Source organism: Mchenga conophoros, linkage group LG18 (assembly GCF_057382185.1).
Source record: "Mchenga conophoros isolate Kocher_MC1m ecotype Shallow Benthic linkage group LG18, M_conophoros_male_GT1.1, whole genome shotgun sequence".
Taxonomy (NCBI): domain Eukaryota; kingdom Metazoa; phylum Chordata; class Actinopteri; order Cichliformes; family Cichlidae; genus Mchenga; species Mchenga conophoros.
Window position 1 is genome coordinate 2,703,406 of NC_140543.1, and position 60,948 is coordinate 2,764,353.

General features: G+C 41.8%; 1 protein-coding gene and 2 pseudogenes across 1 annotated transcript; 1 reads left to right on the forward strand and 2 right to left on the reverse strand.

The window, feature by feature from the left end:
- Window positions 1–16,629: 16,629 nt before the first annotated feature.
- LOC146552865 (immunoglobulin lambda-1 light chain-like) lies at window positions 16,630–19,721 on the reverse strand. The gene is made up of 4 exons (XM_085254410.1): window positions 19,378–19,721; window positions 17,715–18,026; window positions 17,508–17,582; window positions 16,630–17,154 (listed from the first exon to the last, which is right to left on the reverse strand). The coding sequence occupies exons 1-4, from the start codon at window positions 19,514–19,516 to the stop codon at window positions 17,006–17,008; spliced, it is 675 nt and encodes a 224-aa protein (XP_085110536.1). The 5' UTR covers window positions 19,517–19,721; the 3' UTR covers window positions 16,630–17,005.
- An 18,380-nt stretch (window positions 19,722–38,101) lies between these two features.
- Window positions 38,102–50,187, reverse strand: LOC146552866 (receptor-type tyrosine-protein phosphatase F-like; annotated as a pseudogene).
- Window positions 50,188–53,417: 3,230 nt separating this feature from the next.
- On the forward strand, window positions 53,418–56,709 carry LOC146552867 (E3 SUMO-protein ligase KIAA1586-like; annotated as a pseudogene).
- Window positions 56,710–60,948: the final 4,239 nt, after the last annotated feature.

Sequence of the window (60,948 nt, forward strand, 5' to 3'; positions counted from 1 at the left end):
TTAAAAATCTCTGTGTTGATGAGCTGAATAATGTGGACACTTGATCTGCCAAAGAAGCTCAACACAACATCATCAATGTGACCCCTGGTGTTGTTAACAGAAAATACAAAGTTACTGTCACATAAAATATAAGAAAGGTTTAGAGAAAGTTCAGAGAATAAGATCCACACCCACTTGCTGGCACAAAAACACAACCTGACATCTAAGGTAAAATTCTGTGATTTAGAAGTAGAACTACAGAGAACAGCGGTGATATCACGGCCACTGAACTGTGATTAAATAAATGTTTTAAAGAACAAACAGTGTGCTCTGTAGAGCTGTTTGATAGCCAGAATACACAGAAGTCCTGCTCTCACACTGACAGCAGTGATGGACACGTACAGCTTCATGATGGCTGCCAAACACACAAAGAACACGACAGGATCAACAACCTGTGAAACAGTTTTAGCAGTTTTTATACAAAATGTCATCTCTGTCATTCTAACTGTAAGCGATCATTAGCTAGATTAGCCACACGGTATTAGAGGGTTGTTGCTAGCTAGCGATGCTGCACACCTGTTACTCCCGTAGTCTTTATGCTTCAATGATTCCACAGGTCTCATTTTTTCTTATCCTATTTTAGACAGAGATGACATCAGCAGCAGACTCCACAGAGACCCAGAGTTACTGTTAGTATCTGAATGATATGGATTTAAACAGTTTTAGATTCAGTTCACACAGAGTGCTCTTGATAGGTTTGTAGCTTGAACCCATCCGCTGGAACGTTGAAGACAATATAATTACACTGCTAAGCAAGACACAAATAGGCAAAGTTCTTCATGTTACTCGTGCACGGGAGAGACCGGACAGAGCGCCGTCCCTTCGCTTGACCCCAGTTGCTCTCGTCCGTCCTCCCGTAACACTGTCCTTTTATTGAGGTTACATGAATATGCATAGGTTCATTAACATACGACGTCTACATACAAACAAAGAGTACCTTGCCTGTGTGTGTGTGTGTGTGTGTGTGTGTGTGTGTGTGTGTGTGTGTGTGTGTGTGTGTGTTGCTGATCAAAGGGTCAAACATCCTTGGTCAGGAAGAGGGTAGACTAGACCCCCCCCCCGGTGAGGAAGTCCAGCAGTTCATCTAAACAGAAAAGCACTTAGACTAGAACAGACGTAGCTACGTTAATCCTACCATAAAACAATTAAAACACGATGCGACCTCTTCCCGTGCTCCCAGGATGTAGGTGTGCATTCTAGTGTGGAATGCACACCAAGCCTCTGTAGCCTGTTAAAGATCACACAACTTATCACTACACAATTGATTATACACCTCTAAGCATCTATGGTTAAATATTTCTAAGCATAAATAACAATCAACAATACAAACTCTAACATTCCCCCGTTTTTGACCTTTATGCTAGAAAGTTCCCAGTTATGCATACCTCATGTCTGACAGTTTCAATGCAAACATTTTTTTACTCAGCATATGTCAAATCACCCTAAATTACTGTAAAAGTTACACAGTTTAATAAATGTATTAGCAGTTACCCCATTCATTGAGCTCATCTCATGGCAAACTGCATCTTACGAGCAGCCAAAGAAATTGTTAATTTAATAGTGAAACTAAGAAAGTAACATTTTCAAAAACATCTCAGCTTGGTGATGCTTCCTCCGGGTGTGCAAATCACATGTCTCTCTGCAGAGTGGTTTGAGTTCTGCAGGGCGTCATGAATGTCTCTTCTAGTTGTTTCGTTGTCCATAGGACCAGAGTCCAAATGTATGTAGAATAAACATTCAAACATACCAGTTAGTTTTGTTGTTTGTCAACATGGGTCTCAGCTATTTCCAAAGCTGCAGACCTCTCAGCACTCTAGTTTTATGGCCTCTTACCAGCCCCCATCACCTGACTTCAGACCTTCGTCTTGTGAGGGGGATATTTATGACTCCTTAATTGTCCACGCTCTGCAGAAAAAGCTCTCTGTGGAAAGGGTGCTGGGTTCCGTCATCTTACTGCTGTTATGATCCCAGCAGCCTTCAGAGTGTCATCGTATGCACAGTACAGTGGCACAGCGTTAGGTGATGTTCATAGGAAACTGCTGTTATCACCACCATAGCTTCTGGTTCCTGTGCTTTTCACAGAATCATGACGTCATCCTCGAACTCCTTCTGCGCTGTCGATGGAGCTTGGCACGCTCCCCTCATCCCACGAGTTTTCATGTTCCAACGCTGCTGAAGGTTTAAGGCAGAGCACGTCGTACACCTTAGTTGTCTTCCTCAGCGTCAATATTGAATCTTTCATTTTATTTAAAATCTCCTGGAAGCTCAGTAGCACAGCTCTCTGTGTGATGTCTGCTGTGCTGAAGATGATCTCTGATCCTCCTGAAGCCTCTCTCCTGGCCTCAGCTCCCATCTTGTGGACGATCCTCTCCTCTATTTTGCAGGCAGTTTCATGGTCCTTGCTGTGGCTCCAAGGTCTGATCTCATGATGGGCCCCAACCAGCTTGACCTTTGACCTCAACCACTGCCTGGTCCTGTCAGCTATGCGCTTCTCACTGGGCCTCTGAAGATTTCTCAGGAGATTACTGCTGCACCTGTATTTCCTTGCTAAGAAGAAAAACTTCTATTTGGAGAGCATGTCAACAATCATCAAACCACATTCTTTAGTTCAGTGAACTTCACTTATAGGCCATCAAAGCCTCATCTGAACATGGATGCACCACTTGCATAGGTTTAATACTTGTAAATAAACGGCTAATCACACAAATCACTGCAACAATAATAGTAAACATTGTTTAATGTTAATCCTTGCACTCCACCTCTTGACGCATGGACATTCCCATGCGTCAACTCACCAAACCTGTATCCCTGTCTTAAAGAAAAAGATTAGCTAGATCATGTCCCAGGCAACATCAGGGCACCTCCTCCGGAGTAGCACCACCCTGGACCTATAATCCTGCAATGAAAATGTTAGCGTGTTTTGCATATTAAGTTTGCTTAACACCTGGCTCTCCCAGGAGCCTGCATACACACCATCACAGCCTGGAAAGCAAAATCTGGAAGTGAAATCAAACTTCATACCTGTAAACAATTGTATCATAAGAGTAATAAGCATTCAACATCAGCAAGACAAGTGTCATGTGCAGGTTTTCTCAAATCAGTAACTACAACTATTACCCTAATTCACCTCAGACATGGATTATCCCATGTACTCTGTTAACATTAATGTAATCAGTGACTTCTCTTAAGCAAAGTCACTCCACTCATATATTATTATTATGGGTTCAAAAGTGGCCAGCAAATGAGCCCATAATAAACTATTCCATAATTACCGTAATCTCTTATTTGTTTTACTCATGTCACTTGTGCGCTTCAGCTGAATCTTCTAAATGCAGTCTCAGAAAAACAAACATTAGCAATACACATTGACCATCCTGGTGGGCAGGCGTCGGCCATCCACATTCCAGAGGTGCCATAAAACACCATAAAGTTAACACTCGCTGTGGAAAAAGTAACACTGGTCTCATCACAGTATGTCTCAAACTATATTAATTTCTCCATCAACATATAGCCTGTAACTACAGTTTTCTTCACACATAAACCCAGAAATCTTGTAGTAGAGAAACATTAGCCAGTATTCCTATAAATCACATGATCAAACACATGAAGAACCGTAATGCTGTAAAAACGAAAATGCAAATGTTAGCGCTTGCGCAGGCGTATGCATACTTTGTCACAGTTATCTCTGTGAGCACACAAGCTAGTGAATGACACACACATAGTAAATTCACAGACACAGAAAATGGCATTTAAAATGTTAAATCATCACGCAATCTCGAGTGTTGCTGTCATCTTTCTGCTTCTGTAAAGGGAAGCACACACAGACTCATCTGCACCCCTGCCAGGCGGGGGTCAACTTCACACAGTCGTGTTACATCAGTAAAGTCTTGTCAGCTTTTGTCAGCTTTTACCAGTCAGTCAGTTTGTTTTCCTTTCACTCACTCATTCATGCATTCATTCTTTCTTTCTTTGCTGATAGTGGAACCTATCGTCGCATTTAGTTTCCACTCTCAGCAAAATGACGTCATTTCAAAAAGAAAAAGAAGAACTTTAGTTTGGATTACATCGCTGAATCCTTTTGGACTGGGACTGTCATTTAATAATTGTCCCAAATAAGTGGCTTTCTCCAGAGTCCATTTAAACGTGGAGAACTCACTTGGCACAATTTTCTCGACGACGTGTAGCGCTTTTAATTCCCGACGTGCAGATCTGCTTAAAGAACAGAGATTATCGAACAAAACTTTCAGTGCACTGTGAAAGTATCAAAATAAAAAGGCCTTGTTAAGTCATGACACAAGCTCCTCATCTCAGGAGGGTAAATCATACCATTAGCATGGTTCATCATACCATCATACTAATCGGCAGGCTCAACTTCACAACAAAAGAAAAATCATCAGCTAGATTCACTCCAAATCAACCATCAGCTGCACAAAACAACATAACCTTAATGCCTTATTAGCTATGAGTTTAATCCCCAGGTCTGTGCTCTTCACTCATTTAGGTCACAGATCTATTTTATTCAATTTTCCTTTTCCCTTCATCATAAAACATGTGACATGCTGTCATGCACTTCATAAAACAGTCTGTTCTGACGTATTCAGAGTTGTGTATCTAAATACAGGATTCACTCGCACATCAAAGCAGGAAACTCAGTGTTTTAGAGTCTCTACTCAACACACAACAAACTCCAACACATCTCATTCACTCGTACTAGAATTCAGTCACCTTTCATTAATCTAAAACCGATCAACTAATTTGCATATCAGCTATTAACCCACTAAGTTGACAGGACGACAGAAAAGCATGTTCAAAATAGTATCACAAAAGACAATTTCCCTCATACAGTAAATCACTTGTGCTGCATTAATCAAGCAGGAAGCATCTCCCAATTTACCATTTTAACAACTAAATTTATTGTCTGATCACTGGTTGGTGGTCAACCCAGGATCAAAGGTTAAACTGTTGTCCTGCAACCCAGAGAGTCAATTTTTTGCATTGGATACATTCAGTATTTAATAACAAGTGTCTGCTAAATTGACACTAATTTAACACTGATGAAAGATAACAAGCTAATTTTCATTACATGTGTTTGTGTTATTAGGCAGGTCTAATGCATGTCTGTGGAGCTGCATCTCCAGCAGAGCATGTTCTTAAAGCTGCCTTTCCTACACACTTCTCTGCTATTATTTAATCATTTCTTAACTAATGTGCTATGAGTCTTCATGAGTCATTTTGTGTTTGGAATTGTTAGTAGGGTTAATGCATGTTCTGCTTGTGTGTGTGTGATTTTGTATATGTTTCTATTTTCGCAATGTTTCAGACTCCGTCTCAATTTTCCAACTTAAGCAGTCAGTTTTCTTTTCCCCAGGTTTGCTAACCCAAATTTTGATTTCCCACATTAAATAATTCCTATGTGTTCTCACCTAGTCTTCTCACTCTGTTGTCCTCTCACTCTTTTGTCCTCTCCCACTTCAACAGTCCCAGCAGTTCTCCTTCAGCTTTGTCCTGTCTAGTAGCTGAAGTGCTGCTGCTGCCTTCTTGGGCGACTTCTTAGCAGCTGCTGCCGGTTTCTTGGCTTTGGCCGTGGCGGGCGTCTTAGCTTTGGTCTCAGTAACCCTGTTCATCTTGAAGGATCCGGAGGCCCCGGTGCCCTTGGTCTGCACCAGAGTGCCCTTCGCCACCAGACTCTTGATGGCGGTCTTGACACGGGCCTTGTTCTTGTCCACATCGTAGCCTCCGGCAGCCAGAGCCTTCTTGAGGGCGGCCACGGCTTTCACAATCAGCTCGCCCACACTGGGGCCGACCTTCTTGGGATTGGAAGTCGTCGTCTTCTTCTTCTTGGCCTGAACCTCTGCACAGGGCGCAGGGCGTGTTTATGATGGATCCTTTCCCACCACAGCGCCGGCACGTTGAGCGCATCATGAAGGGTCCATTTCTTTCATGTAGCTATGGTCGCTAGCCAGCATGCTAGCCGCATGTGGCTTGCCCGAGTCACTCAGTCCTTTCTGAGCATTTCGACATGCTGCCGCCGCAGAACCTGGCCTCAAATCCAGCAAGCTTAGCGCGCTGATCTCCAAAAAAGTCCCGAAAGCCAGAAAGACGTCAAATAAGTGTCTCGTGCTAAGCGCTCGAACAAAAACTCCTCTTCACGCCGCCATCTTGCTCGCCCTTCCGTGGAATTCATTCAATCAGACAGGAAGATGGGTTTGCTTTCTTCTTCTGCTGCTTTTGCTTCTGCAGCCTCTGCTCCGATACTGCCGCTGCTGATCAGGTTTTTTCAGGGAAGAGTGAGAGTTTTGAGACACATCGTGCTGTAAATAAGTCAGCCAGAAACTTGGCTTGAACGTTTCCAATTGTTAAACTATAACTTTTCTTCCGACCGCTGCATGTGGAAAATTGATTCAGGTCTGCTTTTCACCTGAAAGTGACAAACTAAGACATTTTCATTATTATCATCAATGCTTAATCAACACATATCTCTCTCTCTCTCTCGCTCTGTGTTTTTGTGAACAATCCTTTCTTAAAAGCAGAAAATGAAATTATAGTTGTTTTTTTGGTTGATCAACACAAAACCTTTTTCCTATGATTATTTTTTTTCTACAATATAAATTCTCCCTCTTATTCACTCTTTTTTTTTTATTTACAATAGCTGGTGACCTGCAAAATCACCGCTGTCACTCACAATCAAAGGCAATTACTCTTGCACAGTGCACAAAAACACTGTGATGTCAGACACATTCACACTCACTTTGTCATCTGCATAAATAAATCATATGGCTGGAGATATGTGCCATGGTGATCCATAGGCATGATCACACGTTTATTTAATTATTTTCAACCCAACAAAACAAATAAACAAAAACATGATGCTGATGCTATGAACACTCCACACACAAGAGTCAAGATTCAGGAAAACTGCTCATGGAAACGCTGCACACTCCAGTTATCACAGTTATCATAGCGCTGTTTCCCTCTCTTAGAGTAGTTCTCAGACAGCTCTCGATCTGATAATGTGTAGCCTGCTCATCAGCTCAGAAGAAAAAAAAAAACTGCAACGCAACATCACACAGTAGTTGCTCTGCCCACAGCGGCAAAGTCTTACACTTTCATATTCAACTCAGCTTCTCCATCATGTACTTTTAGATGTTTCATATAGGGTTCAGCATATTAGTTGTTTTCACAGGTGTGGTCTACATCTCAACAATGGTTCATAATAAGACGACAGTCTTCCACACAGGTCAAGTGCCTCTATGCACTTCATTAGTTTAAATATTTACCTATATCACTTCACCTCACATGTCATCGTACTGAATTTAAGCAACCACAAGCTTAATGTAGATTACTTTTAACAACTATCCACCTCAATTACGTCTATGGTCTGGCACACAGGCTGTTGTCGATCAGGGCAAGCTAAAGAATAAACATTTTGTGTCAGCTGCCAGGAGCAAAGTCCAGCACAAACGTCTGTCTCCCTCCAACTCACTCTTGGTTGCTTAGAAACCCATGATAACAACAACAGTCGGTGTCACAGACCACGTGTTCTGCTCCGCACACACCCACACAACAACAACAACGATGACAACAAAAACAACACAAAATAGGCCTATCGTCCAGCACAGTCTGGACCCCGCGGAACCTCTCAACGCCCCACAAAGTGGCGGAGAACTCACCTCTCACCACACAAAGTAGCGAGGAACCTCTTGCTCCACAAAGTAGCAAGGAACCCGGGTATCGCTCCACAAAGTAGCGAACTTCTCAACGCCTCACACAGTGGCGGAGACTGCACAACGACACGGTTATAGAGTCGGCCTCTTTAAACTTACTTGGCGTTGCTTAGAGTGTAATATCAGCCCAAATCCCGCCGACCGTCATTCATCGAGGAGAAAAGACAGACCGCGAATCCACAGGAACTTCCTGGCTGACGTCAGTCTTTCAGCGTGCCTCTCCTCCCCTCGGTGAATGCGATTCCAGGGCTCCGGCATCGAAGGACCAATTAATGATAGGTTTGTAGCTTGAACCCATCCGCTGGAACGTTGAAGACAATATAATTACACTGCTAAGCAAGACACAAATAGGCAAAGTTCTTCATGTTACTCGTGCACGGGAGAGACCGGACAGAGCGCCGTCCCTTCGCTTGACCCCAGTTGCTCTCGTCCGTCCTCCCGTAACACTGTCCTTTTATTGAGGTTACATGAATATGCATAGGTTCATTAACATACGACGTCTACATACAAACAAAGAGTACCTTGTCTGTGTGTGTGTGTGTGTGTGTGTGTGTGTGTGTGTGTGTGTGTGTGTGTGTGTGTGTGTTGCTGATCAAAGGGTCAAACATCCTTGGTCAGGAAGAGGGTAGACTAGACCCCCCCCCGGTGAGGAAGTCCAGCAGTTCATCTAAACAGAAAAGCACTTAGACTAGAACAGACGTAGCTACGTTAATCCTACCATAAAACAATTAAAACACGATGCGACCTCTTCCCGTGCTCCCAGGATGTAGGTGTGCATTCTAGTGTGGAATGCACACCAAGCCTCTGTAGCCTGTTAAAGATCACACAACTTATCACTACACAATTGATTATACACCTCTAAGCATCTATGGTTAAATATTTCTAAGCATAAATAACAATCAACAATACAAACTCTAACAGCTCTACAGCCTGCTAACATGGAAAGTTTAAATGAAATAAAGCACACTGACAAAAGGTTTGATAGAAGTGTAGTTTGTTCTTTTCATTTAATAACAGGGTCCAAAGTCCACATCATTATCAACAGCTACATTCACCCTGGGGAACAACAAGTGAAGGTGACCATGAGGACCAAGCTGGGTTTCCTGGGTCCAGAGGTTTGAGAAATGTCCTCCCTTTCATTTATCACAGCTTCTGTTGACCCACGGAGGAAGACTCCTGATGTGTCATTTCAGAAACATCAGGAACTGAAGGTCACCGCAGGGATCAAGCAGAACTCGCAATCTTCACCAGCAGCTTCCTCAGAGGGAAATCTTCAGACCTCCACTAGACGCCCAAAATAGAAGATGGACAAATCTGCATTTCATGAGCAGTGTGATAGAGACCTTTACTTTGTGTGATGTTAGAAGTTTTCACATCATCCTCAGATGAAGCACAGAGACTCTGGACTTTTACATAATGATGTTATATTCAGTCCTGTAGAAAGTTATATTGTATCAGAGAAAATCTCACGCCCGCTTTATGCAGCTGACTACATTCATGTTTAAAACAGAAGCTGTGCAGGTCTGAGATCAGCAGCTTTCTGAAACACCAAACTGAGTTAATATTTATGCTCCTATATAGTGACACAGTTACATGGATGTTTAATCCCTTTGACTTCTTGTCTTTAACTTTATCAATCAAACAGCTGCAGCTTCCACTGACAAAGAGAGAACATGTAGGAAAAGACAAAGTCTTATATACTAACATTACATGTAACTTTGTGAACAAGACCTCATTAAGAATAAATCAGACTGATCTTTAACCTGAATATTTCAAACAAATTCAGTAGAGTAAAATCTATAAATAAATATACAGTCTGTGCTAAAAAAAAGTCTTCAAAGGAAAAATTAAATATAAACTCTGACTTCAGCTCCAAACTGTCACGATCCTGGGTCTTAGGACCCAGTGTTTTGAGTTTTAGTTCATTTTGATGTTTATAGTATGTTTAGCTCATTAGGCCTCCTATGTTGATTTGCTTATTAGTTCCCCCTTGTGTTTCAACCCATGTTAAGTCTCCCCTGCCCTTCATGTCTCTCTGTGCCCCCTCTGTTCTGTTTATGGTGTGTCTTTGCATGTTTGAGTTTCTTGTTTTCTGTCACCCTGCATTGTGCATTATGTTCTCATGGTTGGTCTTTTGTTACTCCCTCTAGTCTAGTCTCTTGTGTTCAAAGCTGAGTATTTCCCTCTGTGTATTTTGGTTCTTAGACCTCTGCCTTATGGTTTGTCTCTGTTTCTTAGTTGCTGTCTCCACTGTGTCTAGTTCGCGTCTCTGTGTGATACTTCCTGTTTTACTCTGAAGGTCCATGCCTCATGTGAGTGTTTCTAGTTTTGCGTCTCTGTCTCGTCCAGTCCTGATTTCTCCCAGCTGTGCCCTCCTTCTGTGTCTCATTCCCTCGTTATCCCTCTGTGTATTTAAGCCCTGTGTTTCTCTTTGTCAGTGTTGTAGTCTCCACCATAGCTGTGTGATTTTTCCCTGTGGCTCCCTGTGCTTTAGTTTTCCCAGTTTAGTCTATTTTGTATTGTTTTTCGTGTCCCACTCCACGCCAGCAATAAAGCTGTGTTTTTTGAGTTTACCTTTTGTCTCTGTGAGTTTGCGTTTGGGTCCTACTTTTGCCTGCACACAGCCGTACTGTGACACAAACGTCTGTAATATGTTCCAGTGCATCAATGTTGGGCTTTGTTATTTTAATGGTGTTTCTTGTATTTTGTGGACATCAGCTGTGTCAGTAACAAACACATCAGAAACTGGAGCTGATGTTACAGTCTGTGAGTGAAGAACACTGTGAGAACATTTTCAGTCCTCAGTGATTCATCTTCAGTTCAAACTGTTTAATCTGCTGTTAATGATTAATGAGGGATTATTGAAGTGCAAGTTTGGTGCTACTGTCCTTACAGATGTGGAGGCAGAAACATGCTGCTGTTTATATTTAATAATCAGTTCTGCACAGGAGCTGAAGGAGAGTCCAGCCTGTCGCTCTTACAGTCTAACACTCATAATAAAAGTACAGTAACGTTAGTCAGAGACTGATCGGTGACTTTTCTGTTTCTCATATAAACGTTTCAGTGCCTCATGTTCAGCTGCAGGTCTGAACATCCTTCAGTTCAGTTCAGTCAGAGCAGCAGAGCTAATGTCAGAACTACAGCACTGACTTTAATCAGCATTCAGGCTCACAGTGATTTCTTTAGTCAGGGTAAATTCACTCATGTGCACTGACAGCTGTCACTGGATTACTTTAATGCTGAAGAAATCTTAAAAAAATGAGGATTCATATAGTTCTGAAGCCTCAGCGCTCCTGTTCCATTACTCTTGAACAATATCACCTTTTATGGTTAAAAACAATTATCATCACGAGGAGCACACATCATTCCTAGTTTTCATCCTTCATTGTACAAACTGTGAGCAAATGTAAGAGATGCATATGTTGTTGCCAGAGGGCCACTCAGTAAACATCACATCTGTTCACATCTGGCTGTAGAGCTCCACCCACTGTGGGTTCAGGCTCCACTGTAATAGTTCATGTGATAATATTACAGGTTCTCTGAACAGGCAGGCTGTGGAGTGACAGGAGAGGAGGATGTGACGGGCTGTCCTTTCACAACACAACCTGACAACAGTGAGTGGCTCGTCTGTCTGATCTGAACTAGTGTCTTATAAAACAGTGAAGGCTGTTGCTGCTATTCTCTGTAAATCTGAAGGGTCTCATAACTATAATACAAACCATCCTTGTGCTACGTTTTTTTTGTTTTTTCCCTTTTTTTCCTTTTAGTTGTCTAGATGCATGCAGGAGGTCAAAGATCGGTTCCTGAGTAATTCTCTTGTTTTGAATGATAAGAAGACTGAGATTGTGGTGTTCAACAGTAAAATCCCTCGTGCCCAGCTCGGTGCTGCCCTGGGTTCTTTGCTAGCTCTTCCTGTGACTATGTCAGTAACTTGGGTGCACTGCTGGATAGCTCGCTCAAACTCGATAAGCAAGTGTCTGCTGTAGTGAGATCTAGCTTCCACCAACTGCGCCTTATCTCTAAGGCTAGGCATTATGTTCTGCATGAGGACCTGGAGAAGCTTATTCACGCTTTTGTGACCTCCAGGTTGGATTACTCTAACTCTTTGTACTACGGTCTTCCTTCTTCTCTTCTTCTTAGACTGCAAACAGTCCAAAATGCAGCAGCCCGCCTCTGGACTGGTACCAGGAAATTTTGCCCTATTACTCCTGTTCTAGCTAGCTTCCATTGGCTGCCCATAAAGTACCGTATTCAATTTAAAATATTACTCCTTACATTCAAAACTATTAATAAATTAGCGCCAAGTTATCTTAGTGAACTTCTCAAATCACATACTCCTGCTAGAACACTTAGCTCTGCCACTCAACTACTTCTGACCCGACCCAGATCTCGGCTGAAGTCCCGGGTGACCGTGCGTTTGCTCTGGCTGCCCCGGGACTGTGGAATAACCTTCCTCTCGACCTCCGCGCATCTGATTCCATTGCACTGTTCAAATCACGACTAAAAACCCACTTATTCAATCTTGCCTTTCCCTCTAGTTAATATTTCTTTTATGATTTTATATCATGCACTTTTATGCTCATTTAAATGCTTGTTTGCTCTGAACCTGTTGCTTTCCTATGTATCAGTGACAGCTACCTGCTTGCATACTTAGTACTTGCTTTGGTCCTATATCTATTATCCTCCTCCTATTCTCTATCTTACTTGTTAAGCACCTTGGCATACCCTTGGTTTTTAAGTGTGCTTTATAAATAAAGTTTATTATTACTATATTATTATTATTATCTCTGTGCAGCTAACCTCGGAGGAAACACTGAGGACACCAGAAACACTAGAAGAAATAATAAAATCAAAACAGGAACCAAAACTAAATGAAAACACAAGAATTATAAACTCAGCACATAAACAAACAAACAAAACAAACAGGCTAATGGCCGTCATATCATAAATGTGTGTTCAGTCTCCTGTAAATGAACAGACTCTGTTTTGAAAAGTGCAAATCAGTCCCAGAACAACAGCAAAGGAGCTTCTGAAGATGCTGAAACAAGGACAAGGTATAAGTTTACTTCACAAGGTGGCATGAAGAAGAACACTAATGTGTTCTAAGGTCATCAGTGAGGAAGTGAACAAATAGACAAAAACTACAGTTTAAAGAAAGCAAAGTCAAGTTAGTAGCGCGACCATCACAAATCTGATCTCAGTTCAGTAAAAATTTATGGAGAGAAGCAAAATTGAACAAAGACTCATAAAAGCTGATCCAGTTCCAGCATTTCTGTCAGGAGGACTGGAAGAAAATCCCAGAAACTTCCTGTGATTAAATGACTAAGATTCAATTTGAGGAAATGAAGTTATGTGAGTTAAAACTGGTGAACGAGAGTGTTTTACATGGAATCACTTTTTCTGCTGTTAAATCTGTGTGTTTGATCCAGTCAGACTCTGATTCTTCTTCAGCAGCGATGCTGGAAATGAAATTAAGCAGCCAACGCTGCTCAAATGTGATTGGTCAGAAGCACAAACAGAGAGCAGAAATCTTGTCCTGTGATTCCAGATTTGACATATTCAGATACAAAATCAGTTTTTTTCTATCAGAGAGAAAAGAAGGTGACAGAAAGATGAGGCACCGTGACTGATTCATCCTCTATAAACATCCACAGGAAACTGATGGAAATGTGTCCAACAAAATCAGTGTCCTAATGAGCCGCTGCTAGAAGGACAAGATCCTGACCTGACATCAGTCCAAGTGTCTGGTTAAATGTACTGAAAGGTGTTAAACAACAAGTGCTGCTGGAAGAGTTTTCATGAAGAGAACATTAACACTGTGAATGAGGGATGGACTTTGACTCAGTTTGACACAATCTGTTTTTCTTTCACTTTGAATAAATGTTTTTGTGGGACTGAGGATACATTTGTTTACATTTGGAAGTTTGATGTCATCTGTTCCTCTTGTTTCTGTCTTAAAACAGGATGAAAAATCTGTTTAAACAGAAATAAATCGAATTGAATTTCTGACAGCAGTAAATAAAAATGGTCCCTGAGCTCAGTATGTTTGTGACTCTGAGATGGAGGTGAAACATGTGAAGCTGGGCTGTGGTTTACTGCTCTCTTCCTGTCACAGACACTGTTTGACATCTGTTCATCTGTTGGTTTTTGTTCAGGCTGCAGGGATCATTTCTCACTGTGGGGAGCATCCTTCCAACAGTTACAGTAGTAGGTGGCTGAATGATCGCGTTTAACTTGCTTAACTTCTAACTCCCAGCCTTTATTTGTATTTACAGAAGAGAATTCATCTTTCTGAGGATGAGAAGAGTAACTTCTATCTATGTTACCATTATTTTTATTAATATCAAAAATCACTCTGAATGTTTCTGTTTCTTTCTTCTGGTACCAGAATATCCAGTTGCGATCACACTGTTCAGTCCCTCCACAGCTGAAGGAGACACTTTGTCCAACTCTCCTGGTCAATGTTAAATCATCCTGAATCAGCTGTTCTGCTGCCATGGTAACCAGTGCTGTAGAGACACAGACAGATAGATGAAGGTTAGTGTGACAGTGTTTGTTACAGGTTGACTTTGTTGGCTCCTGATTGGCTGGAAACACTCACCTGAACACAGACAGCACAGAGCAGCAGCTGGGAGGAAAAGCATTTTGTGCAGTGGTGTTTCCTCTGGTGAACCTGGGGAGAAGTGGCGCTCTGATGCAGCTGAGGCCAAACAAGGACAAGCTGTGAGATCAGACGAGGGCCACGTGGTTTCTAACAGGTCCTCAAAGCTCCCATCAGCCCCTGCGGCCCACAGATAAGACTGCTGCTGCTGATTGACAGCTCAGCTGAAGCTGCTGTGGTTTCATCGTCTTCATTTCAATCTGACAGCAGATCCAAAAATCTGGGTCACATGATGCACAAACACTCAGAAACATTCATGTTGCTGTGAATTTACTAACACACACTGTTATCTGTGGTTTAACAGCTGTGATGAAAACACTAAATATACAAACTAAATATAACTGAACTATAAATAAATAGAAAAATCTAAAAAAAAAATATGGTTAAATATTTTAAAAGTTCATAAATTGCACACAAAGTAGTTAAAAAAACAAAATCATATTTAACAACATTTAGAGTAAAAATCTTATTTGAAACAAACACATGTGGTTCTGTTGTGTGTTTAAATATGTGCACACTGTGGTTCTGTTGTGTGTTTAAATATGTGCACACTGTGGTTCTGTTGTGTGTTTAAATATGTGCACACTGTGGTTCTGTTGTGTGTTTAAATATGTGCACACTGTGGTTCTTTCCCACATCTTCTAATGTGTTTTGTTCCAAGTTGGTTTCAGACTGAAGGATTCATTAAAGCCTTTTTAAGAATCATTCAAATGATGATCATCAATTCTAATATCTATAAACAGTAATAAAAACAGGGCTGTGTTTCACGTCAGCTTCATTTATTTGTACCCATGGTTAGATTTCATCTGCAGCAGGCAGTCATCCACCTTTACACACACATTTATACAACAGTACAAAAGTACTTTTTGATTCCTGAAAGAGAAATAAGACAAATGTTGCCTTTGTATCATCTCTGATATGGAAGGGATCATTTGAAGATGTGAGTGAAGGACACAAATATTTGGATCTGGTGTTGTTCTACATTTTAGGACTAAAAGACAGAAGGAAGAAAGTGAAAGTGACTGTGCGAGGCGTTGAAGTCATGAAGTCAAGTGGAGGCCGCTGACTGCTGTTACTTTCTGCTGTACAGGTTCAACAGGAACTCACAGTCAGCCTGCTAGAACATTTGGATGAAGAGAAAAAGGAGGAAAAAGACTTTGAGGGACAAATCCAATAAGATCAGCATGTTTTGAATGTGGGAATACAACAGTTTCCTCCACCATGACACACACTGGAGCCTCTTTTTGCTCACAGCTTCACTGTTTGTCTCAAAGTTCAGTTTGGAGGCCAAAATTGTTGCAACACATTTGTAAGTTTGCACTAATTTCACTGTGTGACCCTTAATGGATGTAATGAAAGAATCAGTCAGTGAAATATGAAGCTGTGCTGTAAGTTTGGAGGAGAAAAGTGTCTGAGTGACTTTAATGAGGTGAACACATGAATACAGAGCACTGACTGACACGTACACACTCCTTTAATGAGTCGCACACATTTTTGTGACTTCATGAAATGTCAAAAATGACACAACACACAACAAGCTGCGAGCACATTATTGTGTGTTTGCTGTTTGTGTGCTTTGTTTGCTGTTATGATAGCAGGCATACAGCCATGTTCTCAATGTCTCAGCTATCATTGATTATTGCTGCTCTTCCTCTTCTATTAGGCACTTCAACTCAATGAATGACACACAGAAAGATTTCATGACTGTGTTCTTCACAATAAGGAGAATATGTTATCTGCATCTGAATGACTCATGTTGCCTTGTTTCTACTTTGTTTGCATATTTCTGCTTGTTGGAAAGGATTTTCTGAATCATTCAGTAGTTTTTGTAATAATAAGGACATTTAGCAAGACTTCAAAATGATTCTCCAACATTTGCTGTTCAGACTTGATCTGTTCTTACGTGTGTGATATCCAGAATGAAAAACTCAGCTCAGGTAATAAAATGGGAGCTGAGCAGACTGCAGGGGCTTCATGGTCTCTCCTTTGATTCCATTAAAGTTCATTTGTCAGCTGTGAGTTGAGGATTTGAGCTGTTTCTCTCACAGGTGAAGAACACAGATCCTTCCTGGAATCATTCTTGAAGCAGAGTTCCTGCTTGTAACTGTCATTGTGTTATTAAAGTGAAAGCCACAGCTAACGGTGTGGAGGCTGCAGAGCAGAAACCCACACAGCCCGTCTGCTGCAGGAGAGCAAGTTTGGATACAGTCAGTTTGTGCTTCACTCACACGGGTTGTTGTTGATCACACAATGAAAGTAGAATCAAACTCTTCATCTTCAAATCTTTATTGTTCACACAAACACAACTACACTGTTTGACATTTGAAAATCAAAGTGAAAACTTGTGATAAAAATATTCCTGATGGTTTTTGTTACTACAATAAAAGTCACAATAAGCACAAAAAGAATTCTAACTCAGAGCAACAATACATGTAAAGATGTATTTATTTCAGACGATCTTCTAACTGTTGAAGAAAAAGGCAAAATAAGCTCAACACATCATAACTAACATTTGTGATCAAAGTGATGAATGAGATGAATTGATGAGATGTGATGGTGAGAAAAGGCGAGCAGGAAACAGTCAGTCAGCATGTGTGCAGTTGGTGGACGCTCCCTTGTTTGTGAGCATCATCAGCAGAGAGAGTCCACAGCAGTACACCAGACTCTTCACTATCAGCACTGTGTACAGCAGGCAGAGCAGCTTCACCCTGCACTGAGACTGGAAGGACACTGAAGGACAGACAGACACAAAGAGACAGACAGACAGTCGGGTTATTCCTCTCAGATCAAGGAGAAAAAGTCCAAATAGAAACAGTCACAGCTTCTTCTTCAAGTGGATGAATTGATGTAGTGTTTGTGTCCACTTGGGGGCAGAAGAACTCCACAAGCAGCTAACAAACTGATCTCTGACATATTATGGTCTGTCTGCTGTTTGGTGCTGAGCAGCTAGTGTACAGTGGCTTTATCAGAGCTTGTTGGATGAAGATTTGATCAATTAGTGCAACTTTAAGAGCCTAAACTTGTTCCAGCTGCCTCATTGGACATTGGAGCTGTCCATGCAGAGAGGCAGCAGGTGATCTTACAGTCAGCTGGCTGCAGAGCTGGCAGGTCTGCTGGCTCTCTCTCTGGAGGACAGGAGGCTGCTGGAGCTGGAAGCTCTGAAACAGAAAAGGAGTCAAATGTTTGGAGCTGCAGTGAGAAATGTCAGTCCTCTGCTGCTCTGCTCTCTTTGACAGCATCTCCACATGAAGCTGAATCACTGCTGAACACAGTCACCAAGCCTTCATTACCTTGTTGTGTTCGGGCCTCCACTGTGCCCCCCTCGTGCTTCACCCAGCAGCTGTATTTATATGTGTCAGAATGGCTCCCATCAACCATCCTGATGGCAATGGTGCGTCCCGCCTCTCTGAGCTCCAGCTGCTCTCCCTCAGCAGGGGGCAGCTCCTCCGCTTCTCCGCCGTTCTTCTTCTGTCTTTTCCAGGAGAACTGGACCAGAGGAGGAAACATGGCTGAGGCCACACACAGCAGGGAGCTCTTCCCCTCCAGGTGGGCTCTGGATGCTGCTGGGTACACGCTCACCACGGGCTTCACTACCTGCTCATCTGAAGTTTGACAGCAGCAACAAGCAGCACAGACACACATTCACACAGTCAGCAGCAGCTTCCAGCACTGCACTGCATTCAGTCTGATCCTGGAAACTACATGGACTCTGATCACTAAACTACTCATCAGCACAAAGTTCACTACATACACTGGATTCAGCTTCATATCAAACACAGTCATCACCTCATGTCATCATGGCTCACATGAGGAACACTCAGCATGTTTTTAAAGTCAAATTCATTTCAGTTTAATTCGTCATGTGTTTCCTTTTTATTGTTTTATAGAAATTTAGTTCAGTCCAATTTTAAAATATTTACATTTGTCTTTATACAAGTGAAAATGTATTTTTCTTATTAGTCCTTAGACACGAGTTCTAACAGAGATCCTCTTCTGTCCAAAAATAAATTCATCTTTTTTCATATTGTTTTGTACTATTAATAAAATTAAATATAATTTCACAAAATTCAGTTCAGCAGATAAAATTTCCATTCTTCTTGTCTTTGATATATTTTACCATAAAGACCATATTTGTCTTTCAGACTAATTTATTCTTAAATATTTTTGTGTAAAATTGGAAAAGTAATGCAGTGATTATTTTAATTTATGTTTTTATTCATATAAAAAACTGTAGCAACTATTTTAAAACACTAAAACTGAAATGTTGAATAAAACTTTTTCAATAATATGAGATATACTTCATGATATTTTTAGTCATAAAAATAAAAATTATATGACAAAATATATTTAATAAAAATTTGTATGTTAAAGTATTTTGGAAAATTTAAGTATTATTAACTTTTTATTGTCACGTACAAATCCACACACACGACTTCATCTCAGAAATAAATATCAGAGTTTAACGATGTCAAATTCATCCTAAATTTATCTGTCATATCATTTCTGAGTTTTCTAATCAGTATCTGTTTTTATAATTCTATTTACCTTTTTGAAGCAGCTACATGAATGTTTGACTATTAAAAAATATTTGTTCCTCAACATAAAGCAAATATTTCCTGAAACCATATTTGTTGTTAATCTATATTAATTTAATTTTAACATCAAATATGATCTTGTGTTAAAAACCAGCAGAATCACTGAGAGGATCAAATCCTAAATATTTGTAACATCACTAATATTTGCAGAAATAAAGAATAACTTTAGTTGTTCAGTGAGATTTCAACATGTTTTCAGAGATTATTGAGCTTTTCTTATGTAACAATGGCTGCAGATGAATTCTCTACTAATGATGAAAAACTAACATGTAAAGCCTGAAGCAGCACAAACTGACTTTAAACACATTTTCAGCTTCTACAATAAAACAACTGAAGGAAAATAAATGTTTGTTCTTACCTGTTACAGACAGTTTAGTTCCAGAGCCAAAGATGGGGTAACCATATCCTCCCACAGTGAGACAGACTGCTACAAAAACCTGTCTGCTGTTGAACGTGTCAGCTGAGGTGAATGAGTCCAAATGAGGAAGCAGGATCATATTTCAGCTCCATGATGTGTTTCTCTAATGTTCATATCAACATGACTGTCTCTTCTTCTCTTTTCTTTTAGCCACACTAGCAGCACGGCTCTGATGTTAATGTCAGTCTGTTGGTCAGTCCACTACTTTAGTCCACATGAAAATAGAAAATCACTATATAAGCACCAGTCCATTTATCCCATCAATGATGCACCACTACAATGAAACATGCTGCTGATAGTATCATGGTTTGGCCCATCTGGCTCACCATCATTAATCACACAATCAATTTTGAATTCTAGCAGCAAATTGTAAAGAAAACTATCAGAACATCTGTCTGTGAACTGAATCTCAGGAGAAAGTGGGCCATGCAGCACCGCAATGACACAAATGGTAAATGGTAAATGGCCTGCATTTGTATAGCGCTTTTCTAGTCCATAGGACCCCAAAGTGCTTTACACTACATTCAGTCATTCACCCATTCACACACACATTCACACACTGGCGATGGCAAGCTACATTGTAGCCACAGCTGCCCTGGGGCGCTCTGACAGAGGCGACAAAAGGAAAGATAGATGGTGGGTAGGCAGCAGAGGATCAGGGGACCATAACACCATCTTGCACAGTTATTAACTAATGAGCTCATTGACTAATCTGAAACATCACTTTGATTTTTCTAACGGCGTCATTGGAAGTTCAGCTCACAGTGGATCTGCAACATGAGCAGCTGAAGAGCTTCAAGAGCTGAACTTCAGGTTATAAACACACTTGGGTTAAACACACAGTTGTACAGAAACTGTGGCAAAATGGTTTAAGGGAAACAACATCCAGTTATCAGAGTGACCGTCACAAATCTGATCTCAGTTCATTAAAAAACACAAAAAGTTTCTGATGGAAGAAATGAGACAGAGAGGCTGAAGTCTCCTTCACTTTCCCCTGTCATCACATCTTTGAGCAGATAAAAGGATTTAACATCCAGCCTCATGTGTTAGATCCAGATTTGTGGCTGTAAAAAAATTATTTTCCCTATGTCCTTGTAGTAAATCATCTTTATTTCTATTCAAAGTTATAATCAAAGTATGATCCTGATCAATATGTTAAATAATAAATGTAGTAAGTAAAATAACTGCTGATCTTCTGTAAACACAGTGATTGGTGACGACCTACCAGAGGGAGGAGAGGTGGGGTGAGTGACCACTTAGCATAAAGTGCATACACAGCATAAATTGGAGCCTCAGAGATGTTCAGGTTCTGTTTCCAGCAGTCCTGTGAGCAGTTCAGATGATCGGATACCAGAAATTCTGTTGTGATTTGGCGCTATATGAATAAAATTGAATTGAATTACTGTGTGTGGCTGGGGTGTGTTCATTACCTTTGTGATGGGGAGCCTTTGTCAGCAGCCTCCCAAGTTTCTGTTGCCCCGATCCACAATGGAAAAGCTCCTGCGGTGACTAGCTGCAGGTCGCACACTCGGTGCTTGCTGAGGGTCCTGCAGCCAGCGTTCCCCTGGAATATTGCTCGTGGCCTCGCAGGTTCACGTATCCAGTGGATCCGCTGTGGATCACCTGCCCAGTGTGTGGGAGTTCTCTGGTGGACATGGAGCTTTTCTCACAGTCTCACGAGTTCGTGCTCGGTGCCCTCTCCATGCTCACTGTTGGGAACATGCCAAGCAGAGAAGGGAAGCTCTGCAGTCCTGCATGGACTGTTTCATATTGCCAGCACATACCAGAGAGGCTCGTGCTCGCTTTATTTAATCTAAGCGTACCAGCCAACCACTTCCCGACATGCCTAAGGCTAATGTAGGGAAGGTGGATGCCTCACAGGCAATGGCAGAGTGTCCTCAATATGCTGTGTAGCCAGCTCCCTCTCTCGCCAGCCAGGGGCTACTGGAGGACAGCTATCAGGAGGACTTTGAGGCTGAGTCCATCCTCTACTCCGCAGGCTGCTACCTAGCCCTAAACCAGCTCATACTTTTTGAGGTGGATAGGGCATTCACAGCTCTGGATATTAGGTTGGGTTGGCCTCCACCTCTGTGGAAAGTGTGGGGCAGCCAATCAGCTCTGGGGATGGATCCTTGGTCACCTCACGACAGCCTTCGCCTCCACGGTCAGCTTAGCGTCTTGCTGGCTGATCATAGCGACCTGCTCCGTAAAAATGTTTTGCATGTAAAAGATTTTAATGAATGGTTCAGTATTAGTGCAAATGTTCTCACTGTAACTGAAACACTTTAGAAGATTTTAATGATCACAAAAACCAGATGTTGGTGGTGATATGATAATAAAGATAATAACACTCACCTTTCTCTGTGGATGTCCAACCAGGGTCACACACAACAATCACAGCATGTGGGACCATCATCTGTGGGATGTTCTCATTAAAAATCTCTGTGTTGATGAGATGAATAATGTGGACACTTGATTTGAAAAGAACACAACAGTCAGTCGTCTTTGTCAGGTATGGAGGAAGGACGGCAGCAGAAGTCTTGGCAGAAGAGAATATCCAAGCTAATGGACATCATCCCAGTGGCTCCTGGTGTTGTTAACAGAAAATACAAAGTTACTGTCACATAAAATATAAGTTTAGAGAAAGTTCAGAGAATTAGATCCACACCTCTTCTAGTGTCACAGTTACACATCCTCATCTTTCAGAACAAGAACTCAGCCTTCAAGGTGGATTTGAAACTGTTGCATTTAATGACACAGATCATATTTAAAATACACATACAGGTAAATTTATAACAGAAAGTTTAACCTCCACAAAAAAGTTCAAAATAAATGACCAAGACTGTGACAAATAAATCAGCACAGCATAGAAAGTGTCATGGTCCCTGTGCCCCGCTGGTCGACCCTCTATATGTTTGTGGTTTGTTTGCTCCCTCTCGCTCTCTCTCTCGCCGCGGCGACGCTCATTGCGGGCTCCCGCTGCTGGCCCACACACCTGCTCATCACCGCACCGGCCGCTGATCCCAGCTGATTACTGCACTACTTAGATGGCGAGTCTGCACTAGTCTTCGCTGGATCGTTGAGCTATCAGCATCAGTTAAACTTAAACTTGTGTATCTTCCAACCTGTATCTTGAAAGCCTTTTGTTATTATCCCGCTAACCCGACCTTTTGTGTTTAGATCGTTTTTGGAACCGGATTATGAGAGGAGTGACTGAGGAGGAGCTTTTGTACAGAAAGTGTGGAGCACCCTTCCCCCCCAAACCCTGTTTCCCACGGACCCTGGCGACCCGGACCCGTTTCCCCTGCACGTTGTATATAGCCACTTGGTGATTGTGTTCACTGTGAATAAACGCACTGTTCTTCGCTTAAAGGAATACCCTGGCCTGCGCCTGAGTCTCTTTCGGAAACCATATCAGAAAGTTAGCTGTTAATATGAGAGCCTCAATTTTAATCTGTTAACTACATGTTGTCAGGAGTAGTGTCGTGGATGAGAGAAGGAGGACCCAAACGCTGGACTCACAGGCAGGTAGGTGAAGGTGGATGTTTATTGCCGAAGGAGTGAACACACAGTTCCGGGGTAGGAAATGGCTGGCTGACTGAACGAATGAACAAAGGACCGACTGGCTGGCTGGTTGACGAACTGAACATACAGACGACATTAATATCAGATGTACATCAATGACACGACAGTGAACGAATAGAAACAGAGGGCTTAAATACACAGGTTGAATGTTGACAATGATTGGAAACAGGTGAGTACAGGGCTGAACATAATCTGACTAATGACACGAGAGACAAGCTGACACGGGGAAAAAACAGGAAGTGAAAACATTAATGTGGCGAACTAAACTGAACATGAACAAACTGATATCACTGGGTCGTTGACCCAGGAACCCTGACACATGTTAACATGTTGCAGCTCCAGCATTTTTTTTTTGATTTATCAATTAAAGTATTAAAATTAATCTTACAGTAATGAGTCTGTGTCCTTTATGAACTATTAGTTTATTAGATTTATATTGATTGAAATACCTGTATTAGTCCCACAAGGGGACATTGTTTGTTTTTAAAAGGTTCCTTCATGTAATGATCTGCTAGAGGGTGTGGGGGGGCCACAGCCCCGTCCTCCAGGGTATGAAGCAGGTATGGAGGAGATCAAAACTCCAGACATCCAGAGGCCCCCAGAACACAAGAGACCAAGGAAGACCAACAGAGGGGCAGCCGCGCCACTGTCCCAGTAAGAGCTGAGGAGAGTCCCAGATGAGGGCTCACTCAGCAGCCGCGGAGCAGAAGCCAGGGGGGGTTGCAGAGACGCGCCCGTGAGCTCTGCTGGCAGCCAGCTGTGCCTGAGTGACCGAGCCCCAGGCCGAGAGGCGACTGGACTACAGACTGGGCAGGAGCAGACTGGACTGACTGGACTACAGACTGGACAGGGGCAGACTGGGGGGACAGGAGGAGACTGGAGGACAGGTGAGGGAACTGACTGGACTGAGGAGACTAATGGATAAACAGAGGTCGGTGAGGCTAATGGCTGAGCTACAGATTGAGCTAATGAGGGAGATAAAGCTACAGCCTGAGCTAGTAAGGCCGGTGCCTGAGCAGGGGGCACTTCAGCTAATCTAACTAGGGATAGTGCGAGGGCGTGAAAGGCTGGGTCAGGAGGTGGATGGAGTGGTGACGTAGCAGGTTAACCGGTTAGCTCTTCCAAGCCTCTAGGGAGGTCAGGCTGGGTTCTGGCTGCCCTCAGCCTGGGCACTGGGACGGGCACGGAAGGTGGCTGGACAACAGTCACCCCCACCTGAGAAACAGAAGCGGGTGTGGAGGTAGACTGTGTCACAGCTGCCCTCCTCCTGGGAGCTGGCACTGGTGTGGGCGTAGACTGGGCCCCCGTGCTGGTGGGAAATGGCTGAATAATGGGTGTGGAAATAGTGACGCCGTGTGTGTTACTGGCAGGTTTATTGGAGATTGTTCTGGTTTTTCTGCCACCACTATTTACAGTCTTTGGGAGAGCGGAGCAGAACAAATCTTCCCAGTCCATAGAATCCTCCAGGAGGGAAACATCCCACGAATCAGAGATGGGGTTATTGTGCGTTTTGAGTGAATGATCAGATGGTGAGTGCGAAAAACAGTCAGTGGAGCTCACCATCGGGAGTGGCTGAAAGTAGTCCGTTTTATGGCGGCGTGTGCGCCGCTTTCTCCGGGAAGAGGAAGCAGCCGGGGAAAACAGCAGAGCCTCTGGTGCGGTAGCCTCCGTTGAGCCGAGGTGGGAGGCGTAGCCGTTGTGCCGTGGCGATGGTGGAGGTCCGGCGAATGAGGCGGCGGGTGTGTGAGCATGGAGCGGAGTGGCGAGAGAGGGAGCGGCCGAAGCACGGCGTGAAACGTCCACTCTCCGCGGCAAAAGCTCCGGTGCAGGTGAGGCAGCAGGTGGGGGAACGCGGCGTCTCTTGAGCCAAGCGAGTGTCCTCGAAGACGTGCTCTCGCTCCGCGAAGAGCCGCTGTCTCTCCTTGAGCTTTTCCGCCCACAAGGAGAGCGCTACCTCCTGCCGCTCGTAGAGGTCCGAGTCCGCTGGGTCCACAACGCGGGGTCGTGTCATTCTGTCAGGAGTAGTGTCGTGGATGAGAGAAGGAGGACCCAAACGCTGGACTCACAGGCAGGTGGATGTTTATTGCCGAAGGAGTGAACACACAGTGCCAGGGTAGGAAATGGCTGGCTGACTGAACGAATGAACAAAGGACCGACTGGCTGGCTGGTTGACGAACTGAACATACAGACGACATTAATATCAGATGTACATCAATGACACGACAGTGAACGAATAGAAACAGAGGGCTTAAATACACAGGTTGAATGTTGACAATGATTGGAAACAGGTGAGTACAGGGCTGAACATAATCTGACTAATGACACGAGAGACAAGCTGACACGGGGAAAAAACAGGAAGTGAAAACATTAATGTGGCGAACTAAACTGAACATGAACAAACTGAAATCACTGGGTCGTTGACCCAGGAACCCTGACACATGTTAACATGTTGCAGCTCCAGCATTTTTTTTTTGATTTATCAATTAAAGTATTAAAATTAATCTTACAGTAATGAGTCTGTGTCCTTTATGAACTATTAGTTTATTAGATTTATATTGATTGAAATACCTGTATTAGTCCCACAAGGGGACATTGTTTGTTTTTAAAAGGTTCCTTCGTGTAATGATCTGCTAGAGGGTGTGGGGGGGCCACAGCCCCGTCCTCCAGGGCATGAAGCAGGTATGGAGGAGATCAAAACTCCAGACATCCAGAGGCCCCCAGAACACAAGAGACCAAGGAAGACCAACAGAGGGGCAGCCGCGCCACTGTCCCAGAAAGAGCTGAGGAGAGTCCCAGATGAGGGCTCACTCAGCAGCCGCGGAGCAGAAGCCAGGGGGGGTTGCAGTGACGCGCCCGTGAGCTCCGCTGGCAGCCAGCTGTGCCTGAGTGACCGAGCCCCAGGCCGAGAGGCCGGGGGCACCCCACCTCCGAAGTGGCCCGAGCGAGCCCCAGGCTCCAGGCCCCGATAAGCGGCCGCCAAGGAGTGAGCCGGTGTGTACCTGGACGGCCATCCCCGGACACAAAAAACCACCAACGCACCGATGTCTGAGGGCGTCTGCCACTGGCAGGGGAAGTGGTGGTAGGTGGAGATAGACCCCAAACCTTGGAGGGCCTAAGATGTCCCCAGAGAGGTGGCGCCTGACACCCAACCTGACATATAGACACAGAAATACAGGCACACACAGATACAAACATCCATTCCCACCCTCATGCTCTCATATGCACTTACTCCACACTCAACCAACGTGGAGACAGACATAAAGAGACGCTGTACACACGATCACACTCCCCAAGCGTACTCTACAAACCGGGTCTAGGTACCCTTGCCCCTGGAGGGGGGGAAACTGCACCCAGACCCAGGTGGTGTTACCCTTTTTACTGCGGTGGGGGGAGGCAGACCGCCCCGACTCCGCAGCAGCAGGGAGGCCCCACACTCCAGACCGCAGTCGGACGGCCAACTCCTCCTCCTAGCCCCCCCGCTCCAGCAGGTCGCAGAGAACGGGGGTGAGAGAAGACTCCAAACCTCCCTCCACCCGCTCATTGTAGTGTTGATGCATGTGTGTTCTAAGGTGCAATTAAAACCCAGGAGGGCATGGAGCTACCTGCCAGAGAGCAGCAGGTAAGCGCATAGTCCCTCCTGCTAGCCCTCAATGTCTACGTGTATTTAAAATTGAGAGGTGGGCAACGACGCCAGGGGTGAGGTGTACACCCTGATGGTCTTTTGGAGTCCGTGTAGCGTGCCCACCCCCAAGATCCTGTATGTATGTGTAATGAGAGTGTGAGTAATGTGAATGTCTAAGTTGTGGGATAAAATTGAGGCAGAGGCAGCCAGAAGGGGACGGGGGGGGGGGGGGGGGGGTAGCCTCCTCTGCACCCTGGTGACACACCTTTACCCCAAGGCCCTGCATGTGTGGGTGATTGTGGTGGAGCGGGAGAAGGGAGGCAGCTGGAGATGGGGAGGGAAGGAAGGGAGGGGCAAGTGACCCCTCCCTGGGGCCAGCTCCCCCGCTGACCCCAGTAGGCACCCCCATACTCCGCGACCCGCCAGGGAAAGGGGGCCCAGGCCCATCCAGACCGGGGACCAGTGCAGCAGCACCGCCCGGCCCCACAGAGCCCGGGACAGCCCACCCAACCCCACCACAGGGAAAACTGCACCCACCCCATCATCCACTCATCTTCCAGACTACATAAGACAATAGAGGCCCAGGCTGAGATCTTCCTCCACCTCTCCTGTATCTCCCCCTCCTGCAGAGAGAGCTCCTGAGGAGAGGAAAGCTCCTGCAAGATGTGACAATCTTCCCCACCAGTTGAAGAGCCCCCCAGGTGGGGTATTTCTGATTTCTAAAGTTAGAAATATCCTGTCTCAGAGTGACGCTGAAAAACTAGTTCATGCATTTATTACTTCCAGGCTGGACGACTGTAATTCATTATTATCAGGAAGTCCTAAAAACTCACTGAAAAGCCTTCAGCTAATCCAAAATGCTGCAGCAAGAGTCCTGACAGGGACTAGAAAGAGAGAGCAGATTTCTCCTGTTTTGGCTTCCTGTTAAATCCAGAATTCAAAATCCTGCTCCTCACATACAAGGTCTTAAATAATCAGGCCCATCTTATCTTAATGACCTTGTAGTACCATATCACCCTGTGAGAGCACTTCGCTCTCGCTCTGCAGGCCTACTTGTTGTTCCTAGAGTATTTAAAAGTAGAATGGGAGGCAGAGCCTTCAGTTTTCAGGCCCCTCTTCTGTGGAACCAGCTTCCAGTTTGGATTCAGGAGACAGACACTATCTCTACTTTCAAGATTAGGCTTAAAACTTTCCTTTTTGCTAAAGCATATAGTTAGGGCTGGACCAGGTGACCCTGAATCCTCCCTTAGTTATGCTGCAATAGACGTAGGCTGCCGGGGGATTCCCATGATGCATTGAGTTTTTCCTTTCCAGTCACCTTTCTCACTCACTATGTATTAACAGACCTCTCTGCATTGAATCATATCTGTTATTAACCTCTGTCTCTCTTCCACAGCATGTCTTTATCCTGTCTTCCTTCTCTAACCAATCACAGCAGATGGCCCCGCCCCTCCCTGAGCCTGGTTCTGCCGGAGGTTTCTTCCTGTTAAAATGGAGTTTTTCCTTCCCACTGTCGCCAAAGTGCTGCTCATAGGGGGTCATATGATTGTTGGGTTTTTCTCTGTATCTACTGTACAATATAAAGCGCCTTGAGGTGACTGTTGTTGTGATTTGGCGCTATATAAATAAAATTGAATTGAATTGTTTTTATCGAAACTATATGTGACGTAGCAGAACTATATAACCATGCTGGCTGCTACTGCATTCAGACCTGTGCTTTTGTATCTGTGTGTTCAAGCCTCCATTTCCGGAAACGTGAAAAAAAGATTATTTTTTGAGCTTTGACCACTCTGAGTCCAGTCTTTTTCTGCCGCCAAAAGAATGCAAAAGAACTGAATTTAATAACAGAAATAAATAGAATTGAATTTCTTACAGCAGTAAATAAAAATCGTCCCTGAGTATGTTTGTGACTCTGAGATGGAGGTGAAACATGTGAACCTGGGCTGTGGTTTACTGCTCTCTTCCTGTCACAAACACTGTTTGACATCTGTTCATCTGTTGGTTTTTGTTCAGGCTGCAGGGATCATTTCTCACTGTGGGAATCTTCCTTCCAACAGACGCAGTAGTAGGTGGCTGAATGATCACGTTTAACTTTCTCTATCTGTAGTTTACAACCATTTTGCTTATCTCCAACTGAGAAATCCTCTTTCTGAGGATGACCATAATCTGAAGTAACACGACAATCTCTTGTATCAATACGCAGAATCACTCTGAATGTTTCATTTTTCTGGTACCAGTCTATATCCCTGTCAGCGCACTGTTCATTTCCTCCACAGCTGAAGGAGACACTTTGTCCAACTCTCCTGGTCAATGTTAAATCATCCTGAATCAGCTGTGCTGCCATGGTAACCAGTGCTGTAGAGACACAGACAGATAGATGAAGGTTAGTGTGACAGTGTTTGTTACAGGTTGACTTTGTTGGCTCCTGATTGGCTGGAAACACTCACCTGAACACAGACAGCACAGAGCAGCAGCTGGGAGGAAAAGCATTTTGTGCAGTGGTGTTTCCTCTGGTGAACCTGGGGAGAAGTGGCGCTCTGATGCAGCTGAGGCCAAACAAGGACGAGCTGTGAGATCAGACGAGGGCCACGTGGTTTCTAACAGGTCCTCAAAGCTCCCATCAGCCCCTGCGGCCCACAGATAAGACTGCTGCTGCTGATTGACAGCTCAGCTGAAGCTGCTGTGGTTTCATCGTCTTCATTTCAATCTGACAGCAGATCCAAAAATCTGGGTCACATGATGCACAAACACTCAGAAACATTCATGTTGCTGTGAATTTAGTAACACACACTGTTACCTGTGGTTTTCTTCTTCATCTAACTTGTTGAATATCTTCACCCTTTTCTTTGTTTGTGTGAATCAAAATGAATAAATAATATTCACAGCATCTCATTTTTAATTGTTCTGTTTTGTTGACGACAGTTTTAAGAATCATTAAAATGATGATCATCAATTCTAATATCTATAAAGAGTAATAAAAACAGGGCTGTGTTTCACGTCAGCTTCAGCTTCATTTATTTGTACCCATGGTTAGATTTCATTTGCAGCAGGCAGTCATCCACCTTTACACACACATTTATACAACAGTACAAAAGTAGGAATATTTGGAAACATCTCTGTGATCTCTACTAAGACAAAAGGATGGGAGAGGCTGGTGTGGTCTCAACACTGTTCACAGTGTTTCCTTCAGTGCTGCTGACAGCGTCTCACAGCGTGCTGTGATACCTGATACCTTGTAAATGAGTCATTTACCTCAGAGCCGATTTTTAGGCTCTCGCCTTTAGTTCATGTTTGTTTTCATCACTCGTTGTCGTCACACCGAACCTCCTGTAATAAACTTCACTTAATTCTTCGCCATCGAGCGTCTGAGTTTGTCTGCGCCTGAGTCCACTCCTCCATGACAACATCTGTTTCATATTTGGTCTTTTTCACTTCATAGTAAATCACTTAACTTGTTATAGATTATTTACCCTGACATAAAACACAAATCTGTGGAATAAATCTCATCAGATTTTATATTTGCATTTAAGATTTTAAAATGACAGATTCTTTAAAAGCATCACTAAAGTTCAGCGAATTTCTAATTTGTCCTCCTGCACTTGTGTCAAATATGGACACGCCTTTGTCCTCTTGAAAGTTTGCCTTCACTCAGACCCATGCCCTGCTGTTCCTACCATGCCAACATACAGACACATGTCAGGCAATGAGTTGGAATAAAGTTGAATCAAACCTTGAAACACAGAGATGGATGATATTTTATACCTTTCATTTATAAATAGTCAAAGCAGACCAAGGCTGGACTGGGACAAAAAATTGGCCCGGGCATTTTGACTAGAGACCGGCCCACCAGGATAAAGATTGAAAATGTGACGTCATTCAGGGGTAAAACCGCAAAGGATTCTGGGAATTTGTGGCAAGAGGTACTAGCGCACGCAGGCTTTCAATTGAACTCAGTTACACAGCGATAAAAAGAAACACAAAAAATGGCAAGAAGCTGTTGTATTATTAACTGCAACAGCCGGTCGCATGACAGCCACGGGAAGCCGATCGTTTTTTTTTTATCGGATTACGTCGTTGAAGAGAAATTTTTTTAAGCCATGTTTCCGAAGTAAGAGCCGACGGATGGTCTGGATATACCAAATATAACGTCCCAGAACACTCCAGCTCACATGTTAGTCTGCTCCAAGCATTCCCACAAAGGTCAGAGTTTTTTAGTCGTTAATGCGTCATTTTTCTTAACATAATTGGTGATATAGGTTACAAGCAAGTCTGGCGCTGAACAGAAATTGTCGCGCTATGCTCCTTTATTTATTGTGCATTAATAGTGAATTGTCCTGACACAATATTGCGTTTCGCTTCTGTTATTATGGTACATTGACAAAAACATATACTTTTATTCACAGGATAAAACAGTTGTTTTGTATCACTAATTGCCCAGTACGATTACAGCATACAATATTATTGTCACTGCTACATTTCTGTGATGAACCAGAAATTATTTCCACTACTAATTAATTACCGTTGAGCTCAAAGGTTATATTAATAAACTGTTAACGAATGTGTATCTATGAAGACGATTTGTGAGACTGGTAAACTTACCTTCGTACGATGGTCTTTCGTTCTACACGGTGCGTTTCAAGGTCCTGTACCCATCCGTCGGTAAACTGTTCCTGGGCTTGTTGCAGTGACCTGAAGTTACTAAACTTCATGAGTGTATGCACTCACTCCAAGAACCGTGTAATTATAAATGTGAGCGTGGTGAAAGTTGGGCAGCACGCTAACGTCTTTTGTCCCTCTGCGTGCTTGTAAGTAGAGCAGGGCGATATGGCCAAAAATATTTATCACGATATATATTTGAAAATTTGCGATAACGATATAACCGACGATATAATTGATGCGAGACAAAATACAACTCCACAACATTACTAGCGCAAAAAGACAACCTTCCATTTAATTTCACTTAAACAAGAAGCTGGTTTTTATGTACATTAAAGCTTTATAAAAATGTAACAGTGCAAATGCAAATTCCTTGCTGAAAGTTTAACCAAAAGGCATTTCCAGTAGAAATGGGCTGACATATCCTGAGCATAACCATGTATAATATCCACTGAAGTTAAAAAGAGGTGCTTTGCAACATTAAACTGCAGTGTGCAGTGCGTATTTTTCGGACCATAAGGTGCACGGGATTATAAGGCACATTAAGCGAAACAAAGCAGTCAGATAAATCAAACTTTATTAAACTCATTCTTCTTGCTTCCTCCACTTCTGTACCATTGATTCATTAATGCTGTATTCTATCACAGTGGCTCTATTCCCATGTTGTTGCAGTATATTAATGACTAACCTTGTATTGTGGATGGATTATCTCAGTTGTTCTCCTGACTGAAGTTTGGTCCGTTTACAGCATCCTGCCATGCGATTGCATTTGTCTCTAACCATGAGGAACCTTTACGTTAACTTTTATAAGTGGAAAAGTGTTAGTGTTCGTCCTCCAGCTTCACTGTTTATGTTATGCTAACATAGCTGTGTCGCTAGCGATCACGTAGCACATCATTATATACCAGCTAGCCCAACTTCAGTAACCCTACAAACGTTACTGTTGTTTAGTTTCCTGTCTTCATTTATGTTGGAAGTGATAGCAGAGCTGTACGTTTGAATTTTTTCAGAAATCTCTCAGTCAGAACATGCAATATCATGCTTAGGTAACTAGCGAAACTAGCGAGCTAACTTCCGCTAGCTTCCTGCTAACTTCTAACTCCATTAAATGTAATAACTTTTGTTTTCATGGATGCCTGGAAGTTAAACTTCATAGTTACACCTGGTAAAGCAGCAATGCTGATCGTTTTATTAAAGATGAAAGAATTTAGACAGTTTTTAACGCTCAGTGATGCTGCAGTGTTGTTTGACCTGAAGATTACGGAGTTTAGGACCCAGATTACTCCCAGATTTAAGAGCATCTTAGTCCGACAAATACGACAATAACGACGGCCGCTTGCATGTTCTGCAAAGAAATGTGCTTTGTCGTGTATCTGACGGACAAACACCAAACCAGTTCCACATCACTGAAGTTGCACCATTTTTACAAACCAATTCTGGTTCATCTGTTTCACTCAACAATCGGCCATGTGCGCATGAAAACAAAGGCACTGCGCATGCGCGTTTTACTCCCATTCTATCGCGATATTTCATTTTCCTATCGTTGCTTAACATTATACCGGTATTACCGTGAACGGTATAATATGGCCCAGCCCTACTCGTAAGGGTAACCCTTTCACACCTTTGATTTTTTCCTCGTATCTTTTCTTTGTCTTTTCGTCGAGTCTGTCTTTGTACGGACCGGCATTGTTCTCCTTTTGTTTTGTACATTCCTTTTTTGTGCGGCAAAGAAAAAACAAGAATTTATTGGAATCGAAGAATGAACGTTTTGCGGTGCTGCAAATGCTTGCATTTGATGCGGTACTTGGATTGTTTTGCCACGAGTTCCCGGCATGCAATGCGCGAAAATCACGTGATTGCTAAACAAGGGGGCGGGTGCATTCAGCCTCCTCGGCTGTAATTGGTCCAGCCCAGAGTCGATCATGACCAATTGGCCAATCCAACACCTTTCATTATATATACCCTTCCTAAAAATAAAAAAAAAAACATCGGCCCATAAGAACAAAAAATCGCCAGCGGCCCACCGGGCAAATGCCCGGTATGCCCGATGGCCAGTCCCGCTATGAAGCAGACGGGGTCATTTTTGAGCCCAAAGGAAAACCTGATTATTTGCTGCCAGTAAAAAACTTGAAGTCGTTTAAAAACAGCTTCCTACATTAACTTTGACATAAACCCGTCTGTGATCATCTGTTAAAGCGACCGACTCTGGTTGTGAAACAATGATCACAATAACTGATCATTTCATGTATTTTTTACACTGAATTGATCGACAATTTATACTTTAAAAACACTGAAATGAAGTGGGGACATTTGTGATCCTGAGGACCACAGGTGTGTGGAAATCGGGACGACATTATGAGGGTTAAATCTTAATATTCATATCAACAGAATTTACAGCACAGCCTGGGTGAACTTAATAAATATTCAGCACTGGTTCAATCATCAAATTGATGAATGTTCTTTGTTTGACTTTGTTTCTCTGTGCTGCTCTTAATTATAATAATTATGTTTTATTTCAATTATATTATTTGTATAAATTGCACTAGTCTGAATAATTAAGCTGATTAATCAATGACACATTTTGATCAAACATTTTACATATTTATGATTATTAGAAAAAGATGGAAAGATGCTCAACATCCATCTGAACTGATGGTGTTTTGTGAAATTGTTTTTACAAATCTTGTCTTAATTTATTCACTTTTTCAGTGTTTTTAAATCATAACGGTTCAACTTGAGTTCTGTGGGATTTAATGTTCAGACTTCATCTTGTATTTGTCTTTTGTGATCGTACTAAACATCAACTCTGTAACAGCTCTGAGTTCACACTTTGTTTCTCTCACACACATGAACACAGATGCTTCCTGAACAACTTGAAGCAGAGTTCATGCTTGTAACTGTCGTTGTGTTATTAAAGTGAAAAGCCACAGCTAACGGTGTGGAGGCTGCAGAGCAGAAACCCACACAGCCCGTCTGCTGCAGGAGAGCAAGTTTATGATCTGTGAATGCTGCAGTCACACAGGTTATGTATCACAGAAGAAATGAGAAATGCATTCTTAAAATCCAAATCTTTATTTTTACTTCAGACAAATAACTACACTGTTATTTTGTTATGGTGGGATCTGAATGCATCAGCTGAGTTTTTCTGCAGAGATGTACAAAAGAAATCTTCACATAAAGAATCTACACTTTTACAAACACATCAAACATGTTTATTCGTAAATTTATGTTACACAGTTTAAGATGATTAAATGAGAAAAGGTCAAATGCTCAGTAATGAAACATTGAACCAACCAGAAGTTAATTTACCGGGATTTAAAAATAGTTGCGCAAAACGGAGCGTGCCCGCTCCGACCGGCTTTAAAGGGTTAAATGTAGTTTTCACAGAATTTTGTGTTGTTGATGATCTGGGAGCAGACACACACTCACACAAACAGGCTCAGATGAGGTTTTGTGGGATGACAGGAGGAGAGAAGTTTCAGTGAGGTGTGTAAGACTGCAGCTCTGCTTCCTGATTTCAACTCTGGATAGTCACATTTCGGGGGATTCATCAAATTTGGGCAGTTTTCTAGAAATGAGAGCTTCTCCATCCAAAGTGGGATGGATGTGGTCTCTGCTAACATGAACTGGTTTCTCCCAGAAGGTTTCCCAGTTATCTCTGAAGCCCACATGACTTTTTGGACACTTTGGTTCCTGCTGGTCTGATTGTGGAGGCCCAGAGAAAACTATGAAGTCTGACATTGTTTTGGTAAAGTTACACACGACTAGTAGTAGAATCAAGTAGAATCAAATTCTTCATCTTTAAATCTTTATTATTCACGCTTACAAACACAACTACACTGTTTGACATTTGAAAATCAACCAAAAATTAAACAAAAAACAAATAAAAGAGAAAAATATACCTGAATAAAAAGGCAGGGTAAGCACAATACATCATAACTAACATTTGTGAACACTGATCAAAGTGATGAATGAGATGAAACGTCGCGAGCATTCGCTGGGCACAGAGTGCGGATCCAGTTTGCTCCGCCTCCATTGCGGATAATTAGACGTGGAATCCCTCTCTCAGCAGCAAGACATCTCCCCCCCTCCCCTCCTCCCAAACATCTCCCAGTGTCACAGTGGATCAGGTCAGGAGGCAACTGAGGAAGCTTCGCCCCAGAAAGGCAGCAGGCCCAGACAAGGTGTGTCCTAGGATGCTAAAGGCGTGTGCTGCTGAACTTGGGGAGCCGCTACAACGAGTCTTCAACCTCAGTCTGCGACTGGGGAGAGTGCCCGCCCTATGGAAGACATCCTGCATCGTCCCGGTCCCCAAAAAGAACCGGCCCAATGAGCTGAATGACTTCCGACCGGTGGCACTGACGTCACATCTTATGAAGACTCTAGAGCGGCTCTTCCTCAACTTCCTCCGACCACAGGTACAACATGCCCAGGACCCACTACAGTTTGCATACAAGGCGGGTGTCGGAGTGGAGGATGCCATCCTGTACCTCCTACACAGAGCCCACTCACACCTGGATGGGGGAAAAGGCACGGTCAGGATCCTGTTGCTTGACTTTTCCAGTGCCTTTAATACCATCCGGCCCTGTATGCTTCAGGAAAAACTGAACAGGATGGAGGTGGACCCCTGCCTGGTGGCTTGGATCGCCGACTACCTCACCGACAGACCACAGTACGTCAGGCTGAAGGACATCACGTCTGACACTGTGGTCAGCAGCACAGGAGCACCACAGGGAACTGTGCTGTCCCCTCTTCTCTTCACCCTGTACACCTCTGACTTCTGCTACAACTCTGAATTATGCCACATTCAGAAGTTTGCAGACGACACAGCCATCATGGGGTGTATCTGGGATGATCAGGAAGAGGAGTACAGAAGTCTGGTGAGGAACTTTGTCGCATGGAGTCACACAAACCACCTGCAACTCAACACCTCAAAGACTAAGGAACTGGTTGTGGACTTCGGGAGGTCCAGAGAAGGTCCACTGCCGGTTCAGATAGAGGGGGAGGAGGTGTAGGTGGTCAACAAGTACAAGTACCTCGGGCTGTGGGTGGACAATAAACTGGACTGGTCATGCAACACAGAGCACCTGTATAAAAAAGCCCAAAGCCGACTGTACTTCCTCAGGAGGCTGAGGTCTTTTAACATCTGCAGGAAGCTCCTGAGGATGTTTTACCAGTCGGTGGTTGCTGGAGTACTTTTCTATGCTGTGGTGTGCTGGGGGAGCAGCACAGCAAAGAGGGACTCATCCAGGCTGGAGAAACTGATCAGGAGGGCTAGCTCTGTGGTCGGCATGAAGCTGGACACTCTGGTGACAGTGGCAGAGAAAAGGACATTAAAGAAACTGATGGACATTATGAACAATGCTGGGCATCCTCTGCACACGGCCATAAACAATCAGAAGAGTCTGTTCAGTGACAGGTTGCTTCTCCCCAAGACAAGAACTAACAGACTTAAAAACTCCTTTGTCCCACACGCCATCAAACTGTTTAACTCCTCTCTGGAGGGGAGAGGGAGGGGAAACAGGAGGACAAAAGAGGGGGGAACAACTAAGCTGTAGTGCCTCTTCACCTCACTGTACAATACCTTGTGCAATACTTTTTGTAAATAGTCAACAGTGCAATAGACTCAATACTTGAAATGTGCAATTCACTTGTATTTTTATTTTTTATTCCTATTTATTCTATTTATCCCCTTTGTATATTTTATTTATATTTGTCTCTGTATTTATATATGTGTGTGTGTGTGTGTGTGTGTGTGTGTGTGTGTGTGTGTGTATATATATATATATATATATATATAACAATTCTGTAACTGTAACTTCGGTCGTTGCTGTGCTTTTTGGAAGTCGAATTTCCCAGAGGAACCCACCCGAGGGATTAATAAAGTTCTATCTTATCTTATCTTAAGTAGTGACGTTTTAGTTTTGTGAAAAGAAGGAAAAGTGAGTGTCGTTACATTATCATTCAGTTTGAGAGTTACAACAGAAAGTTATATATTTATTGTTTTCACGCGGTATCAGACGGGATTATTTTAAAAAATGAAGGGCATTTTTTCCTGATAATAATTTTTATATTCCTGTAACTTCATACAACCGTATAAAGACTTCATGAACCTCCAAAGTTTCAGGAGTAGTTAGTCATCATAAGAAGTGTTTGTGAACTAAAAATCAAGACTGTGGGATACTGTTTGTCCGTGACTTGGAGAGGCCACGCAGAGGAAACCAATTCTGTCGGGGACACGTACCCCAGCACGACACATGGCCAAACAGCCCCGTGGTTCAAAACAAAAAAACATACTTTTTTCATACTTGTGTTAAGTTTTGTATAGAAATTACACAAGATTCAGTCTCAGGTTAAATGTGATAGAATCAGCTTACACACTGATGGATGTCATGAAGCCGTGTTTGCATTTATTTGCACTGCTTTCCACTCTGCATGTCTATTTATGTTAAGCTATTAAAGGGTCCATTCTACAACATTTGAGCTGCACTCGTGTTTTCAGAACCAAAGAGTTTTTGAAATTGCATTTTAAATAACTTTTTGAATGTTACTTTAAATACTTAGATTTAAAGATCAGTATGGCTGAACTGTGGAATATTTTGGGCGCAGTATGTTTTTTGTATACAAGTATAAAAGAATAGCTTAAGTGTTTTGTCTTTAACATTTTAGTATGAACTTGTACAAAATGCAGCAAGACATTAAAATCTGTGTTATTGAATATAAAATTTTATTTATTTTAACACTCTGATCATTTTCAACACATAATGCTGGATGTTCTGACCGTGGACAGCTGCAGGGACTTCAGCTTCCCTCTGCCCCACGTCTCTCGACATGCTTTGGTTGGTCTGAGCAGGGAGAAGAAAATTATTTACTTTGATTATTAGGAATGAACGGTGGCCAATGCTGACCACACATAAAAACTGCAGACAAAAACTGATTACACTGATTATGTCATGGATATTGGGGAGGACACAGGCGCAGACAGTACAGGTTTTATTTACAATATATATACATGTGGAGGGGAATCCGGGGTTCCACAGGTCCAGGAAAAGGAAAGTTCAGGAAAAGGGAAGGTTCTCTCACACTCACACTCCACGATTCTACACAGCCAATCATTCATGTCCCAAGCAGCAGGTAGGTCACAGGTCCAGGGAAAAGTGTCTCGCACAATCATCCAGTGATGAGAGGATCTGCGTCCTGGCCTTAAATAACTGGCCTTAAGTAACTGTAACTGTAACTTCGGTCGTTGCTGTGCTTTTTGGAAGTCGAATTTCCCAGAGGAACCCACCCGAGGGATTAATAAAGTTCTATCTTATCTTATCTTATCTTAAATGGCAAACACAACAGCAGCGTAATGGGAGACAGGTGCGTGAAGCCCACAGTGAGCTCCGCCCAGTCAGAATGACGAGGAAAAGAGAGAGCAAAACAATAAACACATGTGGCCTTGTGGGGCCAGCCAGGCAGACACAGGGACCACGACAGATTACACTGATTACACTACTCTGCTACAGATAGACGATACAGTGCCAACGTCACAAACATAGAGTTGGTTGGAGTCAAACTCATACAGACACTTGGACACCAAAAAGAACAACATCCAGGAAGAAATACCTACAAGCTTTTGTATCAGTCCCTTCAAACATTTTACTAAAAACCAGAACGACTTCAGTATCTGTAACGAATTTGGGCTGTTTCATCAACGACTACATTTGTAGGCAAATCAACATCAGAATTCACACTTTTGTGAAACCTCAGATCAACAGAACAGAACGGTTGCTTCACTTCCTGTTTGCCATTTGTTTGGAAGTTGTGTTTTGATCGTGTCCTGTGGATTTTTGAAATTTGGCCATCAATTTCTGGAGCAAAGACTACTCACATTGTTGGAACTTTTGGTACAACCCTGTCTGGATTACGACTTTGATACAGGATATTGGACTGGACTAACGGAGTTAACGAGGTAATTGCAGGCTAGCCAACGCGTTACCAGGCTAACAGCTGACTGAGGAATCAGCTGACCGAACCTGCTACCAGGGTAACCAGATAAAATGGGGCCGAAGAGGACACCGACAGCTGAGGAAGTCGAGGACATTAAAAAGTCCCTTGACTTCATAATGGAGGAAATTTCTACTATCAGGTTGCAGCAGAAAAATATCCTCCGCATCCAAAATGCCGAAAAAGATAAAAAGATTGCATACCTGGAAAGTAAGGTCGCTGACCTGGAACAATACTCCAGGATAAACGACGTCATCATCACTGGGCTCCATATTAAACCCCGGTCATACGCTCAGGCGGTGACCGCTGACAGCAACGAGGAACCTGGAGAGCTTGACATTAGCTCCACGGAACAACAGGTGGCTGCTTTCCTGCGGTCCAAAGGGATTGCTCTGGACTGTAACTCTGTCGAAGCATGCCACCCTCTTCCCAGGAGGAACGGCAACATACCGGCTATTATATTAAGGTTTGTAAATCGAAAGCACAAGATTACGCTGCTGAAACAAGGAAGAAAATTAAAAGGATCTAATGTCTTTATCAATGAACATCTAACCAAACACAACGCTGAAATAGCCAAAAAAGCGCGACACCTTAAGAAGCTGGGAAAAATCCAAGGCACTTGGACGACGAACTGCAAAATATTCATTAAACTAAACGGATCACCAGAGGAAGCCAAAGTTCTGACCATTAAAAATATGGCGGATCTCGAAAAATATCAGTGAGCAACACGATCTGGACGGCAAACAAGGTAACAGACAACCACACACTCACTTATGACACACACTGGAAGGAAGAACTCAGATACATCTGGAAGAATCAGCTGCATCAGTCAGACAGTTGCAGAATATGATCAATTGGAACTGAAAACATTTAACTATATGGATCACAATACACACGACTTGGAATATGAAATAGATCCAGACAACAACTTTTTCTCATCTAACAATAACAATTGCTGCTACTATACAAATAAAAACTACAATCAGAGGATTAAAACTGAGAATAAATGATCAATTATCCACTTTAACTGTAGAAGTCTCTATGCTAATTTTAGTCATATCAAAGAATATCTTAACCAGTTTTCACATCCATTTAGTGTCATTGCCTTATCAGAAACTTGGATCAATATGGAAAAAGGAACAGACTTTGAACTGGAGGGTTATGAATTCACATTTATAACTAGGCGAAACAAAGGAGGAGGAGGAGTGGCCTTGTATGTGGACAAATCCTTGAAATTTAATGTGGTGGAAAAGATGACGATGGTGATTGATAATGTACTAGAATGTATTACAGTTGAAATTTGTAAAGAAAAAAGTAAAAATGTAATCATTAGCTGTATATACAGAGCTCCAGGTAGTAGTATTGAGACATTTAAAGACTGGATAGAAGAAACATTTATTGAAATAGCTCGCAAAAAAGTTTTCATTTGTGGAGACTTCAATATTGATTTGCTAAACCCAAATAAACATAAAACCACTGAGGAATTTATAAACACAATGCACTGTATGAATCTATTCCCTAAAATTACTAGACCTACCAGGATTACATCACATTGTGCAACTCTCATAGACAACATTTTTGCAAATGACATTGAAAATAAGACTGTAAGTGGACTCCTGATTAACGACATAAGTGACCATCTTCCAATTTTTACAATCTATGATAGGAATTACAAGATCAATAAAATGGACAGTAAAAAAGAGTACAGACGAGTAAGAACAGAAGAAAGAATGAATGCATTTAAAAAAGATTTATTGAAGGAAAACTGGGGTGAAGTATATCAGGAACAGGACGTTAATAGTGCTTATAATAAATTCCTTAGAATATTTACATTACTGTACAATACCAACTGTCCAATAAAGCAATATAGTAGGAAACAGAAATATATGGACTGTCCATGGATAACAAAAGGTCTGCAAAATGCATGTGTAAAGAAAAATGCTCTATACAGAGAGTTCTTAAGAACGAGAACTAAAGATGCTGAAATCAGATACAAAAGATATAAAAATAGGTTAACTAATATACTTAGATTTAGTAAAAAGGAATACTATAAGAAGCAATTAGATATAAATAGAAATAATAATAAAAGATTATGGGAAATCCTGAACAGTGTTATAAAATGTGGGACTGGACAAAAGAACTATCCCAAGTATTTCATTTGTAATGACCATGAAGAATACAATATGGATGTTGTGGCAAATAGTCTCAATGAATTCTTTGTAACTGCTGGACCAAATTTAGCAAGAACAATCACTCATCCTGGGAAAGCACAGGAAAAACCCGATACACTGATTGACAGAAATCCATATTCTATGTTTCTCACAGCCGTTGATGAAAATGAAGTTCTTGAAATTGTCAAAAAATGTAAAAATCACAAATCTTTGGATTGTAATGATATTGATATGATAGTGGTTAAAAGAGTCATTGAGGCTATTATAAAACCATTTACATACATCTGTAATTTATCATTTCAAACTGGTCGATTTCCAGACAGAATGAAAATAGCAAAAGTTATACCTCTATACAAACCTGGAAACAAACACCATTTCACAAACTACAGGCCTGTCTCTTTACTACCTCAATTCTCAAAAGTTCTTGAAAAACTGTTTAAAAACAGACTGGAAAAATTTATAGATAAACATAAACTACTCACTGAGAGTCAGTACGGATTCAGATCAAGCAGATCAACATCATCGGCACTATTAGATTCAATAGAATACATCACAAATTCCATAGACAAAAAGCAATATGTGGCTGGGTTATTCATAGACTTGACAAAGGCATTTGACACCATAGATCCTGATATATTAATAAGAAAACTGGAACGTTATGGTGTCAGAGGGGTAGTTTTAGATTGGGTCCGGAGTTATTTAAGTGACAGAAAGCAGTTTGTGAAAATAAATGGTGGTTGCTCCTTATGTATGGACATTGCTTGTGGTGTACCCCAAGGGTCAGTTTTGGGTCCAAAATTCTTCAACTTGTACATTAACGACATCTGTAAAGTGTCCAAAGTATTAAAAATGGTTCTCTTTGCTGACGATACAAACATTTTTTGCTCTGGTGATGATCTGCAGAATTTATTGGAGGATATAACTAATGAAATAAGTAAAGTGAAGTTCTGGCTTGATAAAAACAAATTATCATTAAATTTGAATAAATCTAAACTGATGTTATTTGGAAATAGTAGTTTAAATACAAATGCAAAGATTCAAATAAATGGTGTTGATATTGAAAGAGTCAGTGAAAATAAATTTCTGGGGGTAATAACAGATGAAAAACTTAACTGGAGAGCTCACGTAAGATATATTCATTCCAAAGTATCACGAAGCATTGCAGTACTAAACAAGGCAAAACAGGTATTCGACAGAACATCACTTCATATTCTCTACTGTTCACTGGTTTCACCATACTTAAGCTATTGTGCAGAGGTCTGGGGCAATAACTATAAAACCACATTACATTCACTTTTTACTCTTCAAAAGAAAGCAATTCGAATCATCCACAATGCAGGTTATAGGGAACATACAAACTCACTATTTTTGCAGTCTGAAATATTGAAAATTGACGATATAGTGAAATTCCAAACAGCACAAATTCTATTCAAAGCAAAAAATAAAGAACTGCCAGGTAATATTCAGAGTATGTTTTTTTTGAAAGAAGGAAGTTATAATTTAAGGGGTTTTTGTAACTTCAAAACAATGAAGGTACGTACTACAAGAAAAGGCTTTTGTGTTTCTGTTCAAGGAGTGAAACTATGGAACAAACTGAATATGGAATTAAAGCAATGTCCAAACATAAAACTGTTCAAAAAGAGTTATAAAAATATGATCTTCTCGATCTATAAAGAAAAGGAAAATATTTAAATTAAGTGAATGTCTCTATTTAAAAACAAACAAACAAAAAATTCATGATGTGATATTATAGTATATAGTATATCAGAAATCTGTTCACTATTTTTATTACAAATTATATCAGTAAGGAAGCTGACTAAATATTCACTGATAATTTATGGGACAGGGGTGGGATTAAATAAGTGTATACTTCTTCCCACTCCCTTTCAACATGTAAATTAATCAGAATGTTTTTTTGTATGTAATTTGTATAGTATATTTTTTTTTTCTCTCATTTCTTTTCTAAATGTACTTGTATATTGTTCACATGTTGAAATAAATTACCAATCAATCAATCAATCAATCACTGATCTGAAATCAGCTCTCACCTTTCACGGTAACCTGAACAGTAGCTTCAATCATGCCCAGACTAGATATGGCCACACATGTGTAGTTAGCTGATTCTTGAATGTTGGTGAGCTCCAGCACACTGCGCCCTAATTGCATCTCCTCTCTGGACAGGTCCACCAAGCCCATGGTCCACTTGATATATGGCATTGGTGAGCCCACTGCTACACATGTTAGACTGACACTGCTGCCTGCCATCACTTCCTGGTTGGAGGGTAAAACGGAGAATCTGGGCGGGACTCTTCGTGCTAATGAAATAAAAAGAAAAATGAATATGTGAGGTCATTATAATGCTTTTTGTGACGTTATGAATAGTTACGCCCATACAGCATCTCGAGGGTAAAGACTGACTCAGAACAGCTGACAGAATGCAGGGCTGATTGCTTCTGTCCAGATGTGCAGACAAGCACAAAGAGAATAATGGAATAACATAACAAGCACATTTAAAGCAGGTCTCACAGCAGAGTGTGTTATTGGTGGGCGTGAGAACAGCATTTGATCACTCATCCATAAAACTGCCTCTATGATACACGACTGTATGCTTTTAACGAAATCATGAAATGTTAGCCGAGCCCATCTCTTTCTTACCAAAACACTAATAAGCATTTTATAATCAATAATGAGTGATTTGTCTCCTTGTGTCAGGGGCAGCTGGAGTTATACGAGAAGATGCCGTTAAAACACTGTCTGCACATTCCCACAGTCGGGCTTAAATCAAACCATGAGGGGCGAGGGTTTAAAGAGTTGTGTGATTTCATGAGATATCACAATGACCTTAATGATTAACTCCACAAATGAGAGAAACATTTTACCTCGTACGTAGAGATTGGCGGGACCAGAGTAACGCACACCAAGGCTGTTTGTGGCGACACATTCATATTTCCCCTGATCCGACTCCTCACTGTTCTCAATTTGCAGCGCTCCTGTGTAGAGAATTAGTGAATTGAGCTGTTTGATAGTGACTTGCTATCAGTAGCCAACTGTAACCCAGTATAACCCAGTTCATGATCAGACAGGATTACAGGTTTGGCAATAAAATACTTAAAGCAATACAAACATCCAGCAGATCAGGAAATATAAAACATGTCTTCTTCACCTTTCTTTGTTAAGAGATGGTTCATTGCAATGAAGCTGCATTTAAAAAAGAAAAAAAAACCTTTCCTGTGCTCTCATTTTCCCCAACATGAATTTCTGAAACCCAGTGATTGTTTTGGAAGCACTGTTTTAATTTTCATTAAACATTAATGTATGTAGTGTTTCTGTAATGTTTGAATCCAGTTTGTGCACCCTCCCAGTCCAGCAAGAAGAGAGGATGTGTGCTTCTGAAATATCTTTGGCTGCAGACACTCGTGCTGAGGAAACAGACTGTATGCAGATCCATCTATTTCAGTTTACAGTGAGTCTGCTCACACCTACAGACTAACCTCATACTGCATAGCGTGAACTTTCCATGAATGTGACAACGTGAAGATGGAGGCTTCATGACTGAAAGAGCCTCTGGTCAGTTTTCTCTTCTAACTCAGCACCAATCTGAACTTGTCACGGTCCTGAGTTATTATTTTTATTAATCTGTGACTTCATGCGTTTTCATTACTAATGTTTTGGTTTCTGTTTTAGTGCTCTAGTCCTTCTTTGATCTGTTAAGTCTAGTTCTTAGGTTTCATTCTGGCGCCTCCATGTTTAGTGTGGGTTTAGTTCTGTCCTCACCTTTGTTCTTGTTCCCCAGTCAGTCGTCTCTCATGTTGCTCCTGTCCCTGTACTCAGTGTTCCCTCTGTGCGGTGTCTAGTGTGGGCCTCTGTGTCTGTCGTGTACTTCCTGTTTTATTTTGACAGTCCTGCTTTATGTTCGGCCTCTGTTCCCCATCTCGTCTGTGTAATTAGTCCCAGCTGTGTTTCCCTTCTCCTTTTCAGACACACACTTTAGTAAAAGTGTGTGTGTGTGTGTGTGTGTGTGTGTGTGTGTGTGTGTGTGTTAGAGAGTCAAAAAAACAACAAGTCTTTTATACATGTGGAAAACGTTGTGTGGAGTGACTCAGAGTTAGACATTCTGTACTTAAGTAGAAGTACAAATACTACTGTTAAAAACTACTCCAGTAAAGTACTGGTTCAACTTCTTTACTCTACTAATGTCATGGTCGTGCGGCCATGACTCAGTGACTTTGTGTTTGTGTTCCTTATTGTTATTATTCATGGACTGTTTTGGGATGGTTTGTGTTTTGGGATTTTAGATACTGGGTTCTGGGTTTGTGCTCCCTCTATTGGTCCCTGGTGTTAGTGTTCCCCTGTCTCGTCAGGTTAATCAGGTCCAGCTGTGTCTCCCACCTGTGTGTGATTTCCCAGTGTCTCTCTGTGTACTTATAGTGTGTGTTTGCCTCTGTTCCTCGTCGCGTCGTCTGTGTTCATACCCGGTGAAATCCCCTGCGTGCTCTCCCTGCTGTTCTCCCTTCATGTTCAGGTTTGCCACTCCTTTGTGTAGTTTCGCCCAGTTTAGTTCATCCTTAGTTCTGTTTTTGCCATCTCCACTTTATGTTTGGTATTGTCAATAAATCACCTTTACATCTGAGTAAGTGCTGCATTTGAGTCCTCCTTTCCACTCTTCACACGGCCGCTGCCCCGGACCGTGACAAGTAAAGGTGCAGGCTCTGAGATGTACTCAAAGTAATAAAGTAAAAACTATCTCTTTGAATCAGAATGTCTTTATCGTCGTTGTTGCAGGTACAATGAAATTAAAAGTGGTCCCCAATCAGTGCATAATCCATAGAAATATGAAAATATAAATAAAAACAATAAAACTGATTAAAAATCAATAAATAAATCCCTAATAAGAATAGTATGAGCAAACATTCACATACACCTCCACACACATGCCTCAGTCAGTGCATAGATCATTTCAAGAATGGCGTGATGGACATGTTTTGGTAACAGCATTCAGACGTGTTATTGTGGTTGGAAAAAGCTGTGTTTGAGTCTATTTGTCCTTGCACTGATTGCTCTGTCCCGTTTCCACGAGGGCAAAGTAGGGTGTGAGGTATCTATTATATTGATCTGAGCTTTTTAAAGACAGCGGGTGTTGTGTAGATCTTCCAGCGTGGCGAGAGGGCAGCCAGTGATCCTTTGCGCGCTGTTAATGATCCCTTGGACTGCTTTCCTCTGAGCCACTGTGCAGCTAGTGTACCACATGCATATGCAATAGGTTAGTACACTCTGGATGGTGGCTCTGTTGGAGGACGTTTCTATTTTTGTGCAAAGCTAACTGAACCTTGTGCTATATTAACATAATAATAAAATAATATTAGAATATGGGAACACAAATTTTTGTCTAACTTCTTTTAATTCTAATTATACTCGGCTTGAATCTGGAGAAAAAGAAGAAAAATGTATATCTCTATTTTCTGTTGCCTCCATTGTACAGGGGGCTGTGACTATAAACAGGAAAATGATTCGGGAAGAGGTTAAAGTGGATTCAGCAGGTGGGGGAAACCTAGAATCAGCTGTAGTGGCTCAGCGTGGGGAAAAGAATCATAACTCAGTCATTCGATTGAGAGCTCCAGTAGGTTTTCTTAGTGTGCAGCTGACCTGCTGCTGTGGACGTACACAGCTGAATTCAACCAGATGTCAGCAGATGTTTCATGAGTTGGCTGATTTCATCCTGTACACTGACAGTACACTGTTTATGCTGTGTGTTTTCTAGATTGTATAAAGTTTCTATGAAGGTGAATGAATCTCAATCTCTGGATGACATAATGACATCAGATGAACTCATGAATGAATCAAACAATGTCTGAAAATGCTGCTTATAACTGTGGAAACTTGAACTGCATTGGTGGCACAAAAGCCTGATCAACTTCCAGCTTGAATCTTTTCCATCAGGTGAAAATGTCTTTATCTGTATATCTGTAAGGTTACAGACGCAGTCATCGCTGTCAAAGACGTTATTCCAACATCCGCGTTACTTTTAAAGTGGCAGCTGTCCTGATTTGACCAATAAAATTCACAAAAAGAATTCATGCAAATAATCAAAGTGAACTTAAATAAAACATTCATGCCTTTAATGGTGAAAGTGAATAAAAGAAATGGTACGGGAACAAAGATCTGAAAGCTGCTTTGCAACATTCTCAGTATGCCACGCAAATTCAAACCTTAGAGATATTAAATCAGATCATTTTAAAGTCTACCTGAGCGAAGCTGTTTGAGGCGCCCGTCGCTGCTGCTGATATTCACAGGAAGCATGTCCTTGAACCACGAGATCTCTGGGTCTGGATTTCCACTGGCAGAGCACAGCATTGTGGCAGTTCTGCTTTTTTCAACAACTTTAAGCTGGGGGCCGAAATCAATGAAGGGAAAGCCATGGGGGATGTTGTTCTCTGAAAAATTGCAAAAGGCAGGTTTAGTACAACCACAGACCCTGAGAGCACCACAGACAGACTGATAATCACTGTTGTGATCACAAGTCGATAAACTGTAGTGAGAGGAGCTGACTGCAGCAAATATGTTGAGCTGGTAAAGACAAAGGCAGCAAATATATTTCAGATGCCACAAAATTAGTGCAAGAGCAGAAGATACCAAAGAGTGATACTTTAGATCTGCTGCTCTTTGTGATGAGGTTGGAAAGTAGAATTGTGTTTGTAACTGATGATAATGGTGAGTTATTAACAACACAAGGAGTCTGAAGTTTAGACAGAAGAAGGATCATTTCAGTCTGCCTCTGATGCTTACAAAGCTGCCTTAGGCTTACAGTACAGTAACTAACCAATAAGCCATCTTATGGTAACCAACGTAACAGAACAACAGAATACAGAACTTAAACCAAAATTTATGATTCACGTTTTTTTCCCTAAAACACTGACCCTGAACTGAAATCCTACTCTTTTAGTCCCTCTTTAAACTCTGGCACTCTCCTGTTTTTTTCTGGTGTTTGTTTGTTTGTTTGGGGGGTTGTAGTATTTCTTATATTTTATAGAAGACATTTTTAAAAATGTCTTCTGAAAGAAATTCTCCTGCTATTCTCCTTATTAAATGTGAGAAAACCACCATGGAAATCTGCATCTGTAAATCTGTAATTGTAATATGTTTGTCTGAAATAGGTCTCTCTTGTAAATGATGCACTGAGTCTCAATGTGACCTGTAAACATAAATGTAAGTAAATAAAATGAAATTTTATTTAAAACATTTGGTCTTCATTGAATCTGACAATCACTGTATTTCATTGATGTCAGTGGAAACCATAATCATTAGGTTTTCATTTATATTGTTACATTAGGATATATCAGCTCCGTTGTGACACTTCTAATACCAGATAGATTTTGGAGCTGTTGCAGGAATGAATATTTGCTTTTGGGGGGAAAAAAAGTATAAAATCTTAAAAAATCCTAAAACCTTAAAAAAAAAAAAAAACAGGATCCATTTTTACCTTCCAGCACTTCAAGGCTGGCACTGACGTTGACCTCGCCTGCACTATTGCTGGCGATGCACTTGTAAATGGCTGCATCTCTGTATACGCGCAGCGGCTGGATCCGCAGCACTGACCCCAAACCTCCATCAAATTCAATCACCTAGAAGAGCCACAGTAAACGGGAGGAGAGTTATTTTTCAAGGCTTCTTTTTCTTTTAGACAACGTTCGCTTCATTACAAGATTTCAATAAAATCCAGTCGTCCTTGCAGACTACACAGAGCTTTGTCTTTCTTATGTCAAAGTAATTAAATAAATGTTTATAATAAATAAACAAACAGCGTGATTCACTGTGGGGGCTGTGTGAATTCGTTTTTATGCTTAGCAATGTAAAAGTCATGCATCAGCACCCACCTCAAATCACTGGCTGCTGACCTTCTTGGCTATCTTGAACCAGGTGATTCTGGGTTTTGGCTCTCCTCTGGCCTGGCACACAAATGAAGCAACTCCACCCGAGATGCCCGTCTGATTCACAGGAAATGTGATGAAACTTGGAGGGCCTGATGAAGATGACGTGACAGGACAAATAAGTTACTGACATGGAGATTCAGAGTGATGGGAGACCTTGTCTGTGGGTGTCACTATTCTCCACACACAGGACACCTGAGAAAACCCAGAGAAGCGCTGCTGCTTCACCTGCAGCTCAGTCATGAGACACACGTCCGGTCTGTGTGTTAGTGTCACACTCTTGTCTTTGTTTTGACACAGTGTTTAAACCAAAACAAAGTTTAACATTAAACGTTTTTACATTAAAAATGTTTTGTATAAAGATGAAACACAATTTTGTGTGATCAGGTAACTGACTGAGCATCTCCCAAAATTAGGAAAAGGCCACTACTATGTTATAATGCTGCACTATCTCAGAGACACCTCCAGCTCTTTAGAGTTTTACAGGACATCATGACTGTGCACATGACAACACAGTCTGTGATTCATTGTCTGTGATGCTCCTGTTGTCCTGCAGCAATGCTGAAACCAGGACAGTGTAGAATGTTTGAGTGAGTGCTCTGCTGCAGAACTCTCTAAGTAAGTTCATTTTGAAAGCTTTTACCTTAAATGCTTACACTGAGCTTCAGCCAGAGGCTTACCTTGGCTTTCCTGCAAGTTAAAAGCCAGACTGAAAAAGAAAAGAAAACAAAACAAACACAGGAACAAAAACTGAAGTGTTTCTGGGGACACAATAACCTGACGGACCAGACCTGGACATGACAAACTAACAGTAAATGGCTAATAGCAAGCATGTATATGTGCATTATATGAATCATGTGATTAATATACACATTACTTTGAACCTTTTCTCCTCATAACACTAATGAACCGTCTTCTTCTCCTCAACGAGTCTCAGTGCGGTCCTTTGTATGTCTTGGTGCCAGTTCAGGGTCTGCCGGTTTATAGACCGGGTCCTCGAAGACCACGAAGGCCAGAAGTGAGAGGCTGTGAAATCGGACAATCTAGCCCACAAAGCGCCCCTCCGACAGCCAAACCCATCTGTTCTCTGATTGGATTGTTACATTTGTGATTGACATTGACCAATCAGATGAAAGGAAGAAAAAAAGGGTCACAATTTGTACTTGTAACTTGCAGGGGTTTTTTTGTCCACACACAAATCATTTTTACACATACAAATCCTGATTTACAAGTACAAAATATTTATGACCACATTTTGAGCCCATAGAGTTTGTCTCCAAACAAACAACGGCTTCTGTTTAGTCTGCTTAAAATGTAGTTATTAATGGCAGTCAGTCAGCTTTGTGTCAGCATTAAATATTTGGCTGTGTCTACACTCAATACAGGATGACATCATCCTTTTTGCTAAAGCATATAGTCAGGACTGGATCAGGTGACCCTGAATCCTCCCTCTGTTATGCTGCTATAGGCTTAGGCTGCTGAGGGATTCCCATGATGCACTGAACATTTCTCCTTCTCTCATCTTTTCTGCACTTGCTGTGTTTTTTACACCAATCTGGATTTTATACTGAGTTATTATTAATCTCTCTGATTTTATATTTTTTTCTGTTGGCAGTAAACTATTTTACACCAATTTTATTGTTCTACAAGCATTAATATCTGATCCTAAAACAGGATACTTCTGCTGCACTGTACTTGCTGACGTCTTGATATGAGGTTTGTATGTAGAATGAGACTGAATAAAGTTTTTAAATCTAATTTTTGCTCTCAAGCACTGAGCCTGCATCTGAAAGAAGAAACAGTGAAAGTTGAGTTGCAGGTTATGTTTCATGATTAAGTTTAAAATCAGGTGGAAGTGCTAGCATTGATTTTTTTAATTTTATGTACAGGAGCAGAAAAGGGGAATTTTCAGTTTCACGGACGTGATGCCAGGTCTGTTATGTAAATATAAATAATAATAGTAATAATGCATTTTATTTGGGGCTCCTTTCAGAAACCCAAGGTCACCTTACAAAGAACAAAATTAATAAAAGGAACAGTAAAATACATAAAATAAGTTAAAATTACAAAACAGAGCTTGACAACAGGTGAAATCAGCACTAAAGCGAATAAACCAGTTTAAACAGACGTGTTTTGAGCTGTGACTTAAATACGGAAAGGGAGTCAATATTTCTTAGTGCAGGAGGAAGAGAGTTCCAGAGCTGAGGAGCAGAGCGACTGAAAGCTCTGTTCCCCATAGTGATGAGACGTGGGGATGGAACAGTAAGATGAATAGCAGATGAGGATCTGAGAGGGCGGGAAACAGTGGTGATATGGAGCAGGTCACACAAATATGAAGGAGCAGATTTATGGATACACTTGTATGTAAGAAGTAAGATTTTAAAGTTTATCCTGGCTTCTACGGGCAACCAGTGAAGCTGCTGAAGAACTGGGGTAATATGAGCTCTTAACGGAGTACGAGTTATGACCCGAGCTGCAGAATTTTGAAGGAGTTGGAGTTTATGAAGGGACCTTTTAGGGAGACCAAATAAGAGGGAATTACAGTAATCAATACGGGACGTAATAAAACCTTGGACAAGGATGGCAGCAGCATGGGGAGTAAGGAAGGGGCGGAGTCGGTTAATATTACGTAAGTGAAAGTATGCAGACCGGGTTATGTAATTAATGTGAGACTGGAATGAAAGAGTATTATCAAGTATGACACCCAAACTCTTAACCTGAGGGGAGGGAAGTGTAGGAGAATTTTCAATGTTAATGGAAAAACTGTGGGATTTGGTTAAGACAGATGGTGAACCAACAAGTAAAACTTCAGTTTTATTACAGTTGAGTTTGAGGAAATTGGAGGAGAACCAGGATCTAATCTCAATAAGACAGTTTGAGAGGGAGGTAGGTGGGAGGGATGAATTGGGTTTAGAAGAAAGGTAGAGCTGGGTGTCATTGGCATAACAGTGAAAATTGATATTATATTTTTGGAATATATGACCAAGAGGGAGCATATAAATAATGAATAAAAGAGGCCCTAATATTGAACCCTGGGGCACACCAGCAGAAACAGGATAGAGAGTTAAGGAAAGGGATTTAAATTGGATAAACTGAGTGCGGTCTGAGAGATAGGAGGTAAACCAGGTAAGCGGGGTATGACTAATGCCAATGGAAGCTAACCGGTTCAGGAGAATATTGTGAGAAATGGTATCAAACGCCACCGTAGATCAAGAAGGATGAGGATGGATAGGAGGCCAGAATCAGCTGCCATCAGAAGGTCATTGGTAATCCTTAACAAAGCAGTTTCTGTGCTATGATTGGGGCGGAAACCAGATTGAAATTGTTCATAGAGATTATGGTCATTGAGATGTAAATGAAGCTGGGCGGCGAGAACTTTTTCAAGAATTTTTGAAATAAAGGGGAGATTTGATATAGGGCGAAGATTATCAAAGTTATTGGGGTCTGCACCAGGCTTTTTGAGAATTGGGATAACAGAAGCCTTTTTCAGTGCTTCAGGAACAATTCCAGTGTTCAGGGAGGAATGAATAATACTGGTTGGTGCTAACGAGGGAAGACAGGCTTTAACTAACACAGTAGGGAGAGGGTCAAGTTGACAGGTGGATGACTTAGATTTTTTTATAAGATTAGATACGTCAGTTATGGAGGGAAGAGTAAAGCTTGAAAATAACTGACAGGAAGACAGTGGGGGAAACAGGAAGTCTACTTCAGAGTCAGGAGCTCCTAAAGAGTTAAGTTGACGGTGGATATCTGAAATTTTACAAGTGAAAAAAGAGATAAGAGAATTGCAAAAATCAACAGAATACATGTGGGAGGGGAATGAGTCTGGAGGTTTTGTAATTTTACTGAACAATGAAAAGAGAGACCTGGAGTTACCTTCATTAGAGCTAATTAAACCAGAGTAGTAAGCAGATTTGGCTGAGGCAATGCAGTCCTTATAGAACAAAACATGATCGTCGTACACTTCTTTATGTACAGTAAGTCCGGTTTTCTTGAATAGATGTTCGAGTGGCGTCCTTTAGCTTTAAGATGACGCAGGTCGGAGGTAAACCATGGAGCTGAACGGGAAAATGAGACAGTTCTATGTTTAAGGGGAGCAAATATGTTAAGAAGGTTATGAAGGTTGACATTATAATGGCAAACGAGTTCATGAGGGGTTGAGGAGCTGTGAATAGATGGAAGGTCGTGGACGGCAGATGAAAAAACAGCTTAAAACAGGTTAATATTACTAATTTTCCTAAAAGTGATATTACGAGAGATACAGGTTTTGGAAGCGTTATGTTTGCATTAAAAGAAATAAACACTTGATCAGACTGGGGAAACAATGTGGCTTTACAATGGGTGGGGGTAATGCCAGAACAACAGACCAAATCCAGGATATGACCTTTAGAATGGGTAGGGGATTTTATGTACTGTAGAAGCCCAAAACCTTCCAGGCAGGAGGTAAAATCTCTGGAAAGAGGGATTTTATCATTGTCCATATGAATATTAAAGTCACCAACAATTATTAGATTTGGAGAAAGTACAGAGAAATGAGTGAGCAGAGCAGAAAATTCATTTAAAAACTCCTTATTTGGCTTAGCTGGCTGAAAAAACAGTACATATGATGGTGGGGGTAGATTCAATTCAATTCAATTCAATTTTATTTATATAGCGCCAAATCACAACAAAAGTCGCCTCAAGGAGCTTTATATTGTACAGTAGATACAGAGAAAAGCCCAACAATCATATGACCCCCTATGAGCAGCACTTTGGCGACAGTGGGAAGGAAAAACTCCCTTTTAACAGGAAGAAACCTCCAGCAGAACATGCTTTTAGCGTACCGGTACTCTCATTTGCACATCTGTTATAATCGTTTGGCTGCGCTGCCGCTTTTCAGAGCGCCCTTCACAAGCACGCTTCCTAATTCGTCCCACTGAGAGCAGAGACTACATTACCCATACACCAATGTGTTTTACAAGTGAAAAGCGCATGCGTCGCTTTTGCCGTTGTCATGTCAACAACTCAACGTGGTCCGGAGAGGGTTTGTAAAAAGCACAAACAGCTGCTCGGTTAAAATACAAAAACAATGAACACTTAATATGCTCTCCTGGCTTCAGACTCTGAGTAGTAAAAGAACAAGGTCAGAATCAGAGGACTCGCTGGCTGACACCCCACCAAGCCAGAATGATATCGCTGCAGGTCAGACGCAAGCTAATGAAAGCTGCACTAGTGCCGCAGCCGCGGACGACGGCACTTTTTGCGACGATGAGGACGAGAATGACACCATTTCTACCGATGACAACAGCCGCGTTAGCGAGCATGAGTGGCCAGAATGTTGGTCCCAAGCACAAGTCCGGTATTTCTCCACAAATTACAAGTGGCTGATCAGCAGAAATCAAAAGTTGGGTTGTAGTGTGTGTAGTCAAGTTTGTGCTCGCGTGGACATGCAGCAAGGGCAGAGAGTGTCGCAGGAGTGGAGTGGGTGCTTAATCTCGTCTTTTGGAAGGGACAAGGCTGCACAACAAAACTCACTACGAAAGAAAATAAAAGAGCACAGAGACTCAATTTATCACAAGAAAGCAGTTGAAATAAAAGAGAAGGCAACACAAATACAATGCAAAAACACATTGAAGATATGAGAAAGGCTGACTACGCTTCAACTTGCAATGTGTTTAGAACAGCTTATAAGATTGGCAAGCATGGGCGTCCCTTTACAGACATGCCAATAGATGTCCAGTTGCAAGTCTTAAATGGTGTCAAGATGGGCAGAGTTTTGCACTCTAATAACTCATGTGCAAATATACTGGATCACATTGCAGCTGAAATGAAAAAGAAGGTGGTCAATGACATAGTGATGAATGAAAGAAAATTGTGTGTGCTCATTGATGAATCCACTACAATAAGTGGAAAGTCTGTGCTTGTCGTGTGCCTGCGGTCAGCTATTTCCAGTGAAAATCCAGACACAATATTTTTTGAACTGATTGAGCTGCAGGGGACCACAGCAAAGGACATCACTGAAGCACTGTTAGGATGTCTTCATAATAATGGCTTTGACCCTCACTACCTACAGGAACATTTGTTGGCATTTGCTTGTGATGGAGCCTCAGTGATGCTTGGGAGGAAAGCAGGAGTTGCTGCGCAGCTTTGTTCCAAATTCCCTTACCTGTTTGTCTGGCATTGTTCCAATCACAGACTGGAACTGGCAGTTTGTGATGTTTTGAAGGAGGTAGGAGGAATCAACCACTTTAAAATATTCTTAGATCAGCTTTACTCCCTCTACCATGCATCACCAAAAAACCAAAGGGAGTTAACCGAGAGTGCTCACAATGTTGGACAACGTCTCCTTGTGATAGGCCGTGTTTTATCAGTGCGTTGGGTTGCTTCAAGTGAGAGAACAGTGAAAGCAGTATGGGAGAACTACCAAGCTCTGCAGGTACACTTTACAAGTGCTGCTGATGATACCAGCAGGGACTCAAGAGAGAGAGCAAAATACAAAGGACTCAATGATGTTCTCACTACTGTTTCTTTTGTGGTCAATCTTGGCATCATGTATGACGCTCTCACAGAACTCAGTGACCTCTCAAGAATGCTCCAGAGACGGGACATGACTTTGGATCAAGCCGACAGGCAGCTGGACCGACAAATCCGGGTGCTTGAGTCAATGGTATCCACACCTGGTCCCTACACACAAACTGCCATTGAAGCTGAAAAGGAGAAAATCTTCAGAAATGTATGCCTGCATGAAAATCAGAGGGTTATAAAAATCAACCATGGCCAATCTTTCCGTAGCCTGGCTGAAAATGTTAAGTGCAGGATGACTCCAACAACTTCCTCGCATGTCAGTAAAACCTCATCTGAAAAGACAGATAGTCACCTCCTCTCAGACATCAAGGTCCTCCAGTCTGACTCCTGGCCTGCATCTCTAGATATTCAATATGGGGATGCAGCGGTCAGACGTTTATGTCAGAGATTCAGAGTTGGGGAGAGGGAAAGTGTCCTAGGATTTAGGGAGTATAAAGACCTTAAAGCTTCCAAGACACCAGCAGCCCTGAAGCCGCTTCTTACAGCTGTCCACACCATTGCAGTATCAACAAGTGAATGCGAGCGAGCTTTCAGCTCAATGAATGATACTTTGACAGATAAAAGAAACTCTCTCGACATCAAAAGGCTTTCAAATATGATTTTCCTGAAATGCAACGGACAACCCTTGGATCAGTTTAACGCACAAACATATGTGCAGACATGGCTGGCACTAGGGAGGAGAAGTGCAGCATCCACAAACTGCGAAGCCCAAAGTGAAAGGAAAGTGGAGCCCAAAACGTGCAGGAGCCTTTTCTAGGTAAAATGATTTGTACAGTATTTCTCATTTTTCATTTGGTGTACTGTGATGGTATTTTGCTGAATCTGCTTTTGTATATTTTTCAGGGGTAAAGAAATGAACCATCTTCAAGACTCAAGATTATGTTCTACTGTTCTATGGTTATTATGTTTGGGTTGCTTCAAGTGAGAGAACAGTGAAAGCAGTATGGGAGAACTACCAAGCTCTTCAGGTACACTTTACAAGTGCTGCTGCTGATACCAGCAGGGACTCAAGAGAGAGAGCAAAATACAAATTAGTTTATAATTTATTTTATGTACATTTTGTTAAAAAAAATTTCAATACCTTTTTGCACATTTTATTTATGTTCAGTAGCTCTTTCTAGCTCAAGCAAATCCACAAACTAATAAAATGATTTATTATTTTGTATAAGGTTGTCTGTTGACTGTTGTATATAAAACCCATTCAATATAGTTGTTGTTACCTCAGGGGACGCGGAAAAAAAATAGACAAACAGCGCCTTTGTTGAAAACCGACATCTCACAGACACTGCGGGTTTGGTGACGCTGACAAAAATTCACTGAACCAGCAGCAGCAAAAAAAAAGACCTAAATTAGGCTTAATGTTTGAAAAACATTAGTGTGGATTCATGAGTGGGGAATAGATTTCCATGTAGTGGCATCTATCCTGTTCAGACATGTTTGGAGTGAATGCTATAAAATGATATCATTCATATCAATATGCTGTGTCCATAATCTTCACTGGCAAATTTTAATAGTGCTACTGGAAAGCATGCAATTCCTCCATGAAATCAATGAAAAAACTTATGTCTTATGTTTGCTCAGATGAGACTCTAGGTTCAAACTTTAGGGGGACTCATAATGTCATGCTTGCAGTGCCTTGTAATTATTATTAATGGAATATGCTGTTTGCAAATGTCATCAGCCCTTTTCATATTTGCACATCTCAGCTGAATTACACAAAAATATAATCTTATAGTAATTATTATAGGAGCAGGTTGGGGATCCACAACTGATAACAGTACAAAACACTCTTTAGTTATGTGAACTCATCATGAATGAATGTCGGTAAACAGAAGTTACAGCTTTATCATTTTTGGTGAATTTGACCACATGTCCTCTCTTGCTTTTTTGTTTTTGCTCTCTTTGCTGTCTTCATCCTGTTCTCTCCCTTTCTGTCCTCCTCTCTAAGTCTTTATGCCAACAACCAAAAGCTATACCATAAACTGATCCATATCAGTTTATGGTAAATGGCCTGTATTTGTATAGTGCTTTACTAGTCCCTAAAGACCCCAAAGCGCTTTCCACATCCAGTCATCCACCCAGTCACACACACTTGTGATGGCAGCTACATTGTAGCCACAGCTGCCCTGGGGCGCACTGACAGAGGCGAGGCTGCCGGACACTGGCGCCACCGGGCCCTCTGACCACCACCAGTAGGCAGCGGGTGAAGTGTCTTGCCCTTGGACACAACGACCGAGACTGTCCAAGCCGGGGCTCGAACCTGCAACCTTCCGATTACAAGGAGAACTCCCAACTCTTGAGCCACGATCGCCCCCATAGCAATAATAAACTGAATACAGGCTGTTACTGGACACAGACAGGTAACATCGCTTTGAGTTGCTGTCAAAGCGATGTTACCTGAATAAACACTGAAGCTCAAACCAGAGCAGGAAGATAAATCTTTAACAAGCTATAATAATAAAGTACATCAGTTCCTTGACTGGTAACTAGCAGCAGAAGATTAAAACTACCCAATATTACAATATTTAGAGAACAAACAAAAAATCAGGAGACACTTTACTTTTGCTGTATTTCAGTTAAAGTGTGTTTTAAATCAGAATCACTGATTGGTGTCATGAAATTACTGACCTGATTATTCAATTATTCAGAAAACTTCAGGAAACAGCACATCCTGAATAACTCCCAGTTAAAGAGATTTGATTGGATGATGAAGATTGTGATTCATTCATGTGTATTTCCTGCCTTGCAATTTATGATTGATTGGTGATTGATTGGTTATCGAAGGTGATTGTATGGCTGTTTATCCTGATCGACAGTGTGGGGGTCATGAATCCAGATAACTGAAAGACATCCTGGGTGTGCTGAACAGGTTTCATAGTATAGCGCCCCGGGCCCTATTCCAGGAAGCAGATTTAGCCAACAACTCTGACTTTGTTGATCCTGACATGAAGGAAACTGAGTTTTCTGTTCCACATTAAAACTCTGAGGTTCTCTCTGACTCCACCAGTTTGAAACACACAGCACTTTGTAATCTGTACTTGACTTAAACTGACTTGATTGAAATAATAAATATATAAATTCAGAGTTGACTTAAAAGTCCTGAGCTCCATGTGACATGGTTATCTGACAATATCCAATCAAAAATGTAGAAAAGAAAAGGAAGGAGAGATCATTTTCGATTTGGTATGTATTAGTTGATGTCTGTTTTTAGGTGTCAGTAATTCAATTCACTTTCATTTAGTACCAAACCAGATCCCACAATACTACAGAGAAAACCCCAAACAATCAGATGACCCCCTCAAATTGTGATCATAAATTGTCACGGCCTTTTAAGTTCCAAAACCAAAAACATCAAAGAAAAGGCCGTGGGTGGCAGCGGGAGGTTTGTTTTAGAACGCACCTCTGACTTCATTGTTTAAAAATTATAAACAATAACCAAATAACTTCTTACAACTTAAAATTAAATGAAAGTTAACTTAATTTGCTTTCACAACTTCAAAAGTGGTCAAAAAGTCATTTTTAAACCCTCCCGTCGTCCCATCTGACATTTGGCAAACAAAAAACAACTTTACCACACCCCTCCAGGGTGCTCTTCATCCCTTGATTAATGGGAGGGTCCATAAGCTGATAAACCAATCACTTTCCAAAAACCTTTCCAAAAATAAAATTAATTACGAATTTACATAACAAAACTAGGTCAGCATATTCTTACAACTTTAAAGAAAAAACAAAAAAAATGCGTTTTATAAACATTCAACAAAAATGGCCACAACATAAATATTTTGCACTTATCTTAAATGTGTAGTTGTGAGCTGAGTTTTGTAACCTTGTTAACCTAAATATCTGAACGTTTTATGTATTTGCTTCTATAGATGAGAATTTGTTTGTGTGTAAAAAATATTTACACAACTTAGAATTTTTTTCTTTTTTTGTTAAGGTCTGGTTACAAATACAAAGAAAAAAACAACGTGGGACAGTTTACTGAGCACGAGAGCCCAAGGAGGCGTCGCCAGCATCTGACTAGCAGACCGAGCCCCGGGTGCAGAGACCCGACGGCCCTCCACATCCTAGAAGGGGTCAGACCGAGCCAGGAGGGCCAGGCCCTGCCAAGCAACCACCAGGCTGAGATGTTCTGAGAGGTGGAGTCGACCTGACACATAAACACAGACACAAACATGCATTCCCACCCTCATGCACACATACACAAATACTCAGCACTCGCCCAACATACACACAGAAATGAACACTGTACTCACACTCACCAAACATACTCTATACTCCCAGCACCAGGGACCATCACTCCCAGAGGGGCTGTCAACCTCAGACCCAGGAGATGATTCCCTTTACTCTGGGGTGGAGACAAGCAGACCACCCCCATTCCTGCAGCAACAGGGAAGGCCACCAGCTCAGACCACGACCAGACGGCCAGCTCTTGCTCTCGGCCCGTGGCCCAGATAACGAACAGAGAACGGGGGTGTGAGGACCCCATACCTCACTTCTCTTGCTCATATTTGGTGTTGCTGCGTGCTGGTCTAAAGTGCATTTAAAAGATGGGAAGGGGCATGATACCCTCTGCCAGATAGCAGCTGGTGTCAGCACGGACCCTCCTGGGAACTCTCAATGTCTCCATGCATTTAAATTGGGAGGTGGGCACCAGCACCAGAGGTGAGGCTGAATAAACTGAAAGTCCTCTGGATTTGTTACATTTACTGTATGTTGTACAAGCCTCAAACACCTGGTTTTTCAGGTGTTTGAAGAAGGCTGAGCAGTGTATGTTTGCTGGTGGGTGATACGTCATATATGGAATAAACAAAATACAAACAAATGGCATAAAATGCTAAAAACACAGCAAACATAAAAGAATTTAAAAATACCAAATGTCCATTCACTCTCTCTCAGCCTTCCTCTTCCAGACCCCAGACTGATGTGACTCATTGCTTTGGATTACTAGAATTAATAAAATGAATATCAATAAAAAGTGCAGAGTCGGTGCTTT

Coding starts and splice junctions, on each gene's coding strand:
- LOC146552865 (XM_085254410.1), bottom strand. CDS start 19,516: ATGATCCTGCTTCCTCATTTGGACTCATTCACCTCAGCTGACACGTTC. Junction 17,583..17,714: donor GGAGGCCCGAACACAACAAG/GTAATGAAGGCT, acceptor TTTCTGTTTCAG/AGCTTCCAGCTCCAGCAGCC. Junction 17,155..17,507: donor AGCTCTGCAGCCAGCTGACT/GTAAGATCACCT, acceptor TCTGTCCTTCAG/TGTCCTTCCAGTCTCAGTGC.